Source organism: Talpa occidentalis, unplaced genomic scaffold, assembly GCF_014898055.3.
Source record: "Talpa occidentalis isolate TD23 unplaced genomic scaffold, MPIMG_talOcc4v2.1 talOcc4.14, whole genome shotgun sequence".
In the NCBI taxonomy this organism is placed as follows: Eukaryota; Metazoa; Chordata; class Mammalia; order Eulipotyphla; family Talpidae; genus Talpa; species Talpa occidentalis.
The window spans coordinates 26894292-26954572 of NW_023601433.1; the positions used below are offsets into that span (position 1 = coordinate 26894292).

The 60281-nt window shown below is 45.3% G+C and overlaps 1 pseudogene and 3 gene segments (V, D, J or C); all 4 read left to right on the plus strand.

Moving 5' to 3' along the window:
• Positions 1-3780: 3780 nt before the first annotated feature.
• Positions 3781-5115, plus strand: LOC119244049 (immunoglobulin lambda variable 2-14-like; annotated as a pseudogene).
• An 11732-nt stretch (positions 5116-16847) lies between these two features.
• On the plus strand, positions 16848-17282 carry LOC119244470 (immunoglobulin lambda variable 2-18-like). The segment is given in 2 exon segments: positions 16848-16893; positions 17005-17282. Coding segments are annotated over 2 exon segments (324 nt in total).
• A 9234-nt stretch (positions 17283-26516) lies between these two features.
• Positions 26517-32632, plus strand: LOC119244050 (immunoglobulin lambda variable 2-18-like). The segment is given in 3 exon segments: positions 26517-26562; positions 26676-27008; positions 32625-32632. Coding segments are annotated over 3 exon segments (387 nt in total).
• A 982-nt stretch (positions 32633-33614) lies between these two features.
• Positions 33615-42622, plus strand: LOC119244051 (immunoglobulin lambda variable 2-14-like). The segment is given in 3 exon segments: positions 33615-33660; positions 33769-34101; positions 42495-42622. Coding segments are annotated over 3 exon segments (507 nt in total).
• Positions 42623-60281: the final 17659 nt, after the last annotated feature.

A 60281-nucleotide genomic window follows, 5' to 3' on the forward strand; every position in this document is an offset into this window, starting at 1 on the left:
GTAGCCAACCTTCTTAATTTCCCAGTCACACTGACGTCCCCAGCTGTCGGTGTCACACATCAGTGGCTTATCAGTAGCCAGGTCACAGCGCATGGGGACAGGCTGTTGCTCCCGGACACAGGATACCTTCTGGGCCCTCCCCCTTGTGTATGTGAGGCTGGCAGAGGCTGCCCCTGTCTGTAGTGGGTGCGTCTCCATGGAGACTAGCCATGTGGTCAAGGGGTTTTTGTCTGGTTGTCCTTGCACATCTTACACAATGCTCCTTGACTGTGTGGCCATCAGTGGGACATTGACAAAGTGTCTTCGTGTGTCACATGAGACAGATGTCACATTGTCTGCTCTGGGTGAGGCATCCACACATGATTAATAATCCTACCTCCTGGTCCCACAATGTTAGCACAAGGGTATGGGATGCGATTTTCTGATGTTGCTGTCAGTTCTGTGCCCTCAGGAGTCCCAGTTCGAGTCCCAAACTCAGGTATGCAGCAGGGGTCCTCGACCACCTCTGGACTTGCCTGAGGTCAAGCTGATGAGCACTGTTCGTCGTGACACAGCCAGAGCTTTTACCTGCAGTGCTCTACGTTCACAGGACATAGATCCGCAACCTATGATTTGCTCTCAGCACTGGCCTATGCACCTGCAGCGAGTCACTGTGGTTTGTACTGTCCTTTCTGCTCCTGGCTAAGACGGAGTCTCATATCACGTAATGTCATCCTAGGAACCCATCCTGTCACCTGGGCCATTTAATGTCACCTAATCAACGGGGAAATGTTTGTTCACCTTTGCCATATTGTTGGTTAGAAAAAAATTAAACCTTCTTCTCAAATTTGAGGTGTAAGTATTTTCTAGGGTCTACTTGGGGTGGGCCTTAAAAATTATATCAAAAGCAGATTTTCAATCCATTGTCAAAACCACTTGTGAAAAAGCTCTGCAAATATTGCTGAGGGAACAGCATGAAACAGAATTGAGTCCTACCTTTCAGTGTCCACCTTCTCGTACCACTTGGTTTGTTGATGCTCATCTGAACCAGCATAACATTATGTGATATTATGTAATTGGTGTGGTTTTGCCAAACTCACCCTCCCCATTTCTCTCTGTCCTGACATCACATCCCATACCTTCATGCTCTTCTGTGTGTTCGAGAAGCTTCACTCCAATGGCGTGTTTGCTCATCCATCGAAGGTGCTCTGGGAGGGCTGTTTTCTTCAGACATTTTAGCCAAAGCAACATATTGTAACTGACTGAATGATGACACTGATGTGTAGCCTGGTTTGGCAACTGCAATGTCTGCAGCTACCATAGAGATACCTGGCTTGTAGTAGGTTCTAAGAGCTACTTTCTCCTTAGTTATGCAAATGGGGAAAGCCATCAAGCCCATTGTCTCCACTCAGTGTCTTCTCTGCATATATGTAAGCACCCCAGGCTCATCTCAGGCCAAAGCAGAGACTGGAACAGATTGTGGGGGCCCACCTTAACGGGAGATTGAGAGGTCCCATCCCTGTCTTCTGTCCCTGGGAATGGAGGGATTAGCTTTTCTCTGCTAGGTTGGGATCCCCTCTTCGCTTTGTCATTCAGATGCAGGGAGGGTAACTCCTCTGTCTTCTTCTTGGCATCAGGAATCTTTTTCCAGGAAGGGATACTTGGGGGAAGATCAGACTCTGTTCCCCTCCTCTGCTCTAAGGTGGGGTGAGTGGAGTCAGGGTTGTGGTAGAGAAAATGAAGGATGGAGTGAAGATCGAGAGAGAGAGAGAGAGAGAGAGAGAGAGAGAGAAGGAACAGAAATACAACATTAACAGCTGCGGTGGGAGAAGACTCAGGGAGAAATTATTTGAAAATTTTTTTGATTTTAATGTACTCTCCTCAGAAACTGAATCATGGTGTTGCCGTGTCACCCAAATGTTTCAGGACAGGGAGAGGGGCACTGCAGAACACCCAAATCTGCCTGTTTTAAATAGGTCCTGCCATCCACCATATTAAAAAAAACATATAAAACCTTTGTTGAAAAGAAATTTCAATGCAGTTAGTGTGCAATACAGAAAAGACAAAGAATATAGTTCCCAAATTAATCACCCGAAGTTATCCAACCCCTTGTGGGTAAAAGTCTAGCCAAACAGCAGGGGCTTTATTCTTTTTTTTTTTTTAAGATTTAAAAATTTTTATTTATACAAGCACTGGATACAGTCAGAAGCGTGAGAGGGTGAGAGAATTCACCAGAGCCAGAGTAGGGAACAGAACAGGCAGACTGACGAAATACCCTGCTGAGGCGAGCAGCAGGCGGCAGGAGAGGTCTGCAGAGCCATGTGGGACCCTGGCCTGGTGGCTGGGGATCGAACCCGCATTGTAGAAGCTGTGGGCAGCTTCGCAACCCAGTGCTCAACCGCTGTGCCACCGGAGAGGCCTAGTAGTTTGATTTTTTTAAATATGATTGTTTACATCATAGCTTTCTTTTGTTTACTAGTTTTCTGGAATACTGCGTCCTTTCTATAGTTATCTCCTGTGTGCTTATTTCAAAATGGGCTAATTTCAGAAGTCATGTAATTGGTTCTCTTTTCCACTTTTTGTTTAGTTGTTTGTTTCAAAAGCTGAAGGAAAAGGGAGAACTACTTGGAGGGCACTAGGAGGCAGATTTCTCTTAGAAATGTGAGGGAAGAGCAGCAGCTGAGAGAGAACAGGGCAGGGATTTCCTGCTAAAGCTCTGCTGCATCCACAGGACTTGGGATGCACCCTCAGTGTTCACCAGGGGGTAGCAAGGGACTGGGTTTTGGGAACCTTAATTGCTCTGATTTATCCTGAAGTGGATGAAGTCCCATGAATATTTACCTCTGAGATTTTCCTAGGACGAAGCAGGACTCAGGTGTCCTAAAACAGTTGTGTTATTTCAAACTCAGACCATGGAATACAAAAGGAAAAACAGGAAACTCTTTCTGGTTTGCTGTCCCTTTATTTTATTTTATGTATTTTATTTTATTTTTTTAAGATTTATTTGTTTGTTTGTTTGTTTGTTTATTTATTTATACAAGCACTGGGTACAGTCAGAAGTGAGGGAGGGTGAGAGAATTCACCAGAGCCAAAGCAAGTAGCAGAGCAGGCAGAAGGACCAAAGTACACTGCTGAGGGGAGCAGCGGGCGGCAGGAGAGGTCTGCGCGCCATGTGGGGCCCTCCTCCTGTGGCCATGGAGCAGCTGGGGATTGAACCAGCGCTGCAGAGGCTGCAGGCATCTTCACAACCCAGTGCTCAATTGCTGCGCCATCGGGGAGGCCCTTAGCTGTTCCTTTAAATGCAGGTTTCTTTTTCCAGTGACTTTTCTGATTCCCTTTATAATTGCCTCTCCCCGCATGTTCTAGGCTTATAGCTGCATTCAGAGGAGAAATGGCGTTGCATGCTCTCTACATCCCAGATGGAACTTGAACCATAAATTGGTACTTTTCATTTGAAAAATAAATCAGTTTTAAACCCACACAGTAAAATAAAGAGAGAATTAAAGAATAGTCTCACAAATTTTAAAGAGAGAAGGAGACACATTTGTGAAAGTTTCTGTGATTTCACGTCCAGGTTTGGGGAGGTCGGTTTATTTGAACTGTGGAAGTGGTGACATGGAAGAAAATGTAAGAAAGTTGAAAAGAACACATCTGTGACCTAGGACTTGAATCTGGCACTAAGGAAGCAGATTTGCATAGAGGCCCTCCCTAGGCTCAGGCAGGGGGAGGGGATAGGAAACATCTGGGGAGCCAGGCCCAGGTTGGGGCATCAGAAGGCAGAGACCTTGGCTTGTCTCCACCATGGCCTGGACTGTGCTGCTCCTCACCCTCCTCGCTCAGGCCACAGGTGAGGCCTCCAGGGAAGGGACACTGAACACATCACAGCTGACCCTTTATCTCCTGCTCAGGCTCACCTGGGCCCAGACTGAATTCACCTGAGTGTGTTTTTCCTCTTTTCAGGTTCCTGGGCCCAGTCAGCTCTTACTCAGCCTTCCTCAGTGTCTGGGGCTCTGGGACAGTCAGTCACCATCTCCTGTGCTGGGACCAGCAATGACATTGAGGGTTATAACCATGTGTCCTGGTACCAGCAGCTCCCTGGCAAGACACCCAACGTCCTGTTTATGATGTCAGTTCCCGGCCCTCAGGGATAACTGAAGGCATCTCTGGCTCCAGGTCTGGCAACACGGCCACCTTGACCATCTCTGGACTCAAGCCTGAGGATGAGGCTGAGTATTATTGTGGCTCATACAGGAGTAGTTTTTATTACCACAGTGGTGCAAATTCATGGGGAAGTGAGACAAGAACCTTCCCTGTCTCACAGCCTCCACATTGCACAGAAGAGGCTTCCCCCACCTTGTGCAGATGGGGCATCACCCATGTGTGTCGCCTCATGGGGCATCAATCTTGGGAGCTGCAGGGGACAGAGGAACAATAACTCAAAGTCGAAGTAGTAAGACAGAGAGAGAGAGAGGCCTAGGGGGCTACATGTCTGGAGATACTGTGCCAATATCCTGGCCAGTCACTCATATAATTGGTATCAGATTCAGGGAAGGTGTGCAAGTATGTGGAGTAATGTCCTTGGCGGGGATGTGGATTGGAGCTGCATAATAGCCTGTCACAAGCTTGGGGAGTTAATACGGGCTGTTGCTTGGGTATTCCATTGTTGTTGCTGATCAAAACATCCTATCTCTAGTCCCTGTTCACACTTAACTTCCTGTCAAGGTGGTCTAGCTGCTTATGGTGTTGTGGCCATAGTGTCTGCCTGAGGTTTTCAGCAGATACTAATTTCCCAGTGTGTTCCTCATACCAAGACTTTTGTCCAGGTGAGAGGCCCAGCCTCACTCTACATTTAGCTTAACCAGCAGCAACTTTGGTTGCCAGACACAATCCCAAGAACAAGGGGGCTTGGTGGATCCACACAGATGGCCTCGAGACGAAAGTTGTATTTGCTTCCTTCCTTTCCATAACACAATCCACAAAGATCCTTGTCTTGTTTTATGGCTTCAACAATAACTTTTCTCCATAATGATGATTAATCTTAGAAAATACTAAACTTTCCATTTCTGCAGTGACATGAGTCATTTGACATGGAGCTGGGTCTGTTCTCCTGAGTCGAGCTGGTTCTCTACTGCCTGAGATGCTGGAACTTGTCCTGTGTCCCAGCCACGTGTCAGTGTGATGGAGGCCAAGAATAGAAAGCCTGGAATGGAGGCATCCCAAGACCAGAACCTGACCTACACAGAGGTGGGGTAGAGGAAAATAACGTGACCATTAACCCAGCTGTAGTGTCAGCCCCTCAGTCACCAGTGCCTTATCCTAAGGCATAAGAGCCAAGCAGGATCAGACTGCTCTAGGGAGTGTAGTGCAGACTTGAGGGTAAAGATATGGAGATTGGGCCCATCCTGGAATCTCTGATCCTTTCTAGTTTTGCCCAGTTATCCAAAATCAGCAACTAACAGGCCACTCCAAGGAGGAGTGAGCCCCTCCTAAAGAGAAAAGGACTATATCAGTGCAGTTTCTGGACAGGCTCAGGGGAGCTTTCCTACTCCCCACCTGTGACTCTGCAGGTTTCTCTCTACACCAACTCTCTCCTCTGTAGGGCAGCAGCTTTCTGGCTGTCCATGACCTGTATCATGCCGGGGCTTCTCTTCACTGACCTCCTTCAGGGGAGGCCGTTCTCCTCAACGCTGCCCACTTGCAACCATGCAGGACCCTCTCAGCAAAACTCTCCCTTCTGGGGCAGCTGTTCCTGCCCGCTTGTGTCTGTGCAGATGTCTTTAGCTGTTTTATCCCTTCCCTAATAAACCTTCCCTTTAAATATAACTAACATCTCTGTCTCGTGGAGAAACTTTCCTGGGAAACTTGCTGTGTGTTGCAGAAACAGGAGCTCTGGTGAAACTGTTTCAGGGCAGCCCCGATATTGGACGGGTTGCCTGGCTGTGGGTGCTCACCCGTGCTTTTAAAAGGGACTTATTAATACTCTACTACAGGCAACAGAAAAGGTTAATAAAAGGTTTATTTATAAGGGAAAAAGGAAATAAGTAAAATGTACAACTTAGGGAGAAAATAGGGAAATAAAGTTTTTAATGCGTCCTACCCAATCCGACGACCTGGAACCCACAAAGCACTCTCAGAGCTGGCCAGATGCTGTGAGCTGGCAGTGAGCCAAAATGGGGGAGCCCCCTCAAAAGCCCACGTGTCTGGCTTTATACCAACCTGGCTGCTTAACCCCACCCTCAGGTCCCAGCCACATTCCCTTTGGTGGTGATGGGATTTGGAGTTCCCAATGTCTTTGGCATTGGCCTGGGGTGGGTTGGAGTCCACAAAGCCTTATGGAATTAGCTTTAGGACATCCTTTTCCCCCTAACAAAACCTTTCCCAGAGTGAACCCAAGGGCCCCGCACTCCAAACCCACTGATTCCAAAACCGACAACAAATGTAATGCTGTTCCAGTGTGTTCTGCCCACAGGATGTTCTGCTCACAGGATGTGAGTCTCTGTTCAGAAAGTCTAGCATTTTCTGTAACCCCTGTTGTAGAAAACCCCATGTGTTCTCACATTTCCAGGAATCTGTCCAAGATTTTTGATGTTTTCAAGAAAGTGGAGAGAGAATAGGGCCTCTCCTGGGTCTCTCTGCCTTGCATGCCAGTCCACAAATTCCTCTAAGAGGCAATGGGAATTATTTTCAAATATGTGTGTTCAAACACAGTAGCTAGAGGATGAGTCAATAGGATCCTCCAGTCATTGATCTTGTTGATTGTGGAAACTTGAGCATGGCATGGGGGCCTGCTGGTCCAGTAGTGGTAGTGAGATTAAAAGGTGATGATTCATGGCCACCCTGGTGGCTCTAGAGGTTAAGTCTCAGCACTATCAAGCTATGGGCAACCACTGCAGCATGAGTCCATCCCCAGGCAGGGAGCTAACCCACATGGAGAGCAGAACTCTACTGGCCCACCCTTGTTCCCGTCAGCAACATATTTGAGTAGATCTACCTGTTTTGCTCCCCACTCTGCCTCTGGTGCATCTTCTCCCTCCCCATATTGTAACAGGGTGGTCCCCAGGAAAGGGGGAGGTTCCCTGCCCCACCCAAGAGAGGGTGGAGCTGATATCTCTGGTCTACAGCCCAGATGTATGCATAAATAAATAAAAATAAATCTTATTTGTTCCTTAAAAAAGTGGTACTTCAGACTGAAAAAAATCTCGGGACTTGGGGTTGGACTTCCTCAGGACAAAGACAGTTAATACTTGTCATAATTCATTCTTGTTTCTAGTTTTGTGGTTTTCTCTATCCCCCATTCCCTGATATATTGCGTACATTTACGACGCAACTGCACCTGCAATGTAACTTGTTGGGAGTTAATATGTGGCAGCCATGATTATATTTTCATTCAATTTCATCCACATTGACCAGAGTGAGTCTACTCCCACTTCTGGGTTTGTGTTGTGGGGACTGAGGACTGAGAATGAAATGTGAACTAAGCTCAGGGGACAATGTTCTTCAGCTGACATTTGGTAACAAATCACAAGGCAAAGAAAACAAAGAGGGATCTTGAAAGTGTCCACAAACATAACAATTGGTTGCATCAGCACATCAAAGGTCGCATGTGACAGATAGTCTTGAAATGAGGGCCCCAGGGCTGGTGTGTTAGAACTACCCACCTCACTCCAGCCCCTCCCTCCATAGCCTGCAAAACAGGATTTTACCTGCTGCTCCCCACTGGGTCATTCAAACCTACTGAGCTCCCTCTCCTTCTGCCAAATATTTTATTTCACCATTTTGAAAAACAGACTTCTTTAGTCTGCATCTCACAATTTCTTTTTAATGAAACTTGTTACATGACATGCTTTAATTTCCATCCGGTGTGTCTTGCTGGCTGACTAGAGAATCCCTCATCTACACACTAAAGAGGAAACAGCTTCTGGGGTGGGTTCAAGGGCAGACTCTTAGCTCACCATGTGGCAGGACACATTTCATTCAGGAGGAGACCCAGGGAACAGGGACAAAGAAATATAGTGATGAAAAGGAAATGGGGGAACCTTGTATTGATCTAGAAGAGAGAAATAGGAATGAAAAAGAATCCACAAAGCTGAGATTTTCAACTACACTCAGCAGCCTTATCTGGCACTTGTGTCATACCATATGCTGCCCAGCAGGGGCCAGCAAGGGCCTGGATGGGGGAAACTTCCTGGTGTGGTTCAACCTGGCCTGATTCAGTTCTAGGAGCTGCTTCCCTCTGATGCCCCTAGTGTAATTCACAAACAGAGTCACACATCTGTTGTACCCCAATAGTTCTTTTTATCAGGACCGGGAAATGAACCAGATCTCAGTCTCAGGTCACAATGTCAGCCCACTGCACACACGTGGGACATAGAGGCTTTTGAGAAGAAAGAGTGCGAGGTGAAGGGAAGTGAGAAGTAACCAACTTTGGGTTTCATCGTGGGAAAATGAGTGATTGGAGCTCCTCGGACAGCCTTGAACCCTGTCTTTCCCACACTCCTCAGAGCATGGAATTGCCCCAGATTCTCAGTCAAGGAGCAGTCATGAGTCTGTGGTGGAAGCACAGGGACACCCCCGGGGGCTCTAGCACTGCCACAGGCTCAGTCTGTCCTGACTCAGAAAGTGCAGCACAGGGGGCAGCACTTCAGTGCAGTGCTGCCATGCTAGGGTGCAGAGGAATCTAGAGTGCAGGAACAAGTCAGAGTCGGGTAAGCAGAAAACAGATACAGAACAGATATTTTTGGAGGATCCTCTCTTGTGAGACAGGAGTAGAGGATAAGAGAGTTTCGGGGAAGTCAAACCCAGAGATCTTAGGTTATGTCCATCATGACCTTACATTCTCCACTCCCTAGTCACTCGGGGCACAAGCAAGGTCCCCAGGGAACGGACCCCAGGGACATGTCTTGACCTTCTGCGTCTTCCACCCCAGGCTCACCTGGGCCAGCACTCAACTTACCAGAATTTGTTTTCCTCTTTCCAGCTCTCTGAGTCTCCCTCAGTTTCAAGGTTCTGGGACACTGGATCACCATTTCCCCTGCTGAAGTGACATCAGGTATCAACCTGCGGTGTATCCTGGTGCTGACAATACTGGGTTGAGCCTGGTCTCCTTATTTCTGCCCTCCGGACTCTGGCCCAGGCGTCTCTGATCACTTCTCTGGTGTTGAGTCTCCCTGACCCGCAGTGGCTCCTCCTGAGTAGGAGGCTGCTCATCACTGTCCTTTATTTAGGAGGCCTGGCACTTTCCACAGTGTGCAAGTTCATAGGGAAGGGAGGCCAGAACCTACCCTGTGCTCACAGGCTCCCGCCCTGTTCTGAAGATGCTGCCCCAGCCTGTGCAGAGGGATCTTAACACACATGGCCTTGGAAATGTGGTTCCCACAGCAGCTCCATTGTCATCCCCTGACACCAAAATGAAAACAGCCACTATTTTATTGTTTTGGGAAAAAACTGCATTATTTTGGTCTCTTTATCCCAGTCACTGAATATGCAACCTTTCCCAATTCTTCAAATGCCCTTATGGAGACATGTTGGGGCCAGTTTTCCCAGTTGTCCGCCCTTTACATGTATATCCGCCCTTTACATGCTCTGGTCTCCCACGCCTTTGCAGCCCAGTCTGGACTCAGTTGTTCAGCACGACATCTCCTTGTTCACTCTGGTTTGCCCTGCAGAGTCAGTGTGGCCTTTCTTGGTGCCTCCTCTTCCGCACATTGTTGCTGATAGGAGAGAGGCTGTTGCTGCAAATCTACGATGAGCTTGCAAATTGTGTCTTCTCTTGACCTTTTGGGCAGTGTCTCTCATTTCCACACATAAATGAAATCAATCGATGTTTCTCTTTTTTCTTCTTTTTCGCTTGTCATAGTCCCTTACAGCTCCATCCATGTTGCCACAAATGGCCTAAGTTCACTTTTTTTTTTAATCACAGAGTAGTATTCTATTGTGTATATATATATATATCTCACCACTTTTTTTTAATTTTTTTTTACTATTTTATTTTATATAATTCTTACCTCATTTTTCATTTTTGCACAATGTATGCATTTTCATTTTGGTTATATTCCCCAAACAATTGCACCCCCCCTTATTTTGACCCTAGTCCTTCCTCTCCCCTCCCGCCTCCCCATAGTGTGTCTCTGGTTTATAGCTGCTTGTTGACTTTGATTTTCACTTTGTGTTAATTGGTCTTTTTCCTGGTCCCTTATTTAGGTTTTCTAAATTCCTGCTATGAGTGAGACCATCAGGTATTTTTCTTTTTCTTTCTGACTTATTTCACTGAGCATGGTCTCGTCCAGCTCCATCCATGTTGCTGCAATCTGCACATGTTTATCTTCTTTGATTGCTGAGTAATATTCCAATGTGTATATGTACCACATATTCTTGATTCAGTCATCTGGATCAAGATTTTGGGCATTTGGGTTGTTTCCATAACTTAGCTTTTGTAAATAGTGCTGCTATAAACATAGGGGTGCAGGTGCCCCTTGGAATTAATGTTTCTGTGCCATTTGGGTAAATACCTAGGAGTGGAATTTCTGGCTCACATGGATGCTCTATGTTTAGTAGGTCCAGAAATCTCCACACAGCTCTCCATAGTGGTTGGACCAGTTTGCACTCCCACCAGCAGTGCAGGAGAGTTTCTTTTTCTCCACAACCTTGCAACATTTGTTGTTGATAGTTTTTTTAGTATGTGCCACTCTCACTGGTGTAAGATGGTATCGCATGGTAGTTTTGATTTGCATTTCCCTGATGACAAGTGATGTTGAACATTTTTTTCATATGCCTCTTGGCCATTTGCATTTCCTCTTTGGAGAAGTTTCTTTTTAGCTCTTGTGCCCAAATTTTTTTTTTTTTTTTTTTTTTTTTTCTGGTGGGACCCTTTCCAGTGGCCAGGGAACAAACTGGCGCTGCAGAGGCTGTGGGCATCCTAGCAACCCAATGCTCAACTGCTACGCCATCAGGGGAGGCCCATCTTCTGCCCATTTTTTTTTTTTTTTTAAGATGCTTTATTTATTTATTTGTTTGTTTGTTTGTTTGTTTGTTTGTTTGTTTATACATGCACTGGGTACAGTCAGAAGCGCCAGAGGGTGAGAGAATTCACCAGAGCCAGAGAGGGGAGCAGAACAGGCAGAAGGACCGAAGTACACTGCTAAGGGGAGCAGCGGTCAGCAGGAGAGGTCTGTGCACCATGCGAGACCCTCCTCTGGTGGCTGGGGAGCAGCCAGGATCAAACCGGCACTGCAGAGGCTGCGGGCAGCTTTGCAACCCAGCGCTCAACCACTGCACCACCGGGGAGGCCCAATTTTTTCACTGGATTACTTTCTTTGTTTTTGTTGAGTCTCATTATCTCTTTGCAGATTTTTTTGATCATTAGTGTTGTGTGCAAAAATTTTCTTCCAGTCGGTGGAGTTTTTCCATGTTGTTGTTATTGTCTCTTTTGCTGTGCAAAAGCTCTTTAATTTGATGTAGTCCCAGCTGTTTGTCTTTGCTTTCACTATCAGTGCTTTGGGTTATGTGTCTGTAAGATGTCTTTGAGGTGCATGTCATGTAGTGTTTCGCCTATATTTACTTCTATATATTTTATGGTTTCAGGTCTTATGTCTAGTTCTTTAATCCATTTTGGGTTGGTTTTTGTGCATGGTGTGAGGTAGTAGTCAAGCTTCATTCTTTTGCATGTAGTCACCCAGTTTTCCCAGCAGCATTTATTGAACAAACTTTCTTTGCTCCCATGCATATTCTTTGCTCCTTTGTCAAAGATTAGTTGACCATAAATCTGTGGGTTTATTTCAGGATTTTCTATTCAGTTCCATTGGTCCGTGTGTCTGTTCTTGTTTCAATATATATCACAACATTTTGATCCATCAGTCTGTTTGGGGCATCTGTCAAAATAGGTGGGGGAAGAGTAAAAGGGACTATGGTGATGGCCACAGTCAGATGTTGTAGGAGAACTTCAGGGAGATCACCTGAGCAGAGAAACCAATGCTGTGCAAACACGAGCAATGATGCACGAAAATAATAAATAGAAATAAATATGCAAATATAGTATATATGTAATAAATAAAAAAGAGGAGCAGCTGAGGACTGAGGATAAAGTACATGGACCTTTTCCTTTAATATATCTCTACGTGACCCCTTATCCAAAGAAACCGAACAGGAAAGAAATTTAGTTGCATCTGCGATGTGTGGGATCCTCCCCTTCCATCCATGGATTCCTTTCCTGAAGTATCCCGCAGCATGCTGACTCCTTACTCGTGAAGGCTGTTTCACAAAAGGCTCCTTTCTCCTCCAAGGGAAGATTCCTGGTGGGCATGTCCCCTTCCTCAGGAATCCCCAACATTTCTGGGGAGGCAGGAGGCATGAGTCCTCATTTGCATGAGGTAATTCCAGTTCTTGCTGGAGCGCCTGTTACAAATCTTCATAAAGACACGTTTAGACGTAGACATGATTTGACTTGGAATGTTCAAGTATATAAATGAAGGTAGGTTTCAGCCCAGAGCCCTGCATGAGACCAATGTTTCCACCTCACCAGAACTTTCTCAGTTTTAAATCTGAACATGACTGTTCTGGCCAGGACCTAGCCCCAGCGCCTCAGGAGGAAGAATCACTGTGATGTCAGCGAGAGTGGGCCTGCAGCGCCTGGACTCACCTTATGTTCTGCGTCTGTGCCAGTGTCCTGTCCAAGACTCGCGTTTCTAACAATTCATCTCTTTCCCTTGTCTCACAGCTGAGCTGGATCATTTTACCTCATTCTCTGCCCAGTGCTGAAATTCACATCACATGTGCCCTTGTCCTCAGGCATTAGAACTGGAAATGAATGAAAATGCCCCCTGTCCAGGCTCCTAGCTTGCACATGGCAGCTGATGGGATTTCCCAGGTCATATCCTCAGATGGGATCTGGTGAGAGGCAATTCCTGACGAGAAGTCAATCTCCTGATTTTCCACCAGTAATTATTTTTCGAACCTTGTGCTGCCCTCTTCTTATTTCCCCAGTCAACAACCAGTACCTTCACTGAACTCCCACAGGCTGGGTGGTATCACACATCATGGCCATCAGTATCCGGGTCACAGCACAGTGAGGATGGGCCGCTGCTCCCGGACACAGAATAGCATGCTGGGTCCTGGCCCTTGTCTTCTGTCCCTGGGAAAGGAGGGATTAGCTATTTCTCTGCTCTGCTGGGATCCCCTCCTCTCCTTGTCACTCAGATGCAGGCAGGGTAAACCCTCTCCTGTCTTGGCATCAGGAATCTTGTGCTCCAGCAAAGGATTCTTGAGGGAACATCAAACTCTGATTGCCTTCTCTGCTGTAAAGTTGTGTGATTGGAGTGAGGGGTGTTTGGAGAGGGAGAGTTTAGGATGGAGGGCAGATTGAAAAGGGAGAGAGAGAGAGACAAAGAGGGAGAGAGAGAAGTAAAAAAATGTGACATTTAGGGTTGGGAGAGGAAGACTCAGGTGGAAACTGCATGAAAGCTTATTTCAATTTAAATATACTCACCTCAGAAACAAAGGTGACAACTATCTCTAACATCCCTGAATGTGCTTTGGAGTCTTTGAGACAAATGAAGTGGCTCAGCTCCCCAACCTGAGCTTGCCCCTTGATTCGCTCAACAAGCAAACATCAGAGAGTGGGATATTGGGGTCCACTACTGAGTCTTCAACAGACCAGACATGCAACATTGGAGAAAAATGAGAATTTCATCGGGAGTAAAAGCTTGCACAATGTCACTGTGACAGAGAAAATATGGACGATATAAGGAACAGAGCGGCTGGGGAATGCTCTACTGAGGCAGTGAGGAAGTAGAGTGGGCAGTTGTGGCTGCAGAGAGACCACATCATGCCTGAAAAGTCCAAATATGGAGACATCGCCGGTGGTGCATCGGGTTGAACGCTGCACTGTGAAGCTGTGAAGCTGCGAAGCTCTGAAGCTGTGAAGCTCTGAAGCTTTCCATAGCCTCTAGCATGGGTTCGATTCCCGGCAGGCCTGGGAGAAACCCACATGGAGCAGCAGACCTCTCCTGTCTCGCCCACTGCTCCTCTCAGCAGTGTCTTCGGTCCAACTGCCTGCTCTGCTCCCCACTATGTCTCTGGTGAATTCTCTCACCTTTCCACGCCTCTGACCTGTATCCCAGCTCTTATAAAAATAAATAAATCCTTAAAAAAAAAAAGTCCAGATAAGGAGTTTCAATTTCATTGATGAGTAGTCTTATTTTTATTATTTGTAGGATTTTCTTCCTTCTGTTTGCTTTGTGTTTGTCTTTGTCCTTTCCTTCCTATGTTTTTGATATGGAATTCAGCTATAAATTTCCCTGTCAATACTGAATTTATAGTACCCCTACTTTTTTTTTTTTTAAGATATATTTATTTATTTATACAAGCACTGGGTACAGTCAGAAGCGCGGGAAGGTGAGAGAATTCACCAGAGCCAGAGCGGGGAGCAGAGCAGGCAGAAGGACCGAAGTACACTGCTGAGGGGAGCAGCGGGCAGCAGGAGAGATCTTTGCGACATGCGGGACCCTAGTCTGGTGGCCTGGAGCAGCCAGGGATTGAGCTTGCACCGCATAGGCTGCGGGAAGCTTCGCAACCCAGTGCTCAACTGCAGCACCTCCGGGGAGGCCCTAAATGCCCTTTATTAAATTTTTAAGTTGCATTAGTGTCCTAGATGTCATATCAAATGACCTAAACTGTCCTAAAATAATAGAAATGTATTGTCTCCCAATTCTGCAGATTAACAAGTCAAATATGAACCTAACTGTAGAGTTATACTCCCTCGGTTTAAAAGGGGGAAGGATCCTTGCTCCTTCCTAACCAGGTGACTGTGGGCAATTCCTACAAAGTCCTTGATTTAAAACACTCACTGTTCAATCTGTCGTGGACTCCCGGTGGCATTATCTCTCCTGCTTGTTTGTGTTTCATCTTTTCTCCTTATTAGGACACTGGTGTTGTTAGGGGGAAGGTTGTCCTGAGCTAATTCCATGCAGGCTTTGTGGACTCCACCCCCACTCCAGACCAAAGCCCTCAGGACACTGGGAAAGACAAATCCCGTCACCACCAAAGGGAAGGTGGCTGGGACCTGAGGGTGGAGTTAAGCAGCCAGGTTTGGTATAAAACCAAATTGTGGGCCTTGGGGTCTCTTTCTTGGCTTCAAGGCTCTTGGCTCACCGCCAGCTCTCAGAGTGCCATTTGGGATTCCATGTTGGCGGAACGGGTAGGACGCAGTGAGGACTTTATCTCCCTCTTTTCTCCCTAAGTTGTACATTTCCTCATTTCCCCTTCCCTTGTAAACAAACCTTTTATTCACCTTAGGTGTGTGCCTGCAGTTAAGTATTAGTAAGGCCCTTTTAAGCGCGCGGGTGAGGACCCACAGTCAGACAACCCGTTTTTATATCAGGGTTGCCCTGTAACAGTTATAGTGGATTAGGGTCCACCCTAATGAAGTGTTACATCACCTTAATTTGATTACACATTTCCCAACAAGGTCTCATTACCTGTTTGGCGGTTTGCCTATTTTGTTAGTGTTTTTGAGATGCAATTGAACTAAAAACACTAGGAGTATAGAAAAATTCCAGATATTTTCTTCCATTGACACTCAGATTAATTTCATAATGGTCTGAGAATATATTTTGTAAGATTGTCATTGTTACAAAAAATAGAATTCATTTTATTATTCAAGATATTTCTTACTTTGATGACTATTCTTATGAAACAGTAACGGCATGGATTTTGCTATGATTTTTAATGACACTTCATTAATGTCAATTTTGTTAACTTGGATCATGATAGTGCTGAATACTTTCATGTCATATTAATTTCTGTATAATTGATCTTCCTTGACTGAGAGTAATGGAATGAAATAATGAAATCTCATTATAGATTTGTAGATTTTTCCATGTCTCATTTCAGCGTATCAGTTTTATCATCATATGACAAGAAGTTGTGTTCTTAGGTGTGATGATTTGAAACTTGATAGCTATATTATATGCTTGATATAATAACTTGATAATTATACTTTCTATTAACCTGGTAATTTTCCAACCAGGTGGGTTGATTTTTAAAGTATGATTATTTACATTATAGCTTTTTTTTTTTTTTAACCAGTTTTCTAGTATACTTTGCCCTTTCCATAGATATTTCCTGTGTGCTTCTTTTTCAGGTGGGCTAATTTCAGAAATCAAACATTCTTTTGTACTTTTTGTTTACTTGTTTTTTCCAAAAGCTAGTGGAAAAGAGAGAATGACTTGGAGCGCTCTAGGAAGTAGAGTCTGTTACAACTGCAGGGAAGGGCCAGTAGCTGAGAGAGGACAGGGCAGGAATTTCCAGCTCCCAGGCTCTGCATCCATGGGTCTTGGGCTGCACCATCTGTGGCCACCAGGGGGCAGCAGGGGCCTGTGTGGAGGAACCTTCATTGCTGTGATTTATCCAGATTGCATGTAATTTATCCACACAGGGGGCAGTATAATGAAACTCTTTACCGCTGAGTTTTTCCTAGGAAGAAGCAGACTCAGATGTCCCAAATATGTTGTGCTCTTTTGAGCTCAGACCCTGGAATACAAAAGGAAAAGGGTGAAACTGTTGCTGCCACCAAGGAGGCCCAGTCTTAGAAATTTTAAAAAGAGAGGGAGATATATTATCACAAAGGTGTTGTAATGGCATGTCCAGGTTTGGGAAGGTCGGTTTATCTTGGCTGTGGAAGTGAAATAGAAGAAAAGGCAAGAAAGTTCAAAAGATCTCATCTGTGACCAGGCACTTGAATCTAAGAAGCAGGAAGCAGATTTGCATAGAGACCCTCTTCCTCCTCTTAGGCAGGGGGAGGGGATAAGAGACATCTGAGTGATCCAGGCCTAGGTTGGGGCATCAGAAGACAGAGACCTTAGCTTGTCTCCACCATGGCCTGGACTGTGCTCCTCCTCACCCTCCTCACTCAGGCCACAGGTGAGGCCTCCAGGGAAGGGGTGATGAACACATCACGGCTGACCCTTATCTCTGCTCAGGCTCACCTGGGCCCAGACTGAACTCACCTGTGTGTGTTTTTCCTCTTTTCAGGTTCCTGGGGCCAGTCTGCTCTGACTCAGCCTTCCTCAGTGTCTGGGGCTCTGGGACAGTCAGTCACCATCTCCTGTGCTGGGACCAGCAATGACATTGGGCGTTATAACTCTGTCTCCTGGCTCCAGCAGCTCCCTGGCAAGACACCCAAGCTCCTGATTTATGGTGTCAGTTCCCGGCCCTCAGGGATCCCTGATCGCTTCTCTGGCTCCAAGTCAGGCAACACGGCCACCTTGACCATCTCTGGTCTCAAGCCTGAGGATGAGGCTGAGTATTAAAGTGGCTCAATCAGGACTGGTTATACTTACCACAGTGGTGCAAGTTCATGGGGAAGTGAGACAAGAACCTGCCCTGTGCTCATGGCCTCTCTGTTGCACAGAAAATGCTTCCCCCACCCCGTGCAGATGAGTCTTCATGCACGTGGCCTTGACAATTCAGTTCTCTCTTAGCTTCTCTCTTCTCCTTAGTAAAATCCACAATGATGCTGTCTTATTTTCAGGGTGCAATGATTTTTTTTTCTCTACATTTATGACTTATCCTAGAATGTACTCCACTTTCCATTTCTTCAGTGACGGGAGAATCGTGGCCTAGAGCTCAGGCTGTTCTCCTCTGTGGAGCCGGTTCTCTGCTACTTGGGATGCTGGAACATGTCCCTTGTCCCAGCCACGTGTCAGTGTGGTGCTGCTGCCGGTCTTTTCTGCCGACAGGATGTGAGTCTTTGTGGAGAAAGAATGTCATTTTCTGCAACCCTGTTCCAGTTACCACACATGACTGTTCTAGAATGTCTGGGAATCTGTCCAAGTATCTTAATTTTTCAAAGAGCTTGGAGAGTGCAAAACCTCTCATGTGTCTCTGCCTTAAAAAGGTTCCAGTTTTTCTTAAAGGTGACTAGTATGGTTCTTAACAGTGAGCAGTGGGAAGGAAACTGTAGCTAGAGCATGAGTGAGCCGGATCCTCCACAGTCTTTGTTCCTGTTGACTGTGGAGCCTTCAGCTTGGCACAGGGAGGTGCAGGTCCAGTATTGGCAACGAGATTAACATATGACACTTCATGGTGGAGCATCTGTGGAGTTGAGATTGGACTTCCTTTTTTAATTTTTAAAATATTTTTTATTAATTTATGCATACAAGAATGGGGTATAGACCAGAGGTGGGTGTGTGGAGTAAGAGGATTCACCAGAGAAAGCCGGCGGAGCAGAACAGGTGGATGTACTGAAATACACTGCTGAGAGGAGCAGCGGGTGAGAAAGCAGAGGTCTGCTGTGACATGTGTGTTAGCTCCCTGGCTGGGGATTGAACTGGTGCTGGAGTGGCTGGAAATGCTTGATAGCACTGGGACTTTAACCGTATACCACCAGGGAGGCCCAGGGCTGGACTTCTTCAGGCCAAAGGCAGCTGACACTTACCATGTTTCATTCTTGCTAAAAATTTGTGTTTTTCTCTATTTCCCGTTCTTTGCTATATTACATATAATACAACACAGGAATATACACATTAAAACTTGTTTGGAGTTAATATGCAACAAACATGATTATATTTTCATTCAATTTCACCCACAATGTCCAGAGTGAGTCTACTCCTACTACTGAGATTTGTGATATGGGGACTGAAGAGTGTAGAGAAATGTGACGAATATTCAGGGAACAATATTCTTCAGCTGACATTTTGGTAACAAATATTAAGGCATAAAAGAGAAAGAGGGTCTAGAAAATGTCCACAAACATAATAATTACTTGCAGTCAGCACAACAAATGTCCCATTTGACAGACAGAATTGAAATGATGGTCCCTAGGACTGGTGCTAGGACAGCACCGCCTCACTCCAGCCCCTCCCTCCACATCCTCCAAACCTGGAGTTCATCTCATGCTCCCCATTGGGTCATTTAAATCCAAGCTCCCTCTTACCTTGCAGTATATATTCTTTTACCATTTAAGGAAATAATCTTCTTTGGTCTCCTCTTCGTAACTCTATTTTTTTTTTTGATGGAACATTGCAACTTCATTTTATTTCCCAACCTTTGTCTCTTCATTACTGACTTGAGAAACCCTCAAGGCCACACACTCAGGAAGAAACACCTCCTGGGTCAGGTAGAATGATCGTGAAGTGCTGTATTGAAACCCCAGTATGGCAGGACGCATTTCAGTCAGGAAAAGATAAAGGGAAAAAGGATTCGAGAGAAACAGCATTCTGTATTGAACAGGAAAGAGAATAGTGACAGAAGGAGAAAGGACAAAACTGATCAACTCCACTCAACTGTCTTCCCTACTGATTGTGTTACACCTCCTGGGCCACTGGGGCACGCAAAAGCCTGAGTTGGAGGAGATTATTGGTTTGGTCAATGGACCAGATTCAGTTCAGGCGCTGCTTCTCTCAGCAGCCCCCGTTATCATTAAGAAATAGGGTCAAAATTCTTTTGTTCCCCAACAGTTCTTTCTTTATGAAACAAACAATGAACCAGGTCTCAGTCTCAGGTCACAGTGTCAGCCCACTGCACACACATGGGGCATAGAGGCTTTTGAGAAGAACGAGGGAGAGCTGAAGAGAAATAAGAAGTAATCACCCTTGGGTATCAGCATCAGAAAATGAGTCATTGGAGCTCCTCGGACAGCCTTGAGCCCTGTGTTTTCTACACTCTTCAGAGCATGAAATTGTCCCAGATCCTCCGTCAGGAGCTGTCATGAGTCTGTGGTGGAAGCACAGGGACACCCCCATGGTGTCTGGCACTGCCACAGGCTCAGTCTGTCCTGACTCAGAAAGTAGAGATCAGAGGGCCAGCACTTCAGTTGAGCTCTACCATCCTTCGATGAAGGACTAGGGTGTAGGAACAAGTCATTTTGGGATGAGCAGAAGTGAGTACTCCCCTCTGAGACGGGGTAAGATGAGTAGAATTTTGGGGAAGTCAGGCCTATGTCCTGGGTTATATCCATCATGATCTGTGCTCCTCTCTCCACTCCCTCTTCACTCAGGGGACAAGCGAGACCCCCAGGAAGTGACCCCAAGGACATGAGTGCTGACAATTTCTCTTCCACCCCAGGCTCAAATGGTCCCAGCACTGAGCATCCCTGAGTTTGTTTCCCTCTTTCCAGTTTCCCGGTCCCAGTCTCTCCTGTTGGAGCCTCCCGCAATGTCCAGACTCTGGGACACTCACTGAACATCTCTCTTGTTGGAAGTGACATCGGTTATCACACATGTGGTGTACAGTGTCTGGAATGAGCCCAGTCTCCTTATCTCTGCTGTCAGGACTCTGCCCCCAGGGATCCCTGATCACTTCTCTGGTAACGATCATCCCTGACTCTCAGTGGCTCCACCTGAGGAAGAGGCTGATCATCACTGTCCCTCATTTAGGAGGCCTGGCACCTTCCACAGGATGCAAGCTCACGGGGAAGTGAGACCAGAACGTGCCCTTGTTCACAAATCCCTCCTTGTTCTGAAGATGCCTCAGCAGCCTGTGTAGAGGGGACATCACACAAGGGTCTTCAGAACATGGTTCCCACAGCAGCTCCATTGTCCTCCCCAGCGTTCAGTGAAAGTATCCTCTGGTCTATTGTTTCACAATAAAAGCAGCTTTTTCTTCTTCTCTGGGTCCAAGTCCCAGAATATGCAACTTTTCCCATTAACTAAACTAGAAGAGACAGGGAGACACATATTGGGGCCAGTTTTCCCAGTTTTCAAGTATATCCTCACTTTACATGCTCTGGTCTCTTATGCCTGTGCAGCCCAGCCTGGACTCAGTTGTCCAGCACGACATCTCCTTCTTCACTCGGGTCTGCGCTGCTGTCAGTGCGGCCTTTCTTGGTGCTTACTCTTCTGCACATTGCTGCTGAGAGAAGAGGAGCTGAGGAAGGGGAATATGTTGCTGAGACCTGAGGATTAACCACATGGACCTTTTCTTTTAATATCCCTCTAGGTGACCCTATATCCAGAGAAACTGAACAGGGGAGGTTTAGCTGCATCTGTCGTGTGTGTAATCTTCCCTCTCCATGCTGGATTCCTTTCCCTCTAGGAAGGGCTGTTTCCCAAAAGGATCCTTTTTCCTCCAAGGGACTAGAGAGCTGGTGGGCATGCCCACTTCCTCAGGAATCCCCAACATTTTTTTTACTCATCCTGAGCCAATCCCACTTCTTGCTGGAGCACCTGTTACAATTCATCATAATGACACATTCACATGTAGACATGTAGTTTGACCAAGAACAGTCAAACATCTGAATGAAGGTAGGTTTCAGCCCCAGAGCACCGGGCCATGATAACTCTGTCCATTCCACCAGAACTTTCCCACATTTAGTTCTGAACGTGACATGTTCTGGCCAGGATCCAGCCCCAGCGCCGCAGGAGGAAGAGTCACTGTGATGTGAGCGAGAGTGGGCCTGCAGCGCCTGGACTCACCAGGATTGTTCAGCGTCTGTGCCAGTGTCCTGCTCGAGACTAGCGTTTGTACCAGTGGACTCAGTAAAGTCAACTGGGAGGACAATCTCCAGCCTGTGAGCCTTTGATTGGACAAGGTAGGGGAAGGAGAAATTTATCATTTCTCCTAGTCTCACTATTGGGGCTTGGTAATTTGACCTCCTTCTCTTCCCAATGCTGAAATTCACATCACATTTGTCTTGGTTCTCAGGCACTTGGACTGAAAATGAATGAAAGCACCTCTGTCCAGGCTCCCTAGCTTGCAAATGGATTTCCTACATCAGGAAACAAGGATCTGATGGGAGGCAATTCCCGATAGAAGTCATTCTCCTCCTAATCTACCATTCATTATTTTTTCTAATCTTTTGTAGCCAACCTTCTTAATTTCCCCAGTCACACTGACGTCCCCCAGCTGGTCGGTGTCACACATCAGTGGCTCATCAGTAGCCAGGTCACAGCCCATGGGGACAGGCTGTTGCTCCCGGACACAGGATACCTTCTGGGCCCTCCCCCTTGTGTATGTGAGGCTGGCAGAGGCTGTCCCTGTCTGTAGTGGGTGCGTCTCCATGGAGACTAGCCAGGTGGCCAAGGGGCTTCTGTCTGGTTGTCCTTGCACATCTTACAATGCTCCTTGACTGTGTGGCCATCAGTGGGACATTTACAAAGTGTCTACGTGTGTCGCATGAGACAGATGTCACATCGTCTTCTCTGGGTGAGGCATCAACACAAGATTTATACTCCTACCTCCTGGTCCCACAATGTCAGCACAAGGGTGCGGGTTGTGATTTTCTGATGGTGCTGTCCGTTCTGTGCCCTCAGGTGTCCCAGCTTGAGTCCTGGAGCTCAGGTATGCAGCAGGGGTCCTCGACCACCTCTGGACTTGCCTGAGGTCAAGACTGATGAGCACTGTTGGTCCTGGAACAGCCAAATCATTTACCTGCAAACTCTCCATGTTCACAGGACATAGGTCCACAGCCTAAGATTTGCTCTCAGCACTGGTCTATGCACCTGCAGCAAGTCACTGTGGTTTCTACTGTCCTTTCTGCTCGTGGCTAAGATGGAGTCTCATATCACATAATATCATCCTAGGACCCATCCTATCACCTGGGCCATTTAAGTCACCTAATCAACGGGGAGAGGTTTGCTCTCACCTTTGCCGTATTTGTTGGTTAGAAAAAAAAAATGTACCTTCTTCTCAAATTCAAGGAGTAAGTATTTTCTAGGGTCAACATGGGGTTGAAACCACTTGTGAAAAAAACTCTGCAAATGTTGCTGAGGGAACAGCAAGAAACAGAAGTGAGTCCTACCTTTCAGTGTCCACCCTCTTGTACCACTTGTTTTGTTGATGCTCATCTGAACCAGCACAACATTATGTGATATTATGTAACTGGTGTGGTTTTGCCAAACTCACCCTCCCCATCTCTCTTTGTCCTGACATCACATCCCACACCCTCATGCTCTCTGTGTGTTCAAGAAGCTTCACTCCAAAGTGGTGTTTTCTCATCCACAGAAGGTGGTCTGGGAGGGCTGTTTTCTTCAGACATTTTAGCCAAAGCAACATATTGCAACAATGTCCGCAGGCTACCATCTAGATACCTGGCTTGAAGTAGGTTCTAAGTGCTTTCTCCTTAGTCATGCCAATGGGGAAAGCCTTGGTCAAGCCCATGGTCTCCACTCAGTGCCTTCTCTGCAGATATGTAAGCACCCCAGGCTCATCTCAGCCCACTGCAGAGACTGGAACAGATTGTGGGGGCCCAATCTAAGGGGAGATTGAGAGGTCCCATTCCTGTCTTCTGTCCCTGGAATGGAGGGATTAGCTTTTCTCTGCTAGGTTGCGATCCCCTCCTCTCCTTGTCATTCAGATGCAGGGAGGGTAACTCCTCTGTCTTCCTGGCATCAGGAATCTTTTTCCAGGAAGGGATACTTGGGGGAAGATCAGACTCTGTTCCCCTCCTCTGCTCTAAAGTGGGGTGAGTGGAGTGAGGAGTGTTGGTAGAGAAAATGAAGGATGGAGTGAAAATCGAGAGAGAAAGAGAGAGAGAGAGAGAGAGACAGAGAGAGAGAGAGAGAGACAGAGACAGAGACAAAGACAGAGAGAGAGAAGGAACACAAATACAACATTAACAGCTGGGGTGGGAGGAGACTCAGGGAGAAATTATTTGAAAATTATTTTGATTTTAATGTCCTCTCCTCAGAAACCGAGTCAGGGTGGTCCTGCCGTGTCACCCAATCTGTTACAGGACAGGGAGAGGGGCACTGCAGAACACCCAAATCTGCCTGCTCTAAATAGGTCCTGCCATCCGCCACATTAAAAAAAAAAAACATATAAAACCTTTGTTGAAAAGGAACTTTAATGCAATTAGTGTGCAATACAGAAAAGACAAAGAATATAGTTTCAAATCAATCACCCGAAGTTATCCTACCCCTCGTTGGTAAAAGTCTAGCCAAACAGCAGGCGCTTTATTCTTTTTTTTTTTTTTTAAGATTTTTAAATTTTTACTTATACAAGCACTGGGTACAGTCAGAAGCATGGGAGGATGAAAGGATTCACTAGAGCCAGAGCAGGGAACAGAACAGGCAGACTGACAAAATACACTGCTGAAGGGAGCAGCGGGCGTGGCAGGAGAGGTTTGTGCATCATGTGGGACCCTTGCAGGTGGCCAGGGATCGAACTGGCACTGCAGAAGCTGCATGCAATTTTGCAGCCCAGTGTTCAACTGCTGTGCCATTAGAGGAGTCCTGGCGCTTTTTTCTTAAGTTGCATTAGTGTCTTAGACCTTTCATACCAAATGGCCACACTGTTCTTAAAATAACAGCAATGTATTGTCTCCCAATTCTGCAGGGTAACAGGTGAAATATCAACCTATGTAGAGTTATACTCCGCCATTAAAAAGGGGCAAGAATCCATGCTTATTCTTATTCAGGTGATTGCTCACAAGTCTTACAAAGTTCTTGACTTAAAACGGTCTCTCTTCAATCTCTGCCTTGGACTCCCTGTGGTATCTCTCTCCTGCTTGTTTGCGTTTTTTTTTTTTTTTTTAAGATTTATTTTATTCATACAATATCTGGGGTATAGGCCAGAGGCATGTGGGCGTGAGAGGATTCACCAGAGATAGAGTGGGGAGCAGAACAGGCAGATGGACTGAAAACACTGCTGAGGGGAGCAATGGGTGGGAATCTCCCGGCCGGCTGGGAATTGAACCCACGCTGCAGAGGCTGTGGACAGCTTCACAGAGCTGCGCTCAACCCGCTGCACCACCGGGGAGCCCCTGTTTGTATTTCTTCTTTTCTTCTTTTAAGACACTGGTCATAGTGGATTTGGGTCCAACCTAATGAAGTCTTACATCATCTTGATTTGATTGCACTGCAAAGACCCTTTTTCCAAACAAGGTCTCATTTCTTGATTGGGATTTAGAATTAAACCTATTTTGTTTGTTTGTTTGTTTGTTTTTGAGATACAATTCAACTAAAAATACCAGGAGTAGGGTAAAATTCCAGATATTTTTCCCATTGACTGCCAGCTTAATTTTGTAAGAGTATCACGGTTACAAAAAACAGAATTCATGTTATTATTCAAGATCCATCTTAATTTGATGATTATTTTTGTGAAATAATAAAAGCATGCATTTTGCCATGATTTTTCATGGCATTTTCTATCAATGTCACTTAAGTTAGCTTGGATCATGGTGGTGCTGAGTACTTTCGTTTCATATTAATTTCTGTATAATTGTACTATCAATGAGTAATGAGTGATAGCGTAATGATGAAATTTTATCATGTATTTGTAGATTTTTCTGTCTCATTGCAGTCTATCAGTTTTATCTTCATAACGTGAAGTTGTCTTCTTAGGTGTGATGATTTGAACCATGATAACTATATTATCTGTCTCTAGTATACTGGTAAATTTACGATCCAGTAGTTTGATTTTTTAATATGATTGTATACATCATAGCTTTCTTTTGTTCACTAGTTTTCTGGTATACTGTGTCATTTCTATAGATATCTCCTGTGTGCTTATTTTCAAAATGGGCTAACTTCAGAAGTCATGTAATTGTTTCTCTTTTCCACTTATTGTTTAGTTGTTTGTTTCAAAAGCTGAAGGAAAAGGGAGAACTACTTGGAGGGCACTAGGAGGCAGATTTCTCTTACAAATGTGAGGAAAGAAGCAGGAGCTGAGAGAGAACAGGGCAGGGATGTCCTGCTAAAGCTCTGCTGCATCCACAGGACTTGGGCTGCACCCTCAGTGCCACCAGGGGGCAGCAAGGGACTGGGTTTTGGGGACCTTCATTGCTGTGGTTGATCCTGAAGTAGATGAAGTCCCATGAATGTTTACCTCTGAGATTTTCCTAGGACGAAGCAGGACTCAGGTGTCCTAAAACAGCAGTGTTATTTCAAACTCAAACCATGGAATACAAAAGGAAAAACAGGAAACTGTTTCTGGTTTGCTGTCCCTTTAAGCCAACTCTTTTTTTTTTTTTTTCCTTTAATTTTTCTTTTTTTTTTTTTTCTTTTTTTTGCAAACCAGCACTGCAGAGGCTGCCCTCAGCCTTGCAGCCCAGTGCTCAACCGCTGTGCCACCAGGGGAGGCCCTGGTTTGCTGTCCCTTGAAATCAGTTTTCTCTTTCAAGTGACTTCTCTGATTCCCTTTATACTAGCTGCTCCCTGCATGTTCTAGGTTTATAGCTGCATTCAGAGGAGAAATGGCGTTGCATGCTCGCTACATCCCAGATGGAACCTGAACCATAAATTGGTACTTTTCATTTGAAAAATAAATCAGTTTAAACCCAGACAATAAAAAAAAGAGAGTGAATTAAAGAATAGTCTTACAAATTTTAAAGAAAGAAGGAGATATATTTTCAAAAGGTTCTGTTACTTCACATCCAGGTTTGGGGAGGTTGGTTTATTTTAACTGTGCAAGTGGTGACATGGAAGAAAATGCAAGAAAGTTGAAAAAACACATCTGTGACCTAGGACTTGAATCTAGCACTAAGGAAGCAGATTTGCACAGAGGCCCCTCCCTAGTCTTAGGCAGGGGGAGGGGATAAGAGACATCTGGGGGAGCCAGCCCCAGGTTGGGGCATCAGAAGGCAGAGACCTTGGCTTGTCTCCACCATGGCCTGGACTGTGCTTCTCCTCACCCTCCTCACTCAGGCCACAGGTGAGGCCTCCAGGGAAGGGACACTGAACACATCACAGCTGACCCTTTATCTCCTGCTCAGGCTCACCTGGGCCCAGACTGAATTCACCTGCGTGTGTTTTTCCTCTTTTCAGGTTCCTGGGCCCAGTCTGCTCTGACTCAGCCTTCCTCAGTGTCTGGGATTCTGGGACAGTCAGTCACCATCTCCTGTGCTGGGACCAGCAATGACATTGGGCGGTATAACCTTGTGTCCTGGTACCAGTGGCTCCCAGACTCACCATACAAGTTCCTAATTTATGGTGTCAGTTCCCGGCCCTCAGGGATCCCTGATCGCTTCTCTGGCTCCAAGTCAGGCAACACGGCCACCTTGACCATCTCTGGTCTCAAGCCTGAGGATGAGGCTGAGTATTACTGTGGCTCATACAGGAGTGGTGGTACTTATCACAGTTGTGCAAGTTCACGGGGAAGTGAGACAAGAACCTACCCTGTGCTCACGGCCTCCCTGTTTCACAGAAGTTGCTTCCCCATCCGTGCAGATGGGGCAGACACGTGGGCTTTGGGGGTCCCCCATTTTGGCTCTCCACCAGCTAGCAGTGTCTGGCCAGCTCTGAGAGTGACTTTGGGTTTCCAGGTCGTCGGATCGGGTAGGACGCATTAAAGACTTTATTTCCCTATTTTCTCCCTGAGTTGTATATTTCCTCATTTCCCCTCCCCTTGTAAATAAACCTTTTATTAACCTTTTGTGTGTGTCTGTAGTGGAGTATTAATAAGTCCCTTTTAAGCGGGCGGGTGAGGACCCACAGCCAGGAACCCGTTCAATATCGGGGCTGCTCTATAACATTAGCAGTGTATTTCAGTAGATCTGTTTGTTCTGCTCTGTCTCTGGTGAATCCTCTTCCCTTCCCCTGCCCCCACATCACTGGTCTATATCAAACTTCTCTTATGCATAAATAAAAATAAATCTTTTTTTTTTTTTTTTCAAAGTGGTGCTTTAGGCTGGCAATATCTGTGGACTTGAGATTGGACTTCTTTAGGCCAAAGGCAGTTAATAATTGCCATGATTCATTCCTGCTTCCACATTTGTGGTTTTCTCTATTCCCCATTCTTTGGTATATTGCATACAATTATGACACAACTTCACCTGCAATATAACAGGCTGGGAGTTAATATCCAACAGACATGATTATATTTTCATTCAATTTCATCCACATTGACCAGAGTGAGTCTACTCCTTCTTCTGGGTTTGTGTGGTGGGGACTGAGGACCGAGAATGAAATGTGAGCTAAGCTCAGGGAACAATGTTCTTCAGCTGACATTTGGTAACAAATCACAAGGCAAAGAAAACAAAGAGGGATCTTGAAAGTGTCCACAAACATAACAATTGGTTGCATGAGCACATCAAATGTCGCATGGGACAGACAGTCTTGAAATGAGGGCCCCAGGGCTGGGGTGTTAGAACTACCCCACCTCACTCCAGCCCCTCCCTCCATAGCCTGCAAAACAGGATTTTACCTGCTGCTCCCCACTGGGTCATTCAAAGCTACTGAGCTCCCTCTCCTTCTGCCAAATATTTCATTTCACCATTTTGAAAAACAGAGTTGGCAGCCAGGGATCCAACCGGTGCTGCTGAGGCTGCGGGCAACTTTGCAGCCCAGCGCTCAATCCCTGTGCCACCAGGGGAGGCCCATGGTTTATTGTTTTGGGAAAAAACAGCTTTTTCTTTTCTGTCTCTTTATCCTAGTCACAGAATATGCAACTTTTCCTAATTCTTCAACTACATTAGCAGAGAACGGAAGATGAATGTTGGGGCCAGTTTTCCCAGTTTTCAGGTATATCCTCACTTTACATGCTCTGGTCTTCCACACCTGTGCAGCCCAGCCTGGACTCAGTTGTCCAGCATGATGTCTCCTTCTTCACTCAGGTCTGCCCTGCAGAGTCAGTGCGGCCTTTCTTGGTGCTTACTCTTCCGTACCAATGAAGAGAGGCTGTTTGCCGCAGATCTATGATGAGCTTGCAAATTTGTCTTCTCTTGACCTTTTGTTCAGTGTCTCTAATTTCCACATATAAATGAAATCAATTGATGTTTCTCTTTTTTCTTCTGACTTAGTACACTTATCATCGTTCCTTGCATCCATCCATGTTGCCACAAATGGCATGATTTCACTTTTTTTTAATCATAGAGTAGTATTCTATTGTGTAAAGATATATATATAATGTATAGATATATATTGTATTGTGTATATATATATTAGTATATATATAGTAGCATTCTACTGTGTAAATACACACATATATATATATATTATATATATATATATATATATATATATAGTATCTATACCACAACTTTTTGATCCATCGGTCTGTTTGGGGTATCTGTCAAAATAGGTGAGGGAAGAGTTAAAGGGACTATGGTGATGAGCCACAGTGAGCTGTTGTAGTAGATCTTCAGGGAGATCACCTGACTGGAGAAGCCAATACTGTGCACAGCAAGCACTGATGAAAGAAAATAAATAAATAAAAATAAATACGTAACCATAGTGAATAAAAAATAAATAAAAAAGAGGAGCAGCTGAGAAGTTGAAAATGTTGCTGAGGGTTGAGGATAAAGTACATGGACATTTTCCTTTAACATCCCTCTAGGTGACCCCATATCCAGAGAAACTGAACAGGAAAGAATTTTAGCTGCATGTGTGGAATCCTCCCTTTCCATCCATGATCCCTTTCCTGAAGTCGTCCCCCGGTGCGCTGACTCCTTACTAGTCCAGGCTATTTCCCAAAAGGTTCCTTGTTACTGTAAGGGAAGATTCCTGGTGGGCATGTCCCCTTCCTTAGGAATCCCCAGTATTTCTGGTTTTTGCTTGAGGCAATTCCAGTTCTTGCTGGAGCGCCTGTTACAAATCATCATAAAGACACGTTCAGATGTAGACATGAAGACTTAACATGGAATGTTCAAGTGTATAAATAAAGGTAGGTTTAAGCCTCAGAGGCACAGGATGTAACCAAATCTTTGCATCTCACCAGACGTTCCCTGTGTTAGCTCTGAACATGACATGTTCTGGCCAGGACCCAGCCCCAGCGCCTCAGGAGGAATGGTCACTGTGATGTCAGCTAGAGTGGGCCTGCAGGACCCGGATTCACCAGGATTGTTCTGGGTCTGTGCTAGAGTCCTGCCTGCCCGAGACTGGCGTTTGTACCAGTGGACTCAGTAAAGACAACTGCGTGGACAACATCCAGTCTGGGAGGGTCTGACTTAGGGAAGAGCAATCACTTTTCCTTGTCTCACTGCTGGAGCTGAGTCACTTCATATCATTCAATGACCAATGCTGAAATTCACATCACATGTCCCCTGGTTCTCAGGCATTTGCACTGGAAATGAATGAAAACGCCCTCTGTCTAAGCTCCCTAGCTTGCACATGGCAGCTGATGGGATTTCCCACCTCAGGAAACAAGGATCTGGTGAGAGCTAATACCCGACAAGATGTCAATCTCCACATATTCCATGAGTAATTATTTTTTCAAATCTTGTGCTGCCCTCTTCTTATTTCCCCAGTCAACAACCAGTACCTTCACACTGAACTCCCACAGGCTGGGTGGTGTCACACATCATGGCCTTCAGCATCCGGGTCACATCTCAGTGAGGATGGGCCTCTGCTCCCGCTGCTCCTGGACACAGAATAGCATGCTGCGTCCTGGCCCTTGTCTTCTGTCCCTGGAAAAGGGATTAGCTATTTCTCTGCCCTGCTGGGATCCCCTCCTCTCCTTGTCACTCAGATGCAGGCAGGGTAAATCCCCTCCTGTCTTGGCATCAGGAATCTTGTGCTCCAGCAAAGGATACTTGAGGGAACATCAAACTCTGATTGCCTTCTCTGTTGTAAAGTGGGGTGAGTGGAATGAGGGGTTTTGGGAGAGAGAGAGGGAAGAATGGAGGGCAGATTGAAAAGGGAGAGAGAGAGAGAGATGGAGATAACAAAACTCTGTTATTTACAGGTGTTGGAGGAGGAAGACTCAGGCAGAAACTGCATGAAAGCTTATTTCAATTTAAATGTACTCACCTCAGAAACAAACGTGACAACTATCTCTAACATCCCTGAATGTGCTTTGGAGTCTTTGAGACAAATGCAGTGGCTCAGCTCCCCAACCTGAGCTTGCCCCTTGATTCGCTCAACAAGCAAACGTCAGAGAGTGGGATATTAGGGTACGTTACTGGGTCTTCAACAGACAAGACATACAACGTTGGAGAAAAATGAGGTTTTCATCGGGAGCAAAAGCTTGCACAAAGGCACTGTGGTAGAGAAAATATGGATGATATAAGGAACAGAGCGACTGGGGAATTCTCTGCTGGGGCAGTGAGGAAGTAGAGTGGGCAGTTGTAGCTGCAGAGAGACGAAGTCATGCCTGGAAAGTCCAGATAAGGAATTTCAATTTTACTGATGAGTGCTCTTATTTTTATTATTTGTAGGTTTTTCTTCTTTGTTTGCTTTGTGCTTATGTTTTTCCTTTGCTTCCTACGTTTTTCATATGGAATTTGAAGCTATAAATTTCCCTGTCAATACTGAGTTTACAGAACTCAGTTTTAATATGTTGTCTTTTCACTTTCCTTCCACTCAGTTAAAATTCTGAAGCCATTTGGCCATCCTGCTTTAACATGGAATGCATGTTTAAATCCACTTCATTTAATTCCTAAGTTGCATTAGTGTCTTTGATGTCATATCAAATGACTCAAACTGTCCTAAAGATAATAGAAATTTATTGTCTCCATTCTGCAGGTTAACAAGTGAAATATCAACCTAACTGTAGAGTTATACCCCCTTGATAAAAAGGGTGAAGAATCCTTTCTCCATCCTAATCAGGTGATGTGGGCAATCCCTACAAAGTTCTTGATTTAAAACACTAACTGATTAATTTCTGTCTTGGACTCCTGGTGGCATGATCTCTCCTGCTTGCTTGTGTTTCATCTCTTCTCCTTATAGGACACTGTCATAGTGGATTAGGGTCCACTCTAATGAAGTGTTACATCATCTTAATTTGATTACACTGCAAACACACATTTCCAAACAGGGTCTCATTTCCTGTTTGGGGGTTTAGAATTATGCCTCTTTTGTTAGTGTTTTTGAGATGCAATTGAACTAAAAACATTTGGAATGCAGAAAAATTCCAGATATTTTTTCCATTGACTTCCAGATTAATTTCATAATGGTCTGAGAGTATATTTTGTAATATTATCATGGTTATAAATATATCATTCATTTTATTATACAAGATATTTCTTAATTTGATGACAATTCTTGTGAAATAGTAACTGCATGTACTTTGCTCTGATTTTTAATGGCATATTTTATAAGTGTCAATTTGGTTCACTTGGATCATGATGGTGCTGAATACTTTCATGTCATATTAATTTCTGTATAATTGTACTTTTAAAAACTGAGACTGGAATAATGAGATCTTGTTATGTATTTGTAGATTTTTCCATCTCTCATTTCAGTGTATCAGTTTTATCTTCATATGACATGAAGTTGTGTCTTAGGTGTGATGATTTGAACCTTGATAGCTAGATTATATGTTTCTATTACCCTGGTAATTTTCCAACCAGATTGATTTATTTTTAAAATATGATTATTTACATTGTGTCTTCCTTCCTCCCTCCCTCCCTCCCTCCTTCCCTCCTTCCCTCCTTCCTCCTTCCCTCCTTCCTCCTTCCCTCCTTCCCTCCTTCCCTCCTTCCTTCCTTCCTCCTTCCTTCCTTCCTTCCTTCCTTCCTTCCTTCCTTCCTTCCTTCCTTCCTTCCTTCCTTCCTTCCTTCCTTCCTTCTTCCTTCCTTCCTTCCTTCCTTCCTTCCAGCAGTGGGTACAGTCAGAAGCACGGGAGGGTGAGAGAGTTCACCAGAGCCAGAGCAGGGTACAGAACAGGCAGACTGACGAAATACACTGCTGAGGGGAGCAGCGGGCGGCAGGAGAGCTCTGAGCACCATGTGGGACCCACGCCAGCAGTCAACTACTGTGCCAACTGGATTGCTCTCTCTCTCTCTCTCTCTCTCTCTCTCTCTCTCTCTCTCTCTCTCTCTCTCTCTCTCTCTCCAGGTTTCTAGTATACTTTGTCCTTTCCATAGATATTTCCTGTGTGCTTCTTTTTCAGGTGGGCTAGCTGCAGAAATCAAACTTTCCTTTCTACTTTTTGTTTACTTGTTTGTTTCAAAATCTAACGGAAAAGAGAGAATGACTTGGAGCGCTCTAGCAAGTAGAGTCTGTCACAACTGCAGGGAAGGGCCAGGAGCTGAGAGGACAGGGCAGGAATTTCCAGCTCCCAGGCTCTGCATCCATGGGTCTTGGGCTGCACCATCTGCGGCCACCAGGGGGCAGCAAGGGCCTGTGTGGACGAACCTTCATTGCTGTGATTTATCCAGAACTGCATGAAGTCCCAGGAACTCTTTACCTCTGAGCTTTTCCTAGGAAGAAGCAGACTCAGATGTCCCAAATCTGCTGAGTTATTTTGAGCTCAGACCATGGAATGCAACAAGAAAAGGGTGAAACTAATTGCTGCTTGGCTATAACTTCAAATGCAGGTCTCTCTCCCTAGAACCTTCTATGATTCCCTTTACAAGGGACTCAAATAACTGCTCCCTGCATGAGCTAATGCTTTTAGCTGCATTCAGAGGAGAAAAGGTGTTGCATGCTATTTACATTCCACATGAACCAAACCTTATAATTGTACCATTTATTTGAAATTTGAATCAGATTTAATCCCTGGGAATAAAAAAAAGAAAGAGCGAATTAAACAATAGTCTTAGAAATTTTAAAGAGAGAGGGACAGAGAGTATCACAAAGGTTTTGTGATGTCATGTCCAGGCTTGGGGAGGTTGGTTTATCTTGCCTGTGGAGCAAAATGGAAGAAAAGGCAAGAAAATTCAAATGATCTCATCTGTGACCTGGCCCTTGAATCTAAGAAGCAGGAAGCAGATTTGCATAGAGACCCTCTTCCTCCTCTTAGGCAGGGCTGGGGATAAGAGACATCTGGGGGAGCCAGGCCCAGGTTGGGGCATCAGAAGACAGAGACCTTGGCTTGTCTCCAGCATGGCCTGGACTGTGCTCCTCCTCACCCTCCTCACTCAGGCCACAGGTGAGACCTCCAGGGAAGGGACACTGAACACATCACGGCTGACCCTTATCTGCTCAGCTCACCTGGGCTCAGACCGAACTCACTAGTGTATGTTTTTCCTCTTTTCAGGTTCCTGGGCCCAGTCTGCTCTGACTCAGCCTTCCTCAGTGTCTGGGGCTCTGGGACAGTCAGTCACCATCTCCTGTGCTGGGACCAGCAACGACATTGGGGGTTATAACGATGTGTCCTGGTACCAGCAGCTCCCTGGCAAGACACCCAAGCTCCTGATTTATAGAGTAAGTTCCCGGCCCTCAGGGATCCCTGATCGCTTCTCTGGCTCCAAGTCAGGCAACACGGCCACCTTGACCATCTCTGGTCTCAAGCCTGAGGATGAGGCTGAGTATTACTGTGGCTCATACCGGAGTGGTGGTACTTATCACAGTGGTGCAAGTTCATGGGGAAGTGAGACAAGAACCTGCCCTGTCCTCACGGCCTCCCTGTTTCACAGAAGTTGCTTCCCCAACCCGTGCAGATGGGTCTTCATGCACGTGGCCTTGGCAATTCAGTTCTCTCTTAGCTCCTCTCTTCTCCTTAGTAAAATCCACAATGATGCTGTCTTATTTTCAGGGTGCAATGATTTTTTATTTCTCTACATTAATGACTGATCTAGAATGTACTGCACTTTCCATTCCTTCAGTGACGGGAGAATCATGGCATAGAGCTCAGGCTGTTCTCCTACGTGGAGCCGGTTCTCTGCTGCTGGGGATGCTGGAACATGTCCCTTGTCCCAGCCACGTGTCAGTGTGGTGCTGCTGCCGGTATTTTCTGCCGACAGGATGTGAGTGTTTGTGGAGAAAGAATATCATTTTCTGCAACCCTGTTCCAGTAACCACACATGACTGTTCTAGAATGTCTGGGAATCTGTCCAAGTCTCTTAATTTTTCAAAGAGCTTGGAGAGGTACAAAACCTCTCATGTGTCTCTGCCCTGAAAAGGTTCCAGTTTTTCTTAAAGGTGACTAGTATGGTTCTTAAAAGTGAGCAGTGGGAAGGAAACTGTAGCTAGAGCATGAGTGAGTCGGATCCTCCACAGTCTTTGTTCCTGTTGACTGTGGAGCCTTCATCTTGGCACAGGGAGGTGCAGGTCCAGCATTGGCAGCGAGATTAACATATGACACTTCAGGGTGGAACATCTGTGGAGTTGAGATTGGACTTCCTTTTTTTAATTTTTAAAATATTTTTATTAATTTATGCATACAAGAACTGGGGTGTAGGCCATAGTTGCGTGTGGGGAGTAAGAGGGTTCACCAGAGAAAGTATGCGGAGCAGAACAGGTGGATCTACTGAAATACACTGCTGAGAGGAGCAGCAGGTGAGAAAGCAGAGGTCTGCTGTGCCTTGTGTGTTAGCTCCCTGACTGGGGATTGAACTAGTGCTGGAGTGGCTGGCAATAGCAAGATAGCACTGGGACTTTAACCCCTGTACCACCAGGGAGGCCCAGGATTGGACTTCTTCAGGCCAAAGGCAGCTGACACTTACCATGTTTCATTCTTACTAAAAATTTGTGTTTTTCTCTATTTCCCATTCATTGCTATATTACATATAACACAGGAATACACACAGTATAACTTGTGTGGAGTTAATATGCAAAAACATGATTATATTTTCATTCAGTTTCACCCACAGTGTCCAGAGTGAGTCTACTCCTACTACTGAGATTTGTGATTTGGGGACTGAAGAGTGTAAAGAAATGTGATGAATATTCAGGGAACAACGTTCTTCAGCTGACATTTTGGTAACAAATATTAAGGCATAAAAGAGAAAGAGGGTCTTGAAAATGTCCCCAAGCATAACAATTACTTGCAGTCAGCACAACAAATGTTCCATTTGACAGACAGACTTGAAACGAGGGACCTGAGGACTGGAGCTAGGACAGCACCGCCTCACTCCAGCCCCTCCCTCCACATCCTCCAAACCTGGAGTTCACCTCCTGCTCCCCATTGGGTCATTTAAATCCAACTCCCTCTTATTTTGCAGCATATGTTCTTTTACCATTTAAGGAAATAGTCCTCTTTGGTCTCCTCTTCATAACTTTATTTATTTTTTTTTTTGATGGAACATTGCAACTTCATTTTATTTCCCACCCATTGTCTCTTCATTACTGACTTGAGAAACCCTCAGGGCCACACACTCAGGAAGAAACACCTCCTGGGTCAGGTAGAATGATCGTGAAGTGCTGTATTGAAACACCAGTATGGCAGGACACATTTCAGTCAGGAAAAGATAAAGGGAAAAGGAATCGAGAGAAACAGCATTCTGTATTGAACAGGAAGGAGAAAAGTGATGAAAGGAGAAAGGACAAAACTGATTTCAACTCCACTCAACTGTCTTCCCTGCTGATTGTGTTACAGAACCTGGGCCACTGGGGCATGCAAAAGCCTGAGTTGGGGGAGATTACTGGTTTGTTAATGGACCAGATTCAGTTTAGGAGCTGCTTCTCTCAGCAGCCCCCTATTATCATTCAGAAATAGGGTCACAATTCTTTTGTACCCCAACAGTTCTTTCTTTATGAAACAATCAATGAACCAGGTCTCAGTCTCAGGTCACAGTGTCAGCCCACTGCACACACATGGGGCATAGAGGCTTTTGAGAAGAACGAGGGAGAGGTAAAGAGAAACAAGAAGTAATCACCCTTGGGTTTCAGCATCAGAAAATGAGTGATTGGAGCTCCTCGGACAGCCTTGAACCCTGTGTTTTCTACACTCTTCAGAGCATGAAATTGTCCCAGATCCTCAGTTAGGAGCTGCCATGAGTCTGTGGTGGAAGAAAAGGGACACCCCCATGGTGTCTGGCACTGCCACAGACTCAGTCTGTCCTGACTCAGAAAGTACAGCTCAGAGGGCCAGCACTTCAGTTGAGCTCTACCATCCTTAGATGAAGGACTAGGGTGTAGGAAAAAGCCATTCTGGGATAATAGAGTGAGTACATCCCTCTGAGATGGGGTAGTTGAGAAGAGGGTTTGGGGAATTCAGGCCCATGTCCTGGGTTATATCCATCATGATCTGTGCTCCTCTCTCCACTCCCTCTTCTCTCAGGGGACAAGTGAGGCCCCCAGGAAGTGACCCTAAGGACATGAGTGCTGACAATTTCTCTTCTACCCCAGGCTCAACTTTTCCCACCACTGAGGATCCCTGAGTGTGTTTCCCTCTTTCCAGTTTCCCAGGCCCAGACTCTCTTTTTGGAGCCTCTCGCAATGTCCAGACTCTGGGACACTCATTGACCATCTCCCTTGTTGGAAGTGACATCGGGTATCACACCTGTGGTGTACAGTGTCTGGGCTGAGCCCAGTCTCCTTATCTCTGCTGTCAGGACTCTGCCCCCAGGATCCCTGATCACTTCTCTGGTAATGATCATCCCTGACTCTCAGTGGCTCCAACTGAGGAAGAGGCTGATCATCACTGTCCCTCATTTAGGAGGCCTGGCACCTTCCACAGGATGCAAGCTCATGGGGAGGTGAGACCAGAACGTGCCCCTGCTCATAGGCTCCCTCCTTGTTGTGAAGGTGCTTCAGCAGCCTGTGCAGAGGGGACATCACACAAGGGTCTTGAGAACATGGTTCCCACAGCAGCTCCATTTTCCTCCCCAGTGTTCAAAGCAAACATCCTCTGGTCTATTGTTTCACAATAAAAGCAGCTTTTTCTTCTTCTCTGGGTCCAAGTCCCAGAATATGCAGCTTCTCCCAATAACTAAACTAGAAGAGACAGGGAGACACATGTTGGGGCCAGTTTTCCCAGTTTTCAAGTATATCCTCACTTTACATGCTCTGGTCTCTTATGCCTGTGCAGCCCAGCCTGGACTCAGTTGTCCAGCACAACATCTCCTTCTTTACTTAGGTCTGCGCTGCTGAGTGAGTGCGGCATCTGTTGGTGCTTACTCTTCTGCACATTGCTGCTGAGAGAAGAGGAGCTGAGGAAGGGGAATATGTTGCTGAGACCTGAGGATTAACTACATGGACCTTTTCTTTTAATATCCCTCTAGGTGACCCCATATCCAGAGAAACTGAACAGGGGGAGGTTTAGTTGCATCTGCGGTGTGTGGAATCTTCCCTCTCCATGCTGGATTCCTTTCCCACTTGGAAGGGCTGTTTCCCAAAAGGATCCTTTTTCCTCCAAGGGATGAGATATCTGGTGGGCATGCCCCCTTCTTCAGGAATCCCCAACATTTTTTTTGCTCATCCTGAGCCAATCCCACTTCTTGCTGGAGCGTCTGTTACAATTCATCATAATGAAGCGTTCATATATAGACGTGTAGTTTGACCAAGAACAGTCAAACATCTGAATGAAGGTAGGTTTCAGCACCAGAGGCACCGGGCCATGACTAACTCTGTCCATTCCACCAGAACTTTCCCACTTTTACTTCTGAACGTGACATGTTCTGGCCAGGACCCAGCCCCAGCACCTCAGGAGGAAGAGTCACTGTGATGTGAGCAAGAGTGTGCCTGCAGCACCTGGACTCACCAGGATTGTTCTGGGTCTGTGCCAGTGTCCTGCTTGAGACTAGCGTTTGTACTGGTGGACTCAGTAAAGTCAACTGCGTGGACAACTTCCAGCCTGGGAGCGTTTGATTGGACAAGGTAGGGGAAGGAGCAATTTATTGTTTCTCCTAGTCTCACTGCTGGGGCTTGGTTATTTCACCTCATTCTCTTCCCAATGCTGAAATTCACATCACATGTGTGCTGGTTCTCAGGCACTTGGACTGGAAGTGAATGAAAACACCTCTGTCCAGGCTCCCTAGCTTGCAGATGGATTTCCTACATCAGGAAACAAGGATCTGATGGGAGGCAATTCCCGATGAGAAGTCATTCTCCTCCTAACCTACCCTTCATTATTTTTTCTAATCTTTTGTAGCCAACCTTCTTAATTTCCCAGTCACACTGACGTCCCCCAGCTGGTCGGTGTCACACATCAGTGGCTCATCAGTAGCCAGGTCACAGCACATGGGGACAGGCTGTTGCTCCTGGACACAGAATACCTTCTGGGCCCTCCCCCTTGTGTATGTGAGGCTGGCAGAGGCTGCCCCTGTCTGTAGTGGGTGTGTCTCCATGGAGACTAGCCAGGTGGCCAAAGGGCTTCTGTCTGGTTGTCCTTGCACATCTTACACAATGCTCCTTGACTGTGTGGCCATCAGTGGGACATTTACAAAGTGTCTACGTGTGTCACATGAGACAGATGTCACATTGTCTGCTCTGGGTGAGGCATCCACACAAGATTTCTAATCCTACCTCCTGGTCCCACAGTGTCAGCACAAGGGTGTGGGATGTGATTTTCTGATGGTGCTGTCAGTTCTGTGCCCTCAGGAGTCCCAGTTCGAGTCCCAGACTCAGGTATGCAGCAGGGATCCTCGACCAGCTATGGACTTGCCTGAGGTCAAGCTGATGAGCACTGTTGGTCCTGGCACAGCCAGAGCTTTTACCTGCAGTGCTCTACGTTCACAGGACATAGATCCGCAACCTAAGATTTGCTCTCAGCACTGGCCTATGCACCTGCTTGAGTCACTGTGGTTTCTACTGTCCTTTCTGCTCCTGGCTAAGACGGAGTCTCATATCACGTAATGTCATCCTAGGAACCCATCCTGTCACCTGCGCCATTTAATGTCACCTAATCAATGGGGAATGGTTTGCTCACCTTTTCCATATTGTTGGTTAGAAAAAAAATTACACCTTCTTTTCAAATTCGAGGTGTAAGTGTTTTCTAGGGTGAACTTGGGGTGGGTCTTAAAAATTATATCAAAAGCAGATTTTCAATCCATGGTCGAAACCACTTGTGAAAAAGCTCTGCAAATGTTGCCGAGGGAACAGCATGAAACAGAATTGAGTCCTACCTTTCAGTGTCCACCTTCTCGTACCACTTGGTTTGTTGATGCTCATCTGAACCAGCATAACATTATGTGATATTATCTAACTGGTGTGGTTTTGCCAAACTCACCCTCCCCATTTCTCCCTGTCCTGACATCACATCCCACACCCTCATGCTCTTCTGTGTGTTTGAGAAGCTTCACTCCAATGGCGTGTTTGCTCATCCATCGAAGGTGCTCTGGGAGGGCTGTTTTCTTCAGACATTTTAGCCAAAGCAACATATTGTAACTGACTGAATGATGACACTGATGTGTAGCCTGGTTTGGGGACTGCAATGTCCGCAGCTAACATAGAGATACCTGGCTTGTAGCAGGTTCTAAGAGCTTCTTTCTCCTTAGTCAACAATTGGGGAAAGCTGTCAAGTCCATTGTCTCTACTCAGTGCCTTCTCTGCATATATGTAAGCACCCCAGGCTCATCTCAGGCCAAAGCAGAGAGTGGAACAGATTGTGTGTGCCCACCCTAAGGGGAGATTGAGAGGTCCCATCCCTGTCTTCTGTCCCTGGGAATGGAGGGATTAGCTTTTTTCTGCTAGGTTGGGATCTCCTCTTCGCCTTATCATTGAGATGCAGGGAGGGTAACTCCTCTGTCTTCTTGGCATCAGGAATCTTTTTCCAGGAAGGGATACATGGGGGAAGATCAGACTCTGTTCCCCTCCTCTGCTCTAAGGTGGGGTGAGTGGAGTCAGGGGTGTGGTAGAGAACACGAAGGATGGAGTGAAGATCGAGATAGAGAGAGAGAGAGAGAGAGAGAGAGACAGACAGACAGACAGAGAGAAAGAGAGAGAGACAGAGAGTGAAGGAACACAAATACAACATTAACTCTGGGGTGGGAGAAGACTCAGGGAGAAATTATTTGAAAAATTATTTTGATTTTAATGTACTCTCCTCAGAAACTGAATCAGGGTTGTCCTGCTGTGTCACCCAATCTGTTATAGGACAGGGAGAGGGGCACTGCAGAACACCCAAATCTGCCTGCTCTAAATATGTCCTGCCATCCGCCACATTAAAAAACATATAAAACCTTTGTTGAAAAGAAACTGCAATGTAATTAGTGTGCTATACAGAAAAGACAAAGACTATAGTTCCCAAATCAATCACCCGAAGTTATCCTACCCCTCGTGGAAAAAGTCTAGCCAAACAGCAGGCGCTGTATTCTTTTTTTTTTTAAGATTTAAAATTTTTATTTATACACGCACTGGGTACAGTCAGAAGCGTGAGAGGGTGAGAGAATTCACCAGAGCCAGAGCGGGGAACAGAACAGGCAGACTGACAAAAAATGCACTGCTGAGGCGAGCAGCAGGCGGCAGGAGAGGTCTGCAAGCACCATGTGGGACCCTGGCCTGGCAGCGGGGGATCGAACCGGCATTGTAGAGGCTGCGGGCAGCTTCGCAACCCAGTGTTCAACCGCTGTGCCCCCGGGGAGGCCTAGTAGTTTGATTTTTTAAATATGATTGTTTATATCATAGCTTTCATTTGTTTACTGGTTTTCTGGAATACTGCGTCCTTTCTATAGATATCTCCTGTGTGCTTATTTCAAAATGGGCTAACTTCAGAAGTCATGTAATTGTTTCTCTTTTCCACTTTTTGTTTAGTTGTTTGTTTCAAAAGCTGAAGGAAAAGGGAGAACTACTTGGAGGGCACTAGGAGGCAGATTTCTCTTACAAATGTGAGGGAAGAGCAGGAGCTGAGAGAGGACAGGGCAGGGATGTCCTGCTAAAGCTCTGCTGCATCCACAGGACTTGGGCTGCACCCTCAGTGGTCACCAGGGGACAGCAAGGGACTGGGTTTTGGGGACCTTCATTGCTGTGGTTGATCCTGAAGTGGATGAAGTCCCATGAATGTTTACCTCTGAGATTTTCCTAGGACGAAGCAGGACTCAGATATCCTAAAACAGCAGTGTTATTTCAAACTCAGACCATGGAACAAAAGGAAAAACAGGAAACTGTTTCTGGTTTGCTGTCCTTTATTTTATTTTTTTTTTAAGATTTATTTGTTTGTTTGTTTATTTATTTATTTAAGCAAGCACTGGGTACAGTCAGAAGTGGGAGGGTGAGAGAATTCACCAGAGACAGAGCGGGGAGCAGAGCAGGCAGAAGGACCAAAGTACACTGCTGAGGGGAGCAGCGGGCGGCAGGAGAGGTCTGCGCGCCATGTGGGACCCTCCTCCTGTGGCCATGGAGCAGCTGGGGATCGAACCGGCACTTCAAAGGCTGCGGGCATCTTCGCAACCCAGCGCTCAACTGCTGCGCCATGGGGGAGGCCATTTGCTGTCCCTTTAAATGCAGGTTTCATTTTCCAGTGACATTTCTGATTCCCTTTATAATAGCCACTCCCTGCATGTTCTAGGTTTATAGCTGCATTCAGAGAAGAAATGACGTTGCATGCTCTCTACATCCCAGATGGAACCTGAACCATAAATTGGTACTTTTCATTTGAAAAATAAATCAGTTTTAAACCCACACAGTAAAAAAAAGAGCGAAATAAAGAATAGTCTTACAAATTTTAAAGAGAGAAGGAGACAAATATGTGAAAGTTTCTGTGATTTCATGTCCAGGTTTGGGGAGGTTGGTTTATTTTAACTGTGGAAGTGGTGACATGGAAGAAAATGCAAGAAAGTTGAAATGAACACATCTGTGACCTAGGACTTGAATCTAGCACTAAGGAAGCAGATTTGCATAGAGGCCCCTCCCTCGTCTTAGGCACGGGGAGGGGATAAGAGACATCTGGGGGAGCCAGCCCCAGGTTGGGGCATCAGAAGGCAGAGACCTTGGCTTGTCTCCAGCATGGCCTGGACTGTGCTCCTCCTCACCCTCCTCACTCAGGCCACAGGTGAGGCCTTCAGGGAAGGGACACTGAACACATCACAGCTGACCCTTTATCTCCTGCTCAGGCTCACCTGGGCCCAGATTGAATTCACCTGCGTGTGTTTTTCCTCTTTTCAGGTTCCTGGGCCCAGTCTGCTCTGACTCAGCCTTCCTCAGTGTCTGGGACTCTGGGACAGTCAGTCACCATCTCCTGTGCTGGGACCAGCAATGACATTGGGGGTTATAATCATGTGTCCTGGTACTAGCAGCTCCATGGCAAGACACCCAAGGTCCTCATTTATGATATCAGTTCCCAGCCCTCAGGGATTCCTGATCGCTTCTCTGGCTCCAGGTCAGGCAACACGGCCACCTTGACCATCTCTGGTCTCAAGCCTGAGGATGAGGCTGAGTATTATTGTGGCTCATACAGTAGTAGTTTTTATTATCACAGTGGTGCAAATTCATGGGGAAGTGAGACAAGAACCTGCCCTGTGCTCACAGCCTCCACATTGCACAGTAGATGCTTCCCCCACCCTGTGCAGATGGGGCATCACCCATGTGTGTCACCTCATGGGGCATCAATCTTGGGAGCTGGAGGGGACAGAGGGACAATAACTCAAAGTCTAACTAGTGAGACAGAGAGAGAGAAAGGCCCAGGGGACTACATGTCTGGAGATACTGTGCCAATATCCTGGCCAGTCACTCATTTATTTGGTATCAGATTCAGGGAAGGTGGGCAAGTATGTGGAGTAATGTCCTTGGCGGGGATGTGGATTGGGGCTGCATAATAGTCTGGCACAAGCTTGGGAGAGTGAATAGGGGTTGTTGCTTGTGCTTTCCATTGTTGTTGCTGATCAAAACTTCCTATCTCTAGTCCCTGTTCACACTGAACTTCCTGTCAAGGTGGTCTAGCTGCTTATGGTAATGTGGCCATAGTGTCTGCCTGATGTTTTCAGCAGGTACTGGTTTCCCAGTATGTTCCTCATACCAAACTTTTGTCCAGGTGAGAGGCCCCAGCCTCACACTACTTTAGCTTAACCAGCAGCAACTTTGGGTGCCAGACACAATCCCAAGAACAAGGGGGCTTGGTGGATCCACACAGATGGCCTCGAGACATAAGTTGTATTTGCTTCCTTCCTTTCCATAACACAATCCACAAAGATCCTGTCTTATTTTATGACTGCAATGATAGCTTTTCTCCATAATGATGATTAATCTTAGAACATACTACACTTTCCATTTCTTTTTTTTTTTTTTTAATAAATTTTATTGTTATATTCCCCATACAATTGCAGCCCCCCCATTCTGACCCCAATCCCTCCCCTCCCACCCCCGCCCCCTAAAAGTGTCTCTGGTTCATAGTTTTTTGTTGATTTTGATTTTCACTTTCTTATAGTTATTCATTTTCCTGGTCCCTTATTTAAGTTTTCTAGATTCCTGCTATGAGTGAGACCATCCGGTATTTTTCTTTTTCTTTTTGGCTTATTTCGCTGAGCATGATCCCTTCCAGCGCCATCCATGTTGCTGCAAATTGCGTGTGTTTATCTTTTTTGAATGCTGAGTAATATTCCATGGTATATATGTACCACATCTTCTTGATCCAGTCATCTACTTTGGGCATTTGGGTTGTTTCCAAAGCTTAGCTATTGTAAACAGTGCTGCTATAAACATAGGGGTGCAGGTGTTCTTTGGAATTGATGTTTCTGTGTCCTTTGGGTAAATACCTAGGAGTGGAATTGCTGGATCATATGGAAGCTCTATGTTTAGTAGGTCCAGAAATCTCCATACAGCTTTCCACAGTGGTTGGACCAGTTTGCACTCCCACCAACAGTGCAGAAGAGTTCCTTTTTCTCCACACCCTCGCCAACATTTGTTGTTGCTAGTTTTTTTAATATGTGCCATTCTCACTGGTGTAAGATGGTATCTCATGGTAGTTTTGATTTGCATTTCCCTGATGACAAGTGATGTTGAACATTTTTTCATATGCCTGTTGGCCATTTGCATTTCCTCTTCAGAGAAGTTTCTTTTAAGCTCTTCTGCCCATTTTTTGACTGGATTATTTTCTTTGTTGTTGTTGAGTCTCATCAGCTCTTTGCAGATTTTTGTGATCAGTCCTTTATCATTAGTGTTGGGTGCAAAAATGTTCTCCCAGTTGGTGGGGTTTCTCTTTGTTTTTTTATTGTCTCTTTTGCTGTGCAGAAGCTCTTTAATTTGATGTAGTCCCATCTGTTTATCTTTGCCTTCACTATCACTGCTTTGGGTGATGTGTCTGTAAAGATGTCTTTGATGTGCAAATCACGTAGTGTTTCGCCTATATTTCCTTCTATATATTTTATGGTTTCAGGTCTTATGTCTAGTTCTTTAATCCATTTTGAGTTGATTTTTGTGTATGGTGTGAGGTGGTGGTCAAGCTTCATTCTTTTGCATGTAGCGACCCAGTTTTCCCAGCACCATTTATTGAACAAACTTTCTTTGCTCCAATGCATAGTCTTTGCTCCTTTGTCAAAGATTAGTTGACCATAAATCTGTGGGTTTATTTCTGGATTTTCTATTCGATTCCATTGGTCTGTATGTCTGTTCTTGTTCCAATACCATGCAGTTTTGATGATTATGGCTTTGTAGTATAGTTTGAAGTCTGGGAGTCTGATGCCTCCATTCCCTTCTTTTTTTTTCAGGAGAGCTTTGGCTATTCGGGGTTTTTGGTGATTCCATATGAATTTCATCAATAATTGTTCTATTTCTTTGAAGAATGACATTGAAATTTTGATTGGAATAGCATTGAATCTGTATATTGCTTTTGGTAGGATGGCCATTTTAATAATGTTTATTCTTCCAATCCATGAGCAGGGGATGTCTCTCCATTTCTTTGTGTCTTCTTCTATTTCTTTTAACAGTGTTTTATAGTTTTCTTTGTATAGGTCCTTACCTCTTTTGTTAGATTTATTCCCAAATATTTGATTTTTTTTGTTTCAATAACAAAAGGGATGGTCTTTTTGATTTCTTCTTCTTCAGATTTATTGTTTGTGTATAGGAAGGCTACTGACTTTTGCGTGTTGATTTTGTATCCTGCCACTTTACTGAACTGATTGATGAGTTGAATTAGCTTTTCTGTGGAGTTTTTGGGGTTCTCTATGTATAATATCATATCGTCTGCAAATAGTGATAGTTTGACTTCTTCTTTTCCTATTTGGATTCCTTGGATGTCTTTCTCTTGTCTTATTGCCCTGGCTAGGACTTCCAGTATTATATTGAAAAGCAATGGTGAGAGTGGACATCCTTGTCTTGTTCCAGATCTTAATGGAATTGCTTTCAGCTTTTCACCATTGAGAATGATACTGGCTGTTGGCTTGTCATAGATGGCCTTTATGATGTTGAGGTATGTTCCTTGTATCCCAAGAATTTCAAGGGCTTTTATCATGAATGGGTGTTGCACTTTGTCGAAAGCTTTCTCAGCATCTATTGATATTATCATATGGTTTTTATATTTCTTTTTGTTGATGTGTTGGATAACGTTGATTGATTTTCGGATGTTAAACCATCCTTGTGCCCCTGGAATGAATCCAACTTGGTCGTGGTGAATTATCTTATGGATACATTGTTGGATTCTGATAGCTAAAATTTTATTGAGGATTTTTGCATCAGTGTTCATTAGGGAGATTGGCCTGTAGTTTTCCTTTTTTGTGTTGTCCTTTTTCGTTTTGGTATTAGGTAATGTTGGCTTCATAGAACGTGTTTGGTATTGTCCCTTCCTTCTCAATTTTTTGGAAGAGTTTGTGAAGGATAGGCACTAATTCGTCTCTGAATGTTTGGTAGAATTCATTTGTAAATCCATCAGGTCCTGGGCTTTTGTTTTTGGAGGTTTTTTATTACCATTTCAATTTCGCTAATTGTAATTGGTCTGTTTAGGTGTTCTATTTCTTCTTTATCTAGCTTTGGGTGATTGTAGAGTTGTAGGAATTTGTCCATCTCCTCTAGATTGTTAAACTTGTTTCCATATAACTGTTCATAGTAGTTACTGATTATTCTTTGATTTCTGCTGTGTCCGTTGTGATTTCTCCTCTTTCATTGATGATCCTGTTTATTTGTGCTTTCTCCCTTTTTTCCTTTGTGAGCCTGGCTAGGGGTTTGTCTATTTTATTGATTTTTTCAAAAACCAGCTCTTGGTTTCATTGATCTTTTGGATTGTTTTTTAGTTTCAATTTCATTTATTTCTGCTTTGGTTTTTATTATTTCTTTTCTTCTACTGGTTTTGGGGTTTTTTTGTTTTCTTTTTCTAGATCTTTGAGCTTCGAGATTAGGTTGTTTCTTTGCGTTCTTTCTTGTTTCTTGATGTGAGCTTCTATTGCTATATATTTTCCTCTTATTACTGCTTTTGCTGCATCCCATACATTTAGGATATTAGTGTCCTCCTTGTCGTTCAATTCAAAAAATTTTTTAATTTCTTCTTTGATCTCCTCATTAGTCCAATGGTCTTCCAGTAGTGTGGTTTTTAATCTCCATGAGGTAGGAAAGTTCCTTGCCTTCTTTTTATGGTTTATTTCTAGTTTGATGCCTTCATGGTCAGAAAAGATGGTTGATATGATTTCAATCTTGGTGTATCTGTTGATGTTTGTCTTGTGCCCCAGTATGTGATCGATCCTGGAGAATGATCCGTGTGCGCTTGAGAAAAATGTGTACTCCGTTTTTTTGGGGTTTAGTGTTCTATAGATGTCTGTTAAGCCTAATTGCTCTAGGTCCTTATTTAGAGCTTTGGTTTCTTTACTTATTTTTTGTCTTGTTGATCTATCCATTGTTGATAGTGGTGTGTTGAAGTCTCCCACTACGTATGTGTTTTCTCTGATGTCTGTTTTCAGAGAGGACAACAGTTGTCTGATATATTTTGGTGCTCCTTCGTTTGGTGAGTATATGTTAATGAGTGTTATTTCTTCTTGAAGTATTGTCCCCTTGATCATAATGTAGTGACCATTGGGTCTCTTTTTATCTTTTTGAGTTTGAAATCTGTTTATCTGATATAAGTATAGCTGTTCCTGCTTTCTTTTTTGGTCCATTTGCTTGTAGGATTGTTTTCCATCCTTTAACTTTGAGCCTATTTTTATCTTTTGTAGCTAAATGTGTTTCCTGGAGACAGCAAAAGGTTGGGTTTTGTTTCTTAATCCAGGCTGCCACTCTGTGTCTTTTTATTGAAGAGTTTAGTCCATTTACATTTAGAGTTAATATTGATATGTTAACATCTGTATTTGCCATTGTGTTTGTCTTTCCTTTGATTTTATTTATTTATTCTTTTAATAACTTTTTTTTTTTTTGGCCTTCTTTCATTGTTATTCGTCCCTCTGAGGTTCTGGCTTTAGACTCCTTGTAGTATTTTTTGGAGTGGGGGTTTAGTTGCAATGAAATTCCGGAGTTTCTGTTTGTCTGGGAAGGTCCATATTCTTTCTTCAAAGAGGAAGGAGAGCTTTGCGGGATAGAGTATTCTTGGTTGGCATCTGTTTTCTTGGAGTCTGTTGACTATGTCCCTCCACTCTCTCCTTGCCCGTAGTGTTTCTTCGGAGAAGTCTGATGTCAGCCTGATTGGTTTTCCTTTGAATGTTATCTGTTTCTTCCCTCTTGCCAGCTTCATTATTTTTTCCTTGTCCTGGATTCTTGGGAGCTTTACTATTATGTGTCTTGCTGTATTTTTCCTTTCGTCGTGGAAGTTTGGTGTTCTTTTGCTTCTTGTATATCAATTTTCAGCTCCTCTTCACATTGGGAAGTTCTCTTCAATTATCTTTGAATATTTTCTCTGTTCCTACATCTCTCTCCTCTCCTTCTGGTATTCCTATAACTCTTATATTTCCTTTCCTCATGGAGTCAGATAGTTCCCGAAGTCTTTCTTCGTTCTTTTTCCTTCGTACTTCTCTTTCTTTTGTTTTGGTTCTTTTTATTTCTGTGTCTTCAAGATTACTTATTCGTTCTTCCATTTCATCTATTCTGCTTTCATTGCTTTTCCCAGAATCTTTAGTTTTCCATTAATTCTTTGATCTCCTGCATTTCTTTTACTTCCCTCTTTAGGACTCAATTTCTTTCTTCTGACCATTGTTTTCCTCTCTAGGGATCAATGCATTCTTCTGATCGTGTTATTTTTCCCTTTCATTGTTTTCCTTTATGACTTCTGTCAGTTTTTTAATCACGGCAATTTTAAATTCTCTTTCTGGAAGGCTCAGAAATTCTTCCAAGTTATTGTCTTGCAATCTGGGGCTGGCTTCTTTTTGTGGTGTGCTTTTCTCTGGAGAGTTGCTAGGTTGCGTGTGGTTCTTCTCCTCCCTACTGTCTGTTTCTAATTTGCCGTATGCGTTGGGACACTGTTGTTGTTGGGACTGGCGGCATCTTGGGTGGGCTTCTCTGTTTCCCCTCTGGTTCTTCCAGGAGTCATCTGTCAGTTCAAGCAGCCTTGGCTCCTGAGAAGCCTTCTGCAGGTAGTCTTTACTGAAGAAATGTCCCTGTTCTTAAAATGGTGATGTGGGACACACTCCCTGCGCGTCTGGTCTCAGGCACACTCTTCTGCGTGCCTGGTCTGCCCTGGCTGTGGGTGCTCGCTCTCCCTGTGGGCTCAGACTACTTGTTCGGAAGGAGCCAGGTGTGGGCTAACTCCCAGCTGGCACTTAGCTCCTTCAGTAGCCTGTGCTGGGGTCAAGTCGTAGGTGGCGCCAGAGATCTTCTCCTAGAGCCCTTTGGGGAGCTGATTTTCACCCTGTGGGACAGGGAGCAGAGCGAGGGATGGTTAGGGTACACCTCAACGGCTTTTGGGTGCTGTGTCTTGCCTTGTGCCCCACCGTCGTGGGGAACCCACGCCCCTAATTTCGTGCCCGGGTCTCAGTTCCAAAGCCCTCAGTTCCAGGACGCGGGCTGTAGCCCAGATCAGTGGCGCGGGAATGGCGCCTTTTGAATCCCGCTCCCCTGCCTGGGCGCCTTGTTCCTGCTCACTCAGGGAGGGGCCTCCGCCGTCTCCCCGCAAGCCTAGGTCGCAGGCGCGGGGACCTGGGCAGCGCGATCCGGTCTGGATCCGCGCCACTTTCCGCGCAGGCTTACCGGGCGGCGGGGCCTTGTGCTGGGGCTGGTCTCCTCCTGGGCGGGGCTCTCTTTAATGGCGCCTGAGCTCACCTCCGCGGCGGATCCTGCAGGGTTCGCCTCAGCTCCCGTTCACGGGTTGTGGGGCTGCAATAGTTCCTTCCACTCACAGTCCCGCTTGCTGTGTCCGTTTTTCTTGTGGCCGTTTTTGGTTTGTTGTTTCCTCCTCTCTGCCCGGTCGGATAGTGCCGCCTCTGTGGCGGGGGAGGGGAGCAGGGTTCTGCGCTTCCCTCCCTTCTCGTCCTCTTTTATGGCAACTTTCTTCTTCGGGCAGTTTGCTGGAGTCACCCGTTTATCTTCCGTGTCTCAGTTCTCACTGGGACCTGCCGCTTTTCCTCCCTATTAACTTTTTTTTAATGGGAGATCTTACTCGCAGCGTCTCCTCGCCGCCATGTTGCTCCGCCCCCATCCTACACTTTCCATTTCTGCAGTGACAAAAAACACTTGGTATGGAGCTGGAGTGTTCTCCCGAGTGGAGCTGGGTCTCTACTGCCTGAGTTGCTGGAACAATTCCTGTGTCCCAGCCACGTGCCAGTGTGATGGAGGACAAGAATAGAAAGCCTGGAATGGAGGCATCCCAAGACCAGAACCTGACCTACAAGGAGGTGGGGGTAGAGGAAAAAAACATGACCATTAACCCAGCTATAGATGTCAGCCCCTCAGTCACCAGTGCCTTATCCTAAGGCATAAGAGCCAAGCAGGATCAGACTGCTCTAGGGAGTGTAGTGCAGACTTGAGGGTAAAGAAATGGAGATTGGGCCCATTTTGGAATCTCTGATCCCTTTGTAGTTTTGCCCAGATTTCCAACATCAACAAGTAACAGGCCACTCCAAGGAGGAGTGAGCCCCTCCCAAAGAGAAAAGGACTATATCAGTGCCGTTTCTGCACAGGCTCAGGGTCGCTTTCCTACTCCCCGCATGTGACTATGCAGGTTTCTCTCTTCACCAACTCTCTCCTCTGTAGGGCAGCAGCTTTCTGGCTGTCCATGACCTGTATCATGCCGGGTCTTCTCTTCACTGGCCTCCTTCAGGGGAGGCCGTTCTCCTCAACGCTGCCCACCTGCAACCATGCAGGACCCTCTTAGCAAACTGTCCCTTCTGGGGCAGCTGTTCCTGCCCGCTTGTGTCTGTGCAAATGTCTTTAGCTGTTTTATCCCTTCCCTAATAAACCTTCCCTTTAAATATAACTAACATCTCTGTCTCATGGAGAAACTCGCCTGGGAAACTTGCTGTGTGTTGCAGAAACAGGAGCTCTGGTGAAACTGTTTCAGGGCAGCCCTATATTGAACGGGTTGCCTGGCTGTGGGTTCTCACCGTTCTTTTAAAAGGGAATTGTTAATACTCTACTACAGGCATACAAAAAAGGTTAATAAAAGGTTTATTTACAAGGGAAAAAGGAAGTAAGGAAAATGTACAACTTATGGAGAAAATAGGGAAATAAAGTTTTTAATGCGTCCTACCAAATACGATAACCTGGAAACCCAAAAAGCACTCTCAGAGCTGGCCGGATGCTGTAAGCTGGCTGAGAGCCAAAATGGGGGAACTCCTCCAAAGCCCACATGTTGTGTCTGGCTTTATACCAACCTGGCTGCTTAACCCCACCCTCAGGTCCCAGCCACCTTCCCTTTGGTGGTGATGGGATTTGGAGTTCCCAGTGTCTTTGGCTTTGACCTGGGGTGGGGTTGGAGTCCACAAAGCCTTATGGAATTAGCTTTAGGACATCCTTTTCCCCCTAACAAAACCTTTCCCAGAGTGAACCCAAGGGCCCCGCACTCCAAACCCACTGACTCCAAAAACGACAACAAGTGTAACGCTGTTCCCGGTGTGTTTTGCCCACAGGATGTTCTGCATACTGGATGTGAGTCTCTGTTCAGAAAGTCTAGCATTTTCTGTAATCCCTGTTGTGGAAAACCCCATGTGTTCTCACATTTCCAGGAATCTGTCCGAGATTCTTGATGTTTTCAAGAGAGTGGGGAGAGAATAGGGCCTCTCCTGGGTCTCGGCCTTGCATGCCAGTCCACAAATTCCTTTAAGAGGCAATGGGATTTATTTTCAAATATGTGTGTTCAAACACAGTAGCTAGAGGATGAATGAATAGGATCCTCCAGTCATTGATCTTGTTGATTGTGGAAACTTGAGCATGGCATGGGGGCCTGCTGGTCCAGTACTGGTAGTGAGATTAAAAGGTGATAATTCAGGGCCACCCTGGTGGCTCTAGAGGTTAAGTCTCAGCACTATCAAGCTATGGGCAACCACTGCAGCATGAGTCCATCCCCAGGCAGGGAGCTAACCCACATGGAGAGCAGAACTCTACTGGCCCACCCACGTTCCCGTCAGCAACATATTGAGTAGATCCACCTGTTTTGCTCCCCACTCTGCCTCTGGTGCATCCTCTCCCTCCCCACATCTCTGGTCTACAGCCCAGATGTATGCATAAATAAATAAAAATAAATCTTATTTGTTCCTTAAAAAAGTGGTACTTCAGACTGAAAAAAATCTCGGGACTTGGGGTTGGACTTGCTCAGGACAAAGAGAGTTAATACTTGTCATAATTCATTCTTGTTTCCAGTTTTGTGGTTTTCTCTATTCCCCATTCCCTGATATATTGCGTACAGTTACGACACAACTGCACCTGCAATGTAACTTGTTGGGAGTTAATATGCAGCAGCCATGATTATATTTTCATTCAATTTCATCCACATTGACCAGAGTGAGTCTACTCCTACTTCTGGGTTTGTGTGGTGGGGACTGAGGACCAAGAATGGAATGTAAACTAAGCTCAGGGAACAATGTTCTTCAGTTGACATTTGGTAACAAATCACAAGGCAGGAAAATAAAGAGGGATCTTGAAAGTGTCCACAAACATAACAATTGGTTGCATCAGCACATCAAAGGTCTCATGTGACAGATAGTCTTGAAATGAGGGCCCCAGGGCTGGTGTGTTAGAAATACCCCACCTCGCTCCAGCCCCTCCCTCCATAGCCTCCAAAACGGATTTTACCTGCTGCTCCCCACTGGGTCATTCAAACCTACTGAGCTCCGTCTCCTTCTGCCAAATATTTCATTTCACCATTTTGAAAAACAGACTTCTTTAGTCTGCATCTCACAATTTTTTTTTAATGAAACTTGTTACATGACATGCTTTCATTTCCATCCAAGGTGTCTTCATGGCTGACTAGAGAATCCCTCCTCTACACACTAAAGAGGAAACACCTACTGGGGCAGGTGGAAGGGCAGAGTCTTAGCTCACCGTGTGGCAGGACATATTTCATTCAGGAGGAGACCCAGGGAAAAGGGACAGAGGACTATAGGGATGAAAAGGAAATGGGGGAACCTTGTATTGATCTAGAAGAGAGAAATAGGAATGGAAAAGAATCGACAAAGCTGAGATTTTCAACTACACTCAGCAGCCTTATCTGGCACTTGAGTCATACCATATGCTGCCCAGCAGGGGGCAGCAAGGGCCTGGATGGGGGAAGGTTACTGGTGTGGTTCAGCCTGGCCTGATTCAGTTCTAGGAGCTGCTTCCCTCTGATAGCTCCTAGTGTAATTCACAAACAGAGTCACACTTCTGTTGTACCCCAATAGTTCTTTTTATCAGGACCGGGAAATGAACCAGATCTCAGTCTCACGTCACAGTGTCAGCCCACTGCACACACGTGGGACATAGAGGCCTTTGAGAAGAAAGAGTGCGAGGTGAAGGGAAGTGAGAAGTAACCACCTTTGGTTTTCATCATCGGAAAAAGAGTGATTGGGGCTTTCGGACAGCCTTGAACCCTGTCTTTTCCACACTCCTCAGAGCATGGAATTGTCCCAGATTCTCAGTCAAGGAGCAGTCATGAGTCTGTGCTGAAAGCACAGGGACACCCCCGGGGGCTCTGGCACTGCCACAGGCTCAGTCTGTCCTGACTCAGTGCAGTGTTGCCATGCTAGGGTGCAGAGGAATCTAGAGTGCAGGAACAAGTAAGAGTCGGGTAAGCAGAAAACAGATACTGAACAGATATTTTTGGAGGATCCTCTCTTGTGAGACAGGAGTAGAGGACAAGAGAGTTTTGGGGAAGTCAAACCCAGAGATCTTAGGGTATGTCCATCATGATCTGACATTCTCCACTCTCTAGTCACTCAGGGCACAAGCAAGGACCCCAGGGAACGGACCCCAGGGACATCTGTCTTGACCCTCCATGTCTTCCACCCTAGGCTTACCTGGGCCAGCACTGAACTCACCAGGATTTGTTTTCCTCTTTCCAGCTTTCTGAGTCTCCCTCAGTTTCCAGGTTCTGGGACACTGGATCAACATTTCCCTTGCTGGAGTGTCATCAGGTGTCACATTTGTGTTGTATCCTGGGGCCAACAATACTGGGTTGAGCCCATTCTCCTTATCTCTGTCCTCAGGACTCTGGCCCAGGGGTCTCTGATCACTTCCCTGGTGTTGAGTCTCCATGACCCAGTGGCTCCACCTGAGGAGGAGGCTGCTCATCACTGTCCTTTATTTAGGAGGCCTGGCACTTTCCACGGTGTGCAAGTGCAAGGGGAAGGGAGGCCAGAACCTGCCCTGTGCTCACAGGCTCCCGCCCTGTTCTGAAGATGCTGCCCCAGCCTGTGCAGAGGGACCTTAACACACATGGCCTTGGCAATGTGGTTCCCACAGCAGCTCCATTGTCATCCCCTGACACCAAAATGAAAACAGCCACTCTTTTATTGCTTTGGGAAAAAACAGCATTTTTTTGGGTCTCTTTATCCTAATTCTTCAAATGTCCTAATGGAGACAGGGAAATACATGTTGGGGCCAGTTTTCCCAGTTGTCATGTATATCCGCACTTTACATGCTCTGGTCTCCCACGCCTGTGCAGCCCAGTCTGGACTCAGTTGTTCAGCACCACGTCTCCTTGTTCACTCAGGTCTGCCCTGCAGAGTCAGTGTGGCCTTTCTTGGTGCCTCCTCTTCCGCACATTGTTGCTGATAGGAGAGAGGCTGTTGCTGCAAATCTACGATGAGCTTGCAAATTGTGTCTTCTCTTGACCTTTTGGGCAGTGCCTCTCATTTCCACATATAAATGAAATCAATCGATGTTTCTCTTTTTTCTTCTTTTTCGCTTGTCATAGCCCCTTACAGCTCCATCCATGTTGCCACAAATGGCCTGAGTTCACTTTTTTTTAAATCACAGAGTAGTATTCTATTTTGTACATGTATCACCACTTTTTGTTTTATTTTTTTTTTACTTTTTTATTTTATATAATTCTTACATCATTTTTCATTTTTGCATAATGTATTCATTTTCATTTTGGTTATATTCCCCATGGAATTGAACCCTTCCCTTATTTTGACCCTAGTCCTTCCTCTCCCCACCTTCCTCCCCGTAGTGTATCTCTGGTTTATAGTTTCTTCTTGACTTTGATTTTTACTTCGTATTAATTGGTCTTTTTCCTGTTCTCTTATTTATGTTTTCTAAATTCCTGCTATGAGTTAGACCACCCAGTATTTTACTTTTTCTTTCTGGCTTATTTCGCTGAGCATGATCCCTTCCAGCTCCATCCATGTTGCTGCAAACTGCATGTGTTTATCTTTTTTGATTGCTGAGTAATAATCCATTGTGTATATGTACCACATCTTCTTGATTCAGTCATCTGGATCAAGATTTTGGGCATTTGGGTTGTTTCCATAGCTTAGCTGTTGTAAATAGTGCTGCTATAAACATAGGGGTGCAGGTGTCCTTTGGAATTAATGTTTCTGTGTTTTGTGTAAATACCTAGGAGTGGAACTGCTGGATCACAAGGATGCTCTATGTTTAGTAGGTCAAGAAATCTCCACACAGCTCTTCATAGTGGTTGGACCAGTTTGCACTCCCACCAACAGTGCAGGAGAGTTCCTTTTTCTCCACAACCTCGCCAACATTTGTTGTTGCTAGTTTTTTTAATATGTGCCATTCTCACTGGTGTGGTGGTTTTGATTTGCATTTCCCTGATGACAAGTGATGTTGAACATTTTTTCATATGCCTGTTGGCCATTTGCATTTCCTCTTTGGAGAAGTTTCTTTTTAGCTCTTCTGCCCATTTTTTGATTGGATTATTTTCTTTGTTTTTGTTGAGTCTCATCAGCTCTTTGTAGATTTTTGTGATCAGTCCTTTATCATTAGTGTTGTGTGCAAAAATGTTCTCCAAGTCAGTGGGGTTTCTCTTTGTTTTGGTTATTGTCTCTTTTGCTGTGCAGAAGCTCTTTAATTTGATGTAGTCCCAGCTTTTTATCTTTGCCTTCACTATCAGTGCTTTGGGTGATGCGTCTGTAAAGATGTCTTTGAGGTGCATGTTGTGTAGTGTTTCACCTATATTTCCTTCTACATATTTTATGGTTTCAGGTCTTATGTCTAGTTCTTTAATCTATTTTGAGTTGGTTTTTTGTGCATGGTGTGAGGTAGTGGTCAAGCTTCATTCTTTTGCATGTAGTGACCCAGTTTTCCCAGCAGCATTTATTGAACAAACTTTCTTTGCTCCCATGCATATTCTTTGCTCCTTTGTCAAAGATTAGTTGACCATAAATCTGTGGGTTTATTTCAGGATTTTTTATTCAGTTCCATTGGTCCGTGTGTCTGTTCTTGTTTCAATATATATCACAACTTTTTGATCCATCAGTCTGTTTGGGGCATCTGTCAAAATAGGTGGGGGAAGAGTAAAAGGGAATATGGTGATGGCCACAGTCAGGTTTTGTAATAGAACTTCAGGGAGATCACCTGAGCAGAGAAACCAATGCTGTGCAAACACGAGCAATGATGCACGAAAATAATAAATAGAAATAAATATGCAAATATAGTAAATATGTAATAAATAAAACAGAGGAGCAGCTAAAGAAGGTGAAAATGTTGCTGAGGACTCAGGATAAAGTACATGGACCTTTTCCTTTAATATCTCACTAGGTGACCTCATATCCAAAGAAACCAAACAGGAAAGAATTTTAGTTGCATCTGCGATGTGTGGGATCCTCCCCTTCCATCCATGGATTCCTTTCCTGAAGTATCCCGCAGTGTGCTGACTCCTTACTCGTGAAGGCTGTTTCACAAAAGGCTCCTTTTCCTTCAAGGAAAGATTTCTGGTGGGCATGTCCCCTTCCTCAGGAATCCCCAACATTTCTGGGGAGGCAGGAGGCATGAGTCCTCATTTGCATGAGGCAATTCCAGTTCTTGCTGGAGTGCCTGTTAAAAATCTTCATAAAGACACGTTTAGACGTAGACATGATTTGACTTGGAATGTTCAAGTGTATAAATGAAGGTAGGTTTCGGCCCAGAGGCCCTCATGAGACAAATATTTCCACCTCACCAGAACTTTCTCAGTTTTAGATCTGAACATGATTGTTCTGGCCAGGACCTAGCCCCAGCGCCTCAGGAGGAAGAGTCACTGTGATGTCAGCGAGAGTGGGCCTGCAGCGCCCAGAGTCGCCGTAATTGTTCTGCGTGTGTGCCAGTGTCCTGTCCGACACTCGCGTTTCTAACAATTCATCTCTTTCCCTTGTCTCACTGCTGGAGCTGGATCATTTTACCTCATTCTCTGCCCAGTGCTGAAATTCACATCACATGTGCCATTGTCCTCAGGCATTTGGACTGGAAATGAATGAAAATGCCCACTGTCCAGGTTCCCTAGCTTGCACATGGCAGCTGATGGGTTTTCCCACCTCATATCCTCAGATGGGATCTGGTGAGAGCCAATTCCTGAAGAGAAGTTAATCTCCTCATATTCCACCAGTAATTATTTTTTCAAACCTTGTGCTGCCCTCTTCTTATTTCCCCAGTCAACAAGCAGTACCGTCACTGAACTCCCACAGGCTGGGTTGGTGTCACACATCATGGCCATCAGTGTCCGGGTCACAGCACAATGAGGATGGGCCGATGCTCCTGGACACAGAATAGCATGCTGGGTCCTTGTCTTCTGTCCCTGGGAAAGGAGGGATTAGCTATTTCTCTGCTCTGCTGGGATCCCCTCCTCTCCTTGTCTCTCAGATGCAGGCAGGGTAAATCCTATACCTTCTTGGCATCAGGAATCTTGTGCTCCAGCAAAGGATTCTTGAGGGAACATCAAACTCTGATTGCCTTCTCTGCTGTAAAGTGGGGTGAAAGGAGTGAGGGGTGTTGGGAGAGAGAGAGGTTAGGACAGAGGGCAGATTGAAAAGGGAGAGAGTGAGAGACAAAGAGGGAGAAAGAGAAGTAAAAAAAATGTGACATTTGCAGGGTTGGGAGCGGAAGACTCAGGTGGAAACTACATGAAAGCTTATTTCAATTTAAATGTACTCACCTCAGAAACAAAGGTGACAACTGTCTCTAACATCCCTGAATGTGGTTTGGAGTCTTTGAAGTGGCTCAGCTCCCCAACCTGAGCTTGCCCCTTGATTCGCTCAACAATTAAACATTAGAGAGTGGAATATTAGGGTCCACTACCGAGTCTTCAACAGATCAGACAAACAATGTTGGAGAAAAATGAGAATTTCATCGGGAGCAAAAGCTTGCACAAAGTCACTGTGGTAGAGAAAATATGGACGATATAAGGAACAGAGCGGCTGGGGAATGCTCTACTGAGGCAGTGAGGAAGTAGAGTGGGCAGTTGTGGCTGCAGAGAGACCACATCATGCCTGAAAAGTCTAAATACGGAGACCTCGCCGGTGGTGCAGTGGGTTGAACGCTATACTCTGAAGCTGTGAAGCTGCGAAGCTCTGAAGCTGTGAAGCTCTGAAGCTGTCCGTAGCCTCTTTAGCGTGGTTTCGATTTCCGGCAGGCCAGGGAGAAACCCACATGGAGCAGCAGACCTCTCCTGTCTCGCCCACTGCTCCTCTCAGCAGTGTCTTCGTTCCAACTGCCTGCTCTGCTCCCCACTCTGTCTCTGGTGAATTCTCTCACCTTCCCACGCCTCTGACCTGTACCCCAGCTCTTATAAAAATAAATAAATCCTTAAAAAAAAAGTCCAGATAAGGAGTTTCAATTTCATTGATGAGCGGTCTTATTTTTATTATTTGTAGGATTTTCTTCCTTCTGTTTGCTTTGTGCTTGTCTTTGTCCTTTCCTTCCTATGTTTTTGATATGGAATTCAGCTATCAATTTCCCTGTCAAACTGAGTTTACAGAACCCATACTTTTTTTTTTAAGATATTTTTATTTATTTATACAAGCACTGGGTACAGTCAGAAGCGCGGGAGGGTGAGAGAATTCACCAGAGCCAGAGCGGGGAGCAGAGCAGGCAGAAGGACCGAAGTACACTGCTGAAGGGAGCAGCGGGCGGCAGGAGAGGTCTGCGCGCTGTGCGGGACCCTCCTCTGGTGGCCTGGTGAAGCCAGGGATTGAGTCCGCGCCACATAGGCTGTGGGGAGCTTAGCAACCCAGAGCTCAACTGCTGCACCACCAGGGAGGCCCTAAATGCACTTCATTTAATTCTTAAGTTGCATTTGTGTCCTAGATGTCATATCAAATGACCCAAACTGTCCTAAAAATAACAGAAATGTATTGTCTCCCAATTCTGCAGGTTAACAAGGCAAATATGAACCTAACTGTAGAGTTATACTCCCTCTGTTTAAAAGGGGGAAGGATCCTTGCTCCTTCCTAACCAGGTGACTGTGGGCAATTCCTACAAAGTCCTTGATTTAAAACACTCCCTGGTCAATCTCTGTCGTGGACTCCCGGTGGCATTATCTCTCCTGCTTGTTTGTGTTTCATCTTTTCTCCTTATTAGGACACTGGTGTTGTTAGGGGGAAGGTTGTCCTGAGCTAATTCCATGCAGGCTTTGTGGACTTCACCCCCACTCCAGACCAAAGCCATCAGGACATTGGGAAAGACAAATCCCATCACCACCAAAGGGAAGGTGGCTGGGACCTGAGGGTGGAGTTAAGCAGCCAGGTTTTCTATAAAACCAGACCCGTGGGCCTTGGGGTCTCTTTCTTGGCTTCAAGGCTCTTGGCTCACCGCCAGCTCTCAGAGTGCCATTTGGGATTCCATGTTGGCAGAACGGGGAGGACGCAGTGAGGACTTTATCTCCCTCTTTTCTCCCTGAGTTGTACATTTCCTCATTTCCCCTTCCCTTGTAAACAAACCTTTTATTCACCTTAGGTGTGTGCCTGCAGTTAAGTATTAGTAAGGCCCTTTTAAGTGTGCGGTGAGGACCCACAGTCAGACAACCCTCTTTGATATCAGGGTTGCCCTGTAACAGTTATAGTGGATTAGGGTCCACCCTAATGAAGTGTTACATCACCTTAATTTGATTACACATTTCCCAACAAGATCTCATTACCTGTTTGGCGGTTTGCCTATTTTGTTAGTGTTTTGAGATGCAATTGAACTAAAAACACTAGGAGTATAGAAAAATTCCAGATATTTTTTCCATTGACACTCAGATTAATTTCATAATGGTCTGAGAATATATTTTGTAAGATTGTAGTGGTTGCAAAAATAGAATTCATTTTATTATTGAAGATATTTCTTATTTTGATGACTATTCTTGTGAAACAGTAACAGCATGAGTTTTGCTGTGATTTTTAATGACATTTTATTAATGTCAATTTTGTTAACTTGGATCATGATATTGCTGAATACGTTCATGTCATATTAATTTCTGTATAATTGCGCTTCAATGACTGAGAGTAATGAAATGAAATAATGAAATCTCATTATGGATTTGTAGATTTTGCCATGTCTCATTTCAGCGTATCAGTTTTATCTTCATATGACAAGAAGTTGTGTTCTTAGGTGTGATGATTTGAAACTTGATAGCTATCTAATATGCTTGATATAATATCTTGATAGCTATACTTTCTATTAATCTGGTAATTTTCCAACCAGTTTGGTTGATTTTTAAAG